Source organism: Peromyscus californicus, unplaced genomic scaffold (assembly GCF_007827085.1).
Source record: "Peromyscus californicus insignis strain IS unplaced genomic scaffold, ASM782708v3 Scaffold_12__1_contigs__length_115047231, whole genome shotgun sequence".
Taxonomy (NCBI): Eukaryota; Metazoa; Chordata; class Mammalia; order Rodentia; family Cricetidae; genus Peromyscus; species Peromyscus californicus.
In genome coordinates this window covers 68929044-68997152 of record NW_026294413.1, presented here as the reverse complement: position 1 = coordinate 68997152, position 68109 = coordinate 68929044, and the positions used below count along the sequence as shown (strand labels likewise).

The 68109-nt window shown below is 50.2% G+C and overlaps 4 protein-coding genes and 1 long non-coding RNA gene across 8 annotated transcripts in view; 2 read left to right on the top strand and 3 right to left on the bottom strand.

Moving 5' to 3' along the window:
- Zfhx2 (zinc finger homeobox 2) overlaps nt 1–18514 on the bottom strand; it is a 36127-nt gene extending 17613 nt beyond the window's left edge. The window contains exon 1 of the mRNA XM_052733206.1: nt 18059–18514. The gene's annotated coding sequence lies outside the window, so the exon portion shown is untranslated. The remainder of the gene's footprint in view (nt 1–18058) is intronic.
- Nucleotides 18515–21009: 2495 nt separating this feature from the next.
- Thtpa (thiamine triphosphatase) lies at nt 21010–24973 on the top strand. 3 transcript variants are annotated; one of them, XR_008217061.1, is made up of 3 exons: nt 21639–22185; nt 22432–22570; nt 23322–23432. XR_008217061.1 is itself a non-coding variant. In XM_052733212.1 (2 exons), the coding sequence occupies exons 1-2, from the start codon at nt 21639–21641 to the stop codon at nt 23447–23449; spliced, it is 675 nt and encodes a 224-aa protein (XP_052589172.1). In that variant the 5' UTR covers nt 21010–21638; the 3' UTR covers nt 23450–23562. The 3 variants fall into 3 exon arrangements, 2 of the variants coding, with proteins under 2 accessions (XP_052589172.1, XP_052589171.1); XM_052733212.1 differs by lacking the exon at nt 22432–22570 and having other exon boundaries at nt 21010–22185; nt 23322–23562; XM_052733211.1 differs by lacking the exon at nt 22432–22570 and having other exon boundaries at nt 21639–22273; nt 23322–24973.
- Nucleotides 24968–32736, bottom strand: Ap1g2 (adaptor related protein complex 1 subunit gamma 2). Of its 2 annotated transcripts, XM_052733207.1 has the most exons (21): nt 32421–32736; nt 31816–31940; nt 31537–31678; nt 31326–31422; nt 31075–31151; nt 30853–30948; nt 30251–30331; nt 29841–29939; nt 29636–29691; nt 29374–29487; nt 29072–29212; nt 28937–28991; nt 28734–28856; nt 28040–28129; nt 27824–27951; nt 27485–27589; nt 26882–27008; nt 26665–26800; nt 25698–25861; nt 25236–25334; nt 24968–25156 (listed from the first exon to the last, which is right to left on the bottom strand). In XM_052733207.1, exons 1-21 carry the CDS (start codon nt 32622–32624, stop codon nt 25055–25057), a joined length of 2361 nt encoding a protein of 786 aa, XP_052589167.1. In that variant the 5' UTR covers nt 32625–32736; the 3' UTR covers nt 24968–25054. The 2 variants fall into 2 exon arrangements, with proteins under 2 accessions (XP_052589167.1, XP_052589168.1); XM_052733208.1 differs by lacking the exons at nt 31075–31151; nt 32421–32736 and having other exon boundaries at nt 31537–31931.
- Nucleotides 32737–34026: 1290 nt separating this feature from the next.
- Nucleotides 34027–42951, bottom strand: Jph4 (junctophilin 4). The gene is made up of 6 exons (XM_052733209.1): nt 42268–42951; nt 41182–41731; nt 39659–40430; nt 36576–36694; nt 35750–36282; nt 34027–34858 (listed from the first exon to the last, which is right to left on the bottom strand). The coding sequence occupies exons 2-6, from the start codon at nt 41558–41560 to the stop codon at nt 34775–34777; spliced, it is 1887 nt and encodes a 628-aa protein (XP_052589169.1). The 5' UTR covers nt 41561–41731; nt 42268–42951; the 3' UTR covers nt 34027–34774.
- LOC128107401 (uncharacterized) lies at nt 41198–44226 on the top strand. Its single transcript, XR_008217068.1, has 2 exons — nt 41198–41311; nt 43917–44226. It is a non-coding gene; the product is annotated as an uncharacterized LOC128107401 (long non-coding RNA).
- The last annotated feature ends 23883 nt before the right edge of the window (nt 44227–68109 follow it).

Genomic DNA, 68109 nt, shown 5'->3' with positions numbered 1-68109 from the left:
AAACTAGCTCTTCTCCGTCTTGCGATCTCAAATCTGGTACCATTTATCCTTCTGCTGAGGTATGCCCATCCCATGCTCTGTGAATTTCCACAGCAAGCTCCAGGATGCATCAGACCCTGCACTTACCATCTCCCCCACCAGCGTCATCTTGACGCAAGCCACCGTTATCTTCCTGAGCTAACGCAGCAGACGGGCTGCTCCTTTCCACCCCTGCCTTCTTTCTGCAGTCCAGGGTCTCCGCCCAGCAGCCAGAATGACCACTTCACTTGTAACTACGAAAACCGCCAACTGTTTGCAAGGAAACCCTTTATCTGCCACCAAGCAACTCATGAGCAGTCTTATTTCGTTTGTATCCTCACCGGCTTTCCCACTTTTCACAACCTGTTTTAAAATAAATTTTAGGTCATAATTTTCTCTTCTTTTCTTTCCTTTTTTCTCTTTTTGACAGGCTCTCATGTAACTCAGGCTGACCTTGAACTTCTGACTCTCTTATTTCTACCTCTACTAGGATTAAAAGTGTGCACCACCACACCCAGTTCATGCAGTCCTGGGAACTGAACCCAGGGCTTTGTGACTCCTAGGAAAACACTCCACCAATTGAGCTATGTCCTTAGCCCTCCCTCATAGCTGTCTTATAAAAAAATTACTCGGGTATACTTGTGTGCTGTGGCACACATGTGGAGATCAGGGAGCAACCTTACTTCTCTCTCTTCACTACGTGGGTCCTGGGGATGGAACTCAGGCTGTCATTCTTGGAAGCAAGCATTCTTAGCTGCTAAGCCAGATTGTCAGCCCTCATAATTATCTTTAAAACATAGAAATCGCTGGGCGGCGGTGGCGCACGCCTTTAATCCCAGCACTCGGGAGGCAGAGCCAGGCGGATCTCTGTGAGTTCGAGGCCAGCCTGGGCTACCAAGTGAGTTCCAGGAAAGGCGCAAAGCTACACAGAGAAACCCTGTCTCGAAAAAACCGAAAAAAAAAAAAAAAACGTAGAAATCATACTCCATTCTACTTAAAAATCCATCAGTGGCTTCTCATTACACTCAATAAAATCCAGACGCCTTTCCCTAATCTGCAAGGTCCTACCTGCCAGGAAGGCCACGTTTAGTCTCCCTCCAGACTGCCGTGTTTTAATCCACTGGCCAGCTAGCCAGCCTTCCTGCCTCTCTTTGTCTCCACAACACTCTCCCCCTCTCTTTCGTGGTCTTTCCTGTTTCTCAAACAAACCAACTTTATTCCTACTCGGGGTCCTTGTCTAAGAGTTTAGTCTGTCTGGGGACTCCTCGACACTCATGTCTGCCCTCAGACTTTTCGAGGCCTAGTGAAACATTTTCCCTGACTTCCTCATTTCCCTTCTAGAGGATTGGTTTCATGGGAGACTCCATCTGTTTTCGACTTCTCTATGATTACACAGACGCAGTCTGGTTCTCGTATAACCTAGGCTAGCCTTAAATTCAAGTAGCTGAGAGTAACCTTGAATCCCCCTACCTCTACCGCCCAAATGCTGGGATTATAGGCATGTGCTATCGTGCTAATAAATATCTTTCAAACGAATGAGCCCTCGGAAAAACCCTCAGGTCTGGCTCCTCGTCAAAGGTCTTGCTTTCCCTGGCACACATCTTTCTCCAGTGCATTCCAGAGCTAGACTGGTCGGGACACGCTGAGTCAGAGGAATTTCCTTTTGAAGCTGTCTCCTCTCCAAATTGGAGATAAAAATATTAGTAGTAAGTCCTAGTAATAATGGTTCTAGCAGCCATTGAAGTATTTATAACATGGTCTTGGTAACAGCTAAAGGCGTATTGGTATCTCATTTCATCTCACAGTATTTGTATTTGGAGATGAGGAAGCCAAGAAACTCTCAGGTTTACATGTGTCACCAGGCTCCAAAATGGTGGGAACCGCTTAGTTGACAGAATGATTATCTAGCATGCATGAAGTCCTGGGCTCAGTTCCCAGCTCTGCATCAATGGGGATAGGCTCAGGCTTGTAATCCCAGTACTCTGGCAATAAAGGCAGGAGGATCAGAAGACCTGACTACATGGAGTTCAAGACCAGCATAGGATACATGAGACTCTGTCTTAAATAAATAAATAAATAAACAAACAAACAAAAATAAAAAACAAAAATAAAAATTGGTGTGTGTGTCTATAGATATAAAACAGGCAGAATTAGTAATCTCCAAAGAGCTAGGAATCAGGAATAGTGGATAAGGCCAGCAGGGCGCCCACCTTCCTCAAAATGATCAGTTCCCTAAGCATCCATCTAACTCCTCTCCCACAGTCTGTATGATGAAATGGCTAATATTCAGGCCACCCTGCTTCAGAGAAAGGATGAGGGGATGGCTTCCTTTTCCTTGGGCCATCTTTTTTTTTTTTTTTTTTTTGGTTTTTCGAGACAGGGTTTCTCTGTGTAGCTTTGCGCCTTTCCTGGGACTCACTTGGTAGCCCAGGCTGGCCTCGAACTCACAGAGATCCGCCTGGCTCTGCCTCCCAAGTGCTGGGATTAAAGGCGTGCGCCACCACCGCCCGGCTCCTTGGGCCATCTTTAACCCTCATCTCCAGATTCCCAGATTTGATATGGGTCCTTGGTCCAGGTGCCATATGGCCTTCAAGACTATTCCCCCTTCCCTCCCCCTCCTGTGAGTCCAGGTATGAGTCAGAACCTTCAAGGAATTCTTGCGGGGCAGGATTAGTATGGTAATGAAATGCAAAGAAGAACCTCGTAAAAGGGCTGAGGAGCAATCAAAAGGGAAGTGAAGAAACAGAATGGGGTTGGGGGTGGGGTGCAGATTTCTAGTTAAGTAGAAAGTGGAAGCCGCGGCATTGCTGGAGAAAGGTATTCCTCCTAAGGATCCTTGGTGGACAGAGGAAGGAAGTCTGTTGGTTTGTGAGGGTTCAGTCATTTCCACAGGTTGGACCCCACCACATTTTACTATCCCACCTGACAGGAGAGCTGAGGGTTGACATGGGGGGAAGGATAGTCCTGCTTACAAGTATTCGCTCCCTCGTGGGAGCTGCACTGTAGCTCAGACCCTGAAGTAACTCCCAGGTCTTCTCCCTCTAAGGCTTAATTCCCACACCGAGAAAAGGACCCCCGATCGCTAAGGACAAATCAAAGGGGCTCTCAGCTTTTGGCCAGCTTCTGGGTGAGACCCACAACGGCGCAGGGTAGGTCAGCTGGCGGCTGTTTAAAATTGCAAATCTCTTCCCTACCTTCCAGCCTACCCCTCCTCTTCAGGAAAAAATTTCAATTGCAAATTTATCTCTGCCTCGTGCACCCCCCACCTATTTCCCTCGTCCCTTTCTCCTCGGTGATTCGCCCATCACACACTATTTAATTAGACTTTTGTGGCCAGGGTGCCTCCAACTTTTAATCCTTCCATTTCCCTCTCTCCCATCTCCTCTCTGAATCTCCAGGTCTCTTTTCTTCTTCTTCTCCCCCCTCCACCCCCCTTCTTCCCTTGAACTGGATTTGACACCGAAGCCTCTAAAAGCCAGCGCCCACCTAACCTGCTACCCTCAGGCCAAGATTCGTGTTCACTCTGTCCCACGGCCACTGGTTCCCGTGGTCCCCAGCATTTCTTAAGAGCAGCTCTCGGGTGGGGCAAGCCTCACGGGAGGGTAAAGGAAGAAGTCAAGGGTCACGGACCCCGACACTACAGCTCGGGAGGCATGGGAGAGGAGGCGGCTGGTGTTCTGGAGGTGGGGGACAGCAGAGGGACAGCAGAGGGACGGGCTGGGCCGCTGCCGAGCAGAGAGAGGGGCTGCGGAGCAGGCCGTGGCAGCGGTGTGATTAGAGCAGAGATTGATGGGAAGGGGCGCCACAGACGGCAGAGAGAGTCAATAAAACGAGAGGATCACATTAGAGGCGACAGAGAGAGCTTTAAATTACAAGGGCTGCTGCCACCACGGGGGGTGGAAGGAGGCAGCCCTGGAGCCAAGGGAGGGTGGAGGGTTCCGAGGGTGTAGGCGCCCCGAAAGATGGATCACCATTCCCCCACCCCCTCTCTAATGCTCCAGCCCCCCCACCAGGGTGAGGTGGAGAGGAGGGGATGAGAGAAGGCTGTGGAGAAACAGGTCTCCCCTCCTCCCCCCAGGAACTGTCACCTCCCCTTCCACCTGGCTTCCCTGTCTGCCTGGTCTTTGGGAAGGGAAGCGAGGAAGCGCTTCCGAGGCACGGCAGCAATGGCTGTCCCGCAAACAAGGCAGTCATAACTACCGACCTAAAGAGGAAGGCAGAGGGGGAGAGAGATGGGGCGGGGAGGGGCGGCGGGGGCGACAAGGCCACAGGGAGCCGGGGGCTGCCAGCCTCCCTCCCAGTAGGACCCAGAGAGCGGAAGTGAGATCAGGAGGCAGACACAGAACGGCCGAGATTTGAAGTTGCAGAGAAGAAGCGGAAGATCTTTTAAGGCATGCTCTGAGACCCTGCAAGACGGGAGACACCTGGAGAATGACTAGTGCCGGGGGTGGGGGGCAGCACAGTACTGAAACGCGGCCAGAGGAAGGAGAGACAGGCCAGGGAGCCCAGGCTGGCCCACAGAACTGGGTGGGACGAGGAGGGAAAGAAACACCACTGCTCCCTAGTGGTCACAGAGGGAACATCACCAAGCCCCCGATGCCCTGGGAAAAGCAGAAGCAAAGCCGGCCCCTCTCTCTCCATTTCCTCAGGCTCAGCAAAGGACAAAAGGTTTTGTGGCAAAGTGGGTCGGAGAGCAGCATCACATTTGCTTAAAATCTGCATACAATGATGACTTTTCACATCAGCTTTCCAAACATTTTTGCCTTCAGCCAGCATTCCCTTAGAGTCAATTCATAAACTCTGTGTGTGTGTGTGTGTGTGTGTGTGTGTGCGCGCGCGCGTGCGTGCAGGGTCTCTTTTAGGCCCAGCTGGCTTGCTTTTGGTGTGTGGTGCTGGAGGCTGTACCCACCAGGCAACAGTTCTAGCACTGAGATACTCCCAGCCCCGGGCTTTACATCTCAAGGTGGAAGGGCATGGGCTAAGAGCCATGCAGATCAAGATCACGCTGGCTGGCTCCACCATTCACTAGCTGTCAGCCTTGGTAAGTTGCTCATCCAGACTATTTCCTCACGTGGAAAACGGGAGTAATGACATCAGGACCAGAAAAGGCAACATAAAAGTGTTTGGCCTGCGTGTCAGTGAGGTCCTTTCTTTACCTCCTGTGGTGGCTATCTCCTTCCTGGGGCAGAGTGCAGTGTCTGAGGGAAGGCTGACACCCCTCTGCTTTGTCCCGATGAGGGCCGATAGTTGGGCAGGATTCAAACCCAGGCTCCCCAGACTCACGCTTCACTTGTTTCTTTCTTCTCTCTCTCCTCCCTTTTTTTTGAGACAGGATTTTGCTCTGGCAGTAGACTACCCATGATCCTTCTGCCTCAGCTTCCCAAATGGGATTATAGGCCTGCCTTACCATACATGGTTGGCAGAGTTCAAGTCTTACTTGGCCTTTGTTTATTATTGTGGTGCTGGGGGTTAAACTTGGGGCCTTGTGTATGCTAGGCGAGGGCTCCACCTCGGAGCTCCATGTCCAGCCCTTACTTGGCTGCTGGGCCTGGAGACACTCATTATCTCAGAGCAAAGGGAAGCTCTTGTGAGCTCACCCTCAGGCTAGGTGAAGCAGCTAATACTGAGGTCCGAACTATTACGGCCCCTCCCTGCACTTACTTTTTAATGGGTTCATTTATTTCGGTGGTTGTAGGCACTGAATCTGGGGTCTCAGAGGCAAGCGTCCTCCCACTGAGCTACAGATGCAGACCTTTTCATTTAAAGGTTTGTTTTTATTATTTTTAATTATGTAGGTGTGTGCGCACCGGTGGGTGTGAGTGCAGGTACAGACGGAGACCAAAGACATCAGATCCCCTTTGGATCTGGAGTTACATGGAGTTGTGAGTCGCTAGACATGGGTGCTGGGAACTGGGTCCTCTGAAAGAGCAGTAAGTGCTCTCAACTGCTGGGCCACCCCCCTCCAACCTCCCCCCCCTTTTTTTTCTGAAACATGGTCTCATCATGTAGCCCTGGAACTCTCACTGAAGACCAGGATGTCCCTGAACTCACAGTGATCCTCCTGCCTCTGCAGCCCAAGTACTAGAATTAAAGGTGTATGCTATCATGCCCAGCCATCCCCTCCTTTGACTTATTATAATTTTTAGAAGAAAATTTCAATCTTCTAAAGATGTTTTTTATTTACTGTGTGTGTGTGTGTGTGTGTGTGTGTGTGTGTGTAGCCCGCAGGCACCCAATGTGGGTCAACAGGCTTGGTTGGCAACAGGTGCCTTTATGCTAAACCACTACTTGCTGGTCCTTTTTTATTTTCTGATATAGGATCTGACTAAGTTGCTCAGGGTGGCCTTGAACTCACTCTGTAGCCCAGGCAAGCCCAAAACTTGTGCTCCTCCCAAGTATGGAGATCACAGGCCTCCTGTGCCATGCAAGGCCCAGCTTCCCTTACATTTAAAACGATAACTTCTCTTTAAATCTTACCTGGAATTGAAAAGGAAAATTACAATGCATTATTCCAGCTTCCATTTTGATTCTACCTACCTTCCCTACTGATGGACCCAGCCTCATGAATATTTAAAAAGTGCTTACTTTGTGTAAGATTCATTTTTTCCAAAAGAGAGGGGGGAAATGAGTCCAGAGGAAAGTAAACTAAGCAAGCAGAAAAAATGCTACAGAGGACAAAGAGAGACAGTGAAGGCCTAGAGAGGAGGCAGAGCAGAGGAGCTGAAGCCGCGCCTTGATTTGCATATGTAAATACTGTGTATCTTCCAGGCTGGGTGGTGAGCTGCCCCTACTGCAAGGAAGACGATTAGGAGGCTATTTCATACCTTGCAAGATGCTTAAGCTGGGCTTGAGGGAACCCAGTGATACGTGAGGAGAAAACGGGGAGACTCAGAGGGAGATGGAGGTGGGCGGAAGGTGACGGGTGAAAGGGAAGTTGTGGGCTGAAGCCACACATGCTAACACGCACACGGGTTTTTGAGGTGTGTTCACTGCCAGTAGGGATGGGTATCTAGGAGAAGAGCATGCCAACCGGGTACCTCCCTTGATGGCTCAGAGGTTAGATATTCTAGGACAGTACTACAGGGCTGCTCTGGTCTGCACAGGTCTGTATGACCATTTTTAAAACTATTTATGTATATGTGTGTGTTTGTGTGTGAGGTTGCTGTGTGAGGGAAGGTGTCAGTTGTGTGTGTGTGCGTGTGGTGGGGGGTTGGAGATGGAGGGGGTTGACAGCTGCCCAATGCAGGTACTAAGGAACTGAACTCTGGAAGAACAGCACTTCTATTAACTTCTGAGCCATCTCTTGAATCCCTCTGTGTGAGCCCTGGGGACACTGAGAGGGGCCCATGTTCACATGCCTCAGGCTTGGACGGCTACATGTTCACAAGCCTCAGGCTTGGATGGCTGCATGTTCACATGCCTCAGGCTTGGACGGCTGCATGTTCACATGCCTCAGGCTTGGACGGCTACATGTTCACATGCCTCAGGCTTGGATGGCTACATGTTCACATGCCTCAGGCTTGGACGGCTACATGTTCACATGCCTCAGGCTTGGATGGCTACATGTTCACATGCCTCAGGCTTGGATGGCTACATGTTCACATGCCTCAGGCTTGGATGGCTACATGTTCACATGCCTCAGGCTTGGACGGCTACATGAAGCCAGCTCGATCCCTTTTGTAGGAGCACTCAGAAGTGAAAGGGCAGAGATAAGTGTCCTTACTCAGACTCACCATCCCACTTGATCCGGGCATAGGCTGTCTCTGGAAGATTCTTTGAGTTTGGAAGAACACCACTGTAAGATCTGTTTAAGTTTTTCTGACTCTTCAATTGATGTGAGCTTGTGTGATAAAATAATATCATTTAAATACTACTGTAACAGCCCTGCCTATAATCCCAGCTACTTGAGAAGACTGAGGCAGGAACACCATAAATTTGAGCCTGTCTGGGCTACAAACTGTGGGACCCTGTCTCAAAATAGAAAGTGCCAAGCACAGTGGTGTATTCATGTAATCCCAGCACTCAGGAGTTAGGAACAAAAGGACCAGGAGTTCAAGGCTAACCTTGGCTACAGAGTTATATAAGAGCCTGCTGAAAACACTAAAAATAAATACATAAATAAAAAAAAATATGTAAAAAAAAAAAAGGCATCTGTAGGGGGATATAGCTCAGTGCCAAGGATGTGTGAGGCCTTTGTTCAGTCCCAAGAACTACTAAATAAATAAATCCTACTACAACAACTACTACAGTTTGAACTATCTCTGTCCAAAATTTCCAGGTGTGGGGTGGGTATATACTGGAGTGGGGTGTTTGCCTTTTATGCACGGGGCCTTGGCTTACTGTTCAGCACTGAACGACATAAACAAACCAAACCCTCTTGGGCTTGGTTTCAGGAGGCTGAGACTGCAGGATTGCCATGAGTTGACAGCCTGAGTTACGCAGTGAGTTTAGGCTAGCCTAGGTCTAGCCTAGTGTTAAGACTTTGTCTCACAACAAACAAATAAAAAACCAAAAGAGGAAGTCCAAAATGTTTTAAAATTAAATTTTGAGCAGCAATATGATTCTAGGACTGCATACATCTATACTATGTATATGAGTCACAGACATAACACAGGTACACTCAAATACTGTGGAAAATGCTCCTCTTCCTTGGGGGCTGGGGAGATGTGATTAAGTGATTAAGTACACTTGCTGTCCTTTCCGAGGGTCCCAGCATCCACATAGCCAATTCAATCTTCTGTAACTAGCTCCAACACAAGCATCCACGCCCATGTGCACACAGCTATACAGATCACTATGAGTTCAATGACAGCCTGGTTTAGACCAGCCAGGGCTACATAAGTGAGACCCTATTTCAAAAAACAAAACAAAACAAAACAAAAAAAAACAAACTTCCAAAACTTAGAAAAACAAACCAGGCAAATTTTCCTCCGACTAATGTTAGACAGCTTGACGGGCCTTGTCAGGCTCGGGGGGGGGGGGGGGGGGGGGGGGGGGGGCGCTCTGAAGATGGATCACCTCCCATTACCTTAGGAAAGGGTGGAGTATCAGAACTTTGTTAAGGTCCACACAGAGGAAAACTGCTTCTTCTTGTTCAGAGGAATGGAATCTGGGTTCTTCCTCTGGCCCTGGGTGGAGATGAGACATTCTGACTTGCCTTAAATATTAGAGCATGGCATATACTCTTGCCCTCTCCCTTAATAGTTAACCCAACTTAGCCTGCCAGTCGCTTGGCCAGGATACCAACCGCTAGGAAAGCTGATTCACCCGAAGACAAGCTAAGGGAAGGGGAGGAGAATTATCCCTTCTCTGAGATACTGGACCTGTAACTCCCAGAAGCAGATGCTCACTGCGGAGCCTGACTGCATTCCTGAGTTCCAGCTCAGAAGCCTAACTCCTCCTTTCTATTCCTCTGGACAGCTGCCAATGTCCTAAGCACGCTTGCTCGAACTCTCTGGGCTTCCCACTCTTTTCTCTGAAGTCCTCCAACATCCACAGCTGCTTGCAGATCTCTAGCTGATCTATATACGCGAAGGTGCAATTTGATCTTCTTTCCATCTCCTTTCTCTTCAAGCCACCCAGATCTTCAGCTTGCCTGTTCTGCCGTTTTTCTCACAGTTTAATGAAATGGCCCTCAAGCTTCCTTTTAAGGCCATTTTGACATTTTTCTTTTTGGGTTTTTTGTTTTACTTTTTTGTTTGTTTGTTTTCTGAGACAGGGTTTCTCTGTATAACAGCCCTGGTTGTCCTGGAACTCACTTTGTAGGCCAGGCTGGCTTCAAACTCACAGAGATCCGCCTGCCTCTGCTTCCATAGTGCTGGGATTAAAGGTATGTGCCACCACTGCCCGGCTTAATTTTTTTTTTTTTTTTTTCCGAAGACAGAATCTCATTGTGTAGCTTTGGTTGACCTGGAACTCCATATGTAGATCAGGCTAGCCTTGAACTCATGGAGATCCAGTCTGCCTCTGCCTCCTGAGGGCTGGGATTAAAAGGCGTGAGCCAACACATCCAGCTTTGTTTTTAAATTCTTCTATCAGTGACACCAAGAACCTATACAAGGGAACCCCAATTCCCCAGTAATGCTATATGTCTAAAAGATATATATGAAACATGATTTTCCTGTTTAGACTTGCGTTCTCTAAGCTATCTCCTGTGTGCACTGTCTCTGTGTCTCTGTCTCTGTGTCTCTGTCTCTTGAACTGAGGAGAGACAGTCCACCTGCAGCTGTAGTCATTACAATAGCTGGCATCTTTAACACAGGGTCTGGTATATGCTGGACAAACACACCACCACTGAGATGCATTCCGAGTCACAACAGCCAACATCTTTAAACGTGTGCCATGTGACAGGCACCATGTGGAGCCCCCAGCGAGGATCACAACACTGACCCTCCACTACTGTCTGATAGCAATACAGACACTTCTTTCAGAAAGTAGCCCAGGCTGGCCTCGAACTCACAGAGATCCACCTGCCGAGTGCTGGGATTAAAGGCGTGTGCCACCACTGTCGCTGGCTTGACGAGGCTTTTCTGAATCGTTACGCTGCCCTTGAGCATGCGCTGGTGCCCTTCTTTGCGCCTGAAGGTACAAGGTGATCATTCTGTCTGTGCAGAGAAGTTGGGGGCTGGGTAGGACTATTTGAATGATGATATATGTGTCTATTTATGTCTTTTTAAGTTCAAAGTTGGAGAGATGGCTCAGCAGGTAAAGATGCTGTGGTACAAGCTAGACAGCCTGAGTGTGGTCCCAAGAACCTACACGAAGATGTAAGTCTGATTCCACAGAGTTGACCTCTGACCTCCATATATACACAACAAAGAACAAATTTTTAAATAGTTACATCTACATGTGTATCCATATTAGCACGTGAACTCCATCGAGCAGAATGACGTTACTTAAAAAAAAACAGACTTGGGGCTGGAGGTGTAGGACTGCCAAAAAATACCCATCACCAAAAGAAAACCCAAAACTCACAGCTTTGTAGTCAGTCAGACCGGGGTAGCAGATTCTAGTCAGTTCTAGTCTGTGATATGTAAAGGAACCCCGCTGTGTGGCTTAAAGCCTCAGTTCAGGTCTTTTCAATGTTATACAGAAGGCAAGTAGTATGTCATGGAGTTTTGCCCCCCTTTCAGACCAACACTTTGGATGTGATCAATCAATAAAATAACCACCACTTTCTATTCACATGCCTTATTTCCTGACGGGGGAATGTTTGAAATGCTTGCTCTCTGTGTGTGTGGCAGGTGGGGTAGGTGGCCTAGGCGTAGCCCTATAGGGGCACCTCTTTGGGGGCTGGTGAACGTGCTCACCTCGGGCAGGCATGCCCTAAAGTCCTGAGGCTGACACCTATGTTGGCCCTTGCTTTCCATTCCGCATCGCGTGCGTGGAATGCTGCTGTGTGCCTGCAAGTGCTTGGTGGCCGGGCGGGCGGGCGGGCGGGCGGCTGGCACGGAGTGTTTGGGGTGGTGGTAATTACTAGGATGGCCCAGCCCTAATGAGTGTGATCTCGTTACACTCTTGCTGCTTCTAATGGAGCTAACCTCATTTCACAGCCATTAGAGATGGAGATGAGGCCCCGCCCACAGGCCCCGCCAGCTGCAGCTCTCACAGCTTTGGCCATGGTCTCCCCTCCTGCTCGCCATTATAGTTCACCTCTCTTTTTTCCTCGTCTTCCTTCTGGCCCCCATTGTTCTTCTCCATGTCCATCTCTCTCTTCTCTCCCCCTTTTTCTTACGCTTCTCTTCTGGCTCCTTGCCGCCATGTCTGGGCTGCTTTACCTCCATGCACTGCCTTCCACACGGTGTCTGGCCTCTGTCCTTCACACTTCCTTCTGTCCTCTCTGTCCCCTGCCCTTCACCTCTGCTGTCCTTCTCCTCCCCCACACTGCCCTGTCTGGCCAGAGGACACACCTCCCGAGGAGACCAGCAAAGACAAACAAAAAGCAGTGACTTCATTATACTGGTTAATTATAATTAACCAGCATGGCCTGAACTCAGGACTGACCTGGAGCTGAGTCAAGGCCTTGATGTTTTCACACATGACAACTTCCTCTCCTCCCTCCTTTGGGCTGTCTTCCTTGGACTAGAGGGTAGGGAAGGGTTCAGACTGCCCGCCTTCTCTGAGGTTCTCTCTGTCCACACAACCCTCTCTCCTTTTTCATGGAGATGACCCCTCTCATCTCAAAGTCACTTCTCCCATCTCTTTCCCACTCTTCTTCTGGTCCAGTCTGTCCAGAACTTTTTCAAGGAAGAGTCTCGGGCTGGCCTCGAACCCCTATTGTAGCAGAAGATGACCTTGAACTCTGGGTCCTGCTTCCACTTGCAAGTGCTGAGGTGACAGGTGCGCATGCGCCAACATGCCCGACTGTCCAGCACCTATTTCTTTTGCGTATCTGCTCTTTTCTCTCCCACTCTCTGGCATACTTCAGTTCCTAAAGCACCAGGACGTATCTCTGGGTTTTTAGAAGCCACTTACATAGTCTCAAGGAGCTGGGGGCGGAAGGAGAGTGCCTGTGGCCTGAGCAGGCCAGTTTTCCAAACATGGGGTGAGGTAGCTATAAAGGAGGGAAGAGGCCTGGGGGAGAAGAGGGGAGACTGGACGAGAGGATTGGAGGTAAGGGGCAGAGGGCCCTTGGCCTGTATAGCCAACAAACAGGGAATGGCACTTTTGAGTATGGAAAGGAATTTACTCCATGTTTTTCCTCCAAGGAAACAATCCAATCCTCTGCCTTCCTTCATTAAGAAGCCAGATGACTGGCAACTTGACCCTTGACCTTTTGCTCAAACCTAGTCCCAAAGGGAGAGCGGGAGGGTAGTTAGCTGGGACTGGAGGCTGCACTGGGGAAATGTCTACACTTAAACTAAAAATTTATGGCCCACACCCATCCTGCCCCATCAGCTTGGCACTTCAGCATGCCATAGGTCCTACATGCACACATTCTGAGCACTGTGGTCTCCTAATGGTGTATGTCCCCATCCAGACATCACTTTGGTGGAGGGCTTTGTTGTGGATTCTAAGGCCTGAACTTTAGCTTTGAGATAATCCTGTATTCCTGCCCAAATACAGGAGGAAAGTTCTCCAGTTCTCAAGTTTGACAGCTGAAGGAAAAAAATGTTGAGGGGTGCGGAGCTGCCTTGGCAGGAAACAGAAAAGAAGCTGGACATAACGCTGCATGCTTGTAAGCCCAGGATCTGGGAGGAGAGGCAGTAAAGGGTCAGGAGTGAAGGCCAGTACCTGTTATGTAGTGAGTTTGAGGGCTACATGACACCCCCCCCCCAAAAAAAAGCAAATAACCAGGACTCAGGAGGCAGAGGTGGGAGATCACTGTGAGTGAAGGCCAGCCTGGTCTTCGTAGCAAGTTCTAGGCTAGCTACAACTAAACAGCAGAACCTTGTCTCAAGAAAAAAAAATAAAAAAGAAAGAAAAAGACTCTCCTATTCCACCAGTAAAGCTTAACACAGGAGCAGATCCACCATCTGGACATTCTCTCCACATCTTTCAACCCTGCCTCCCCAGTCAGGGGTGGGTGGGAAAGGGATTGGGAGGTAGTTAAGACAGTGAGTTCATTGAGACTTTCCCAGAGAGCAAAGGGGCCCTGGGAAAGCAGGGGGTGGGATGCCCGAAGCTTAGTGTGAGGAGTCTGAGAAGAAAGATGGAAAAATCAATGAAATGAGTTTCTAACAGTGAGGTAAAGGACCGCCGTGTCGACAGCTTGTCACCTGCTGAAAATATGAGCTGCCCAAGTCCGGGGCGGCTGCTGACAGCACAGATAGCCGCCACTATGTACTCCCTTCACCGACACCCCCACCGCCAGCCCCTTCTGCAGCGAGGGCTTGCTTATTCCAACCCAGACTCTCCCCACACCCTCTCTTCCTTGTCTTTTCTGCTAGCTTTCTTGACTCATTCAGGGTCTTTGCCTCCTTATTGCAAGAGCAGGACAGGTCCTGAGCCCTGGTTTGATACACCTTTCCCTCTAAGGCCTCCTTCTGCAGATTCACTCGGAGCCTCACAGCGAGCGAGCTCTGTATCAACAATGGGCAGGCAGATGTGAAGGTCATTTCTTACAGGGTTGTTTACACCAAGGTTTGGGCAGCAGTGCACACCTATCTCTTATGGTCTGGCCCGCTTGGCCAGTGTTCATGTCCTTGTAACCACTTTGAGACAGGTGTTTAAGGTGGGTCTGGTATTGATTTATGAACTTTTGTGGTCACTGTGCATGTGTGTGTGCGCACAGGTGCACACCTGTGTGTCTGAGCATGGCTGATTCAGTTTTAGCTTCATGGTAGGGAATGGGGTGGAGATGCTACTTCAGATTTGCCTGCTCTTCGAAAACACCCCTGGGCCTTTCCTGGAATCTGCCTCTTTATCCTCCTCTGTATCCTCCCCAGGCGCCTGGGATGGCTCATTCACATTTTCTTCACAGACTTCCCAGGTCCACCCTGAGAGTGAGTCTGGCCCTTCAGCCTCTAACACTGTCTCTCTTCTCTACCCCCAGGTCTGCTGGTCTTTCCCCTCGTTTCTGATTTCCCAGCCTGACTATGTATGTAGACTGAGGTCTGGGAGATAAGATGGGAGTCAGGACAGGTCTCAGACTCTCTGGACATCTGCTCAACAGGTATTTATGAATATCTGTGTGACAGATACTGCGAAGTGTCACAAAACAATTAGAAACCAGAGGGAGGTATGGTGGCTCAGACCTAAAATTCTAGAACCCAGGAGACTGTAGCAGGAGGAGCTCCTCAAGTTTTGGTCCAGCCTGGGCTACAGAGCGAGACCCTGTCTCAACCCTCAACTCATTCTCCCCCCCAAAAAAGGAAGAAAGTGGATAGACGTGAGCTGCTCAGAAGAGAGCGGACTGGCCCTGTATCTCCCACTCTGTCTCTCAAAATAAAGCGGCCCTTTCATCTCCAGTCAGGTATTACTGCGCCCTCGGGCATTTCAAAACTCTCCTCCATATTCTTTCCAGGCATCAGTTTACACTCTGCCACTGCTCTGGTCTTCTGAATTTCCAGCTTTGGCGTTTACTCCCAAACCCCAAACCACTTGGATGTGCTGCTGCTTTCAACAGCTTTCCTTCCGGTTCACAAAGCCTTCTCTCCTGTGGCTGACATTTTCAGTTCTCTTCCTTTTCTACACGCCTCTCTAGCCTGCCGTTTCAACCTCGATGCCCACTGTCTCTTGAGGTCACTTCCTCCTGCTTCTGTCATGATCGAGCAAGCCTCAGGCACTCACAAAGTAGTTTGTGACAATTGTCCTGAGCTAAGAATAGCTCCAGAGAAGCAAAGTCACTGCTAGAGACAGGAGCCCTCCAGATATGACTCCATCCAGACCCCGGGCCACACGTGATAGAGAGGGGCAAGGTGTTCCTGCACGGGTCTCAATATGGTAACACCAGCTGCCTCTGACATCATGGAGGAGGGACCCTGTCAGGTTGCCAAGGCAACCCAGCAATTTATGACATCAGAGGCTTGAAGTCTTTGGTTCTCAGGGGGCTGGGAAGATTCAAGTTCCTGTCATTTGAAGTAAATGGGAATCCTACTTTTTCATCTCTTTTCTGTGTTCTCCTGGCTTGCTTGGCAATAAAATACAGAGTGACTGATGAGGCTGGCGGGGTGAATGCTGGTGAGAGCCTCTTCGTCTCTCTTCGTCGCTGTCATTTCTCTCCTCATAAGCATCTCTCCTTTAGGGCCCAGTGGTGGTCTGCCGAGCCATTTTCCAAATTGCTCACCCCCTGCGGTGCTCTCTCTTTGCCTTGGCCGTGCTGTGCCCTCCTCACACTAGAGGCATTTGTCTCCTTTGATACCCCGCTCTCTCCTCTGTTCCCTTTCCAGGGCTCTGTGCAGCTCTGACCTGCTTCAGCACCCCTGCCTTCGACATCCATTTACCTTCTTTGTACCAGTCTTTTCCACCTCATCTTCTTCCTTAATTCTTCCCTTCCCCCACTCGACCACCATACTAATTTCATACTGCTATCATCTTTCTCTTTCCTCCTGGATGGCTATTAGCTCATATTTATTAATTAATTCTCTCAATTTTTCATTAATCGCTCCTCGGTTCCTCCCCTTCTCTACTCATCCCGTACAGATTCTCATCATTTCCTTTGGCCATGCATTTCTTTAACCCATGTGTTTACTGAACCTGTTCTCTCCTCCCTTCCATCGTCTGCCCATATCTACCTCATCTTTTTATCTTTTAAGCTCCTGGGGTCTGGAAAAATAATAATGGGTTTAAACCCACGATAAACTCTGCACGTCCTTTATTCACGATTATCATTCTTTAGACGGAAAGAACATGGCCCTTGCATAAGATAGGTTTTCTGAGAATAATAAAACCTGTCTCATAAAGAATGTTGCCAAATTCAAAGAGAATAATAGCAGGATCCCATGAGGAAAATGAACTCAAAAGTGAAGAAAAAGCCACCGGTATCTGGAATGAACTGAAGGATGGGGGCAGCCAGGTAGGGTGGAGCTAGAGAAACATCCCCTTACAAAATTAAAGTTGACAGTTAACTGACATAATGGAACTGATTGATGAAGGAGTTACATGCCCCTGGAAGCCCATTAAATTGATTTCTTGGCCTTTTTATGTGCCTTCACAAAACACAATCCCCATCTCTCACCCAGCCCTTGGCTTGTGGCATCTTCTGCTGCTAGGGTTAAAATGCTGGATAACAGGATAAAGGATAAAAAAACAAAAACAACAAACCAAAAAACCCAACTTTGGTTGACCAAGGAGAGAAGGGAACAAAGATGGAGACTGCAAGGGAACTCATCAGCTAAAGGATGCGAAAACAGGGTGAAATAAACTGGTGGGTAAAGAATGTATATACAATGGTAGAGTGGGGGAAGGGAGGAAAATTAAGTCAGCAAGGACGAGGTCTGTGGTGGAAAGCTCCTGGAAAAGCAGAGGACACGCTGAAGACCCGAGGCACATGGCAAACGAGGTGATCAACAATGCCAGAAGTTCCAAGGCTTCCCTGCTGAAGGTGAACAGAAGGCTGTGGTGCCCATGCTGAAAGGGCACCAGAGTCATGGGGGGGGGGTAGACACATCCGCTCCATCCCCCTACTTTCCAGGCCCCTGACTATAGACTACCACAATCATGGCTGATAAGCAAACTCCAAAGTAGCTGAAAAGGCCACCGTTGTGCAGACAGACCCTGAAGGAGAGCGGTGGATGGCCGAACCCGTCAGGCAGTCTAGGCGTGACACATAGGGACAGGGGTACACGTAAGGATCACTCCGATGAGAAGTGTCACAGTCAAGACAGTGACACACAGAACTGGATATAGATGGGGTGGGGAGCCAAGTGAAAAATGGCACAACCACAGATCAGTGGGGGCGCAGGCACAGTGAGAAGCGTGGTCCAGAGCTCAAAAAATGATGAGGGGCTTAGGAGAGCGGGTGGAGAGTCGGGGTAGTAGGAGAAGCAGGGCAGGCATGCTTCACCGTGAATGGGGCTCCCCTCACCTACTTCAGGCAAAAATGCACATTAAAGGTATCCACTCCCGCTTCCACCCTGCACCCCGGCGCGCTAGCCCATCCATCAGCCTTCCCGCCCGGGTTTCTCCCCCATCCCGCAGCCAGCTGAGCTCCTCTGCGCCGCAGGCCCCTCCCGGCTATAGCTCAGAGCCCTTGCACTCACCCAGCCTCCCATTCCCTCCAGGAACCCCGTTCCTGGTACAGCTCGGCGCGGTACGTCTAGGCTCTCGCCAGCCTCTGCCTGTCCGCCTGGCCCATATCTTTCTCTTCTCCGTTTCTCCACCCCTGCCTCTCTTCCCCATTCCGGCTCGCACGCCCTTTCTCCCCACACTCCTGTCCCCTTCTTCCCGGCTGTCTGTCCGTCCGCGTCCCCTCCCCCAGCCCCTTCCCGTCCCTCTCCGATTCCTCCAGTAGCAGTCTCCCAGCGCCTCCTCTCTCCTCGATCTCGAGATTCGGAAGAGCGTAGAAGGGAAGGAGAGTGAGAGGCAGAGGAGAAAAAAAAAAAAAAAAGAAAAAAGAAAAAAAACCCAACCCAGCAGCATCGGAAATCGATGCACTTACACCTCAGCTGGAAGCAGGGACGGGAGTCGAACCGCGGCCGCCAAGCAGCGCGAGGCGGGGAGGGGAGGGGGCGGCTCTTGGAAGGGACTTCTCCGATGTGTTGATTCCTTTTTTGCCCCTCCTCCTCCCTCCCTTCAGCGCTCGCTCCGGGGCGTCGGGGACGGAGATGGAAAAATAAATAAATTCACGGCGGTGAGGGAAGTGAAAGAAAATAATCAATGCTATTTGGCTGCGGCTGAAGTGTTTTCCCGGCTTCGTGAGTGGGTTTCCATTGATTCACCCTGGGCACTGGCTTGCTCCCTGTCTCCTCCTCCTTCTCCTCCTCGCCCTCCTCCTTCTAGCCCTCACTCCTCCGCCTCATTCACTGGCTGGAGCCGAGGCGTCCCACACAATGGAATAATCAATACCCAGGCGCCCGGGGCAGCCCCACTGAGCAGGTGCAGCGACCCGCCCGCCGCAGTGCATGCCGGGAGCTGTAGTCTACAGGCCTCCGCCCTCTCTAGACGGCTAGCGCCAAGTCTACCCGCGTCCCAGAACGCAAAGACCTGGGTAGGGGCTAGGATCTTCCGGCGGCGGGGCAGGCCAACCTTGCCATCCGGCTTCTTCCTTGACTCAGGCGCTGGGTCTATCCTATTTCTGCAAAAAGGGCAGGTCCCTTTAAACACTGGTCCCTCCTCTTTATCCCACTTACAGAAATCTTTAGTGTGTTTTGTTTTAAGTCACTATTAGAACAAGCTGTTTTCTGTAAGCTGCCCACAGCCTTCGGATCAATGCTTTATATTCTAATTTCTGAGATTCTAAAACAGAGTATACAGGAGTTCATCTTACAGTAGAGAAAACCAAGGTTTACCAGCTCAAGATTGCAGGGCCAATAAGTAATAGTACCATTATGCAAACCTCAGTGGCCTGACTCCAGAGTCCAAGCTAGCTACTATCGCATTATTTTTCTTAAATGACAACACTAGCAAAAACTCCTGAAATTAAGGGTGGGGAAGAAACCGGTATCTTGAGTTTCTACCATGTAACAGTTGTGTTTGTTAATGAAACTTCAATCCTCATATAATTGTGAGGCAGAGCATTGAAAAAGCAGAGACTTGGGGAGGTGGAGTCGCATGCAAGGGCGATGGTCTACAGTGCGAACCAGTCGACTTTGAGTTTTGCTGAAGAGTCCGATAAAGAACAGATGAGCTTCAGGCTAGTGAGAAGAGTTGGGGTCTGGCGATGTTTCCTCCCCACTCAGATCTTTGGCTTTACTTTTCATTCTTGTTGACCCAGAGAACACTGATATTTTCTGTGTTCTCTAAGATACAACCCAGTAGACCAGAAACCCCAGTTTGTGTAATGCCATCCCATGTTCAAAATGCCATGCCTGTAAATCAGGGGCCTTCCCAGAATGTCCCCCCCCCCCCGCCCCCTGTTGTTTACAGAAACATAAGGGAGCAGGTGTTGCACCTGTCACTTGTCATGGAAGCAGGTCTAGAGGTTGACAGTGTCCTCACTCAGAGGCACAGACAAAATTAAAGTCCACAAACGCACTACAGTATTAGGTAAGGTTAAGGGTCCGTCTTTGGTTCCAAAAGCAGACAGAGGGTGACTCCTATGTCTTTCTGTGTTTATTTTTACTTGTTTTGCTTGTTTTTGTGTTTGTCTTTTCCAAGATGGCCTGGAAATCAGTCTGTAGCTCAGGCTCACTTCAAGCTGTGATCCTTTTGCCTCGGCTGTCCCGGAGGCTGGGGTTACAGAAGTGTGCCCGACAACTTCTCTTACTCCTGACAAAGCCAGCTCAAGGACTGCTGGAGATGGACAGCTTAGTCTGGCGCTCACTCACAGCCTTTTTCAACCTGCCCCTCAACTGTACTTCAAGCCACGGTCTGCTTAGATACTGACAAGGGGCTGTAGCTAGCTTTTGGGCCTTTACCCAGGCAGTTCCTTCCACCTAGGTCTCCAGCAATCAAAGTCCCATCACATTCTTCTTCTTCTTCTTCTTCTTCTTCTTCTTCTTCTTCTTCTTCTTCTTCTTCTTCTTCTTCTTCTTCTTCTTCTTCTTCTTCCTCCTCCTCCTCCTCCTCCTCCTCCTCCTCCTCCTCTTCTTCCCCCTCCTCTCCCCTCCTCCTCCTCGAATTAATTTTTTAAAAAATTTCAGTATTTTGTTTGTAGTACCCGAGGAGTCCAGAAGAGGGCGTCAGATCCCCTGTAACTGAGTTAGGTTGTGATCTGCCATGTAAGTGCTGGGAAGGTAATCTCAGTCCTCTACTAAGAACAGCAAGTGCACTTCATTGCTGAACCATGGCTCCAGCTCCCCCATTACATCTCTCACTCACATTCAAAATATCACTTCCTCCCCTGATAGAAAGTTTCCCACTCACCTCTGTCCTAAACATTCGTACCAGTTTGTATTAGATTCCTTCTAAAATTCCAGGATAGAGGCAGGGTATGGTGGTGGCTCACACATGTAACCCAGCACTCACTCTAAAGGGGATCAGGAGTTCCAGGCTAGTTTGGGTTACATGAGATCCTTGTGTCAAAAATAAATTAATTAATTAATAAATAAAACCATAAAAACATTCCAAGTGGCTAAACTGAATTACTCCACTCATGCGCCAGACCATTACCAGTGGCCAGCTCTTAGTGGGCAGCCATAAACTGCAGTATCTGAGTGGCTGTGTCTCATCAGGCCCACCCACAGTTTACGTTGGGAGGGGTTGGGGACTGGAGCCTAAGCTCCCTGCATTCTACTCTTCACGTTCGCCACCCCCAATCCCCGCCTGTTCAGCTTTAGGTAGAGTCCCGCTGGCAACAACTAATTGCATGTTTCTGATCACCATAGCGACGGGTGGGCATGAAAGGTGAGGTGGCCCTTTGGAACTACATCTCCCATCATGCATCAGGCCCAGGGTGCCAGGCTCACGCTAAGGCTCGAGATCTTGGCCGATGCCCGGGCTCCAGGAAGGATCCAGGAGGAGCAGCGGGCGAGAGGATGGTCTCGCTCCTCTTGCCTACCGAGTTGGGTCGCACGTAACCTAACAGACCTCTCGGGCCTCGCTTGCCATCGGCATCGCCATACCGGTCTAATATGGCCGCTGGTGCTAGGACCGGACCCGCGCGTAAAGAGCCTGGGCCAAGGTCCGGAGCCGGAGACTGCTCCCGGCATTCCTCGCGGGTGTAGCGTGGGTTCCCTTCCCCCATTTCCGGGTCCCAGGAGAGGGAGACCCTGGGGTCTTGAAGAGAGTTCTGAGGTGCAGCTGGTCCGTGCTGTGCGAAGAATGACAGGACATTCCGGGCGGTGAACCACTGGCCTGGGTGGCAAGGTGTAGAGAAAAGATGTTGAAAGGTCATCAGCATCACGGCCTGCTTTCGAAGGAGCCTTTTGGGTTGAAGACAGTATCAATACTAGGATTTAACTGGAGACTGTCACCATTGCAGCACGCTGAAATCTCGAAGTAGAACCTTGTGTCACTGAGGCAGAGCTCTGAGACAGTGTATGTGCCTCTTAAGTTCATCCAGGACTGGGGGGGTCTCTGCTGACCACTTGTACCCTTGAGCACGCAGTGAATTCTTTGCAAACTGTGTTGCAGATAGCATGGCCCAGGGCTTGATTGAAGTGGAGCGAAAGTTTGTTCCAGGGCCTGACACAGAGGAAAGGCTGCAGGAGTTGGGGGGCATCCTGGAACACCGGGTCACCTTCCGAGACACCTACTATGATACTTCTGAGCTAAGCCTTATGCGGTCTGACCACTGGCTGCGACAACGAGAAGGTAGTGGATGGGAGCTCAAATGCCCTGGAGTAGCGGCTATCTCAGGACCCCACAATGAGTATGTGGAACTCACATCGGAATCTGCAATTGTGGCCCAGCTCTTTGAACTGCTGGGGACTGGGGAGCCGGAGGCTGCAGGTGTGCCTGCCGTCTTGGGTCCCCTGAAGCTGCAGGAAGTAGCTAGTTTTATAACTACACGAAGTTCCTGGAAGCTGGCCTTATCTGGTGCCCATGAACAGGAGCCACTGCTCAGAGTGGATCTGGATTCGACAGACTTCGGCTATGCTGTGGGTGAGGTAGAGGCCATGGTTCGTGAGAAGGCTGAAGTAGGAGCTGCCCTGGAGAAGATCTTGAGCTTCAGCAGCATGCTTGGTGAGGGAGACAGGCCCTTCTGTGTGTGCTCAGCAGCATGCTTGGTGAGGGAGACAGGCCCTTCTGTGTGTGCTCAGCAGCATGCTTGGTGAGGGAGACAAGCTCTTTAATGCTGTCCCTGCTTCTCATCCAACCTCACTGGAGGCGACTTTCTCAAAGCTCCAGTTTGTTTACACTGCTGTAAATCATTTACTATTCTATAGGAGCTAATTTGGATTTACTTCTTGTCTCCATTCTTTCTCCTAGCTATCACCTCATTTAATCCCCCAGTTGTGCTTATCGGGTCTCTGCTTTGATCCTTCCCACACACTTCCATTTTTCTCTTTCAACTTCCTACATCCTCATTGTTCCCTTGGCCTTTTCTTCAGTCTTCTATGTAGCCCAGGTAAGACCTTAAACTTGTGATCCACCCCAGTGCTGGGATTCCAGGTGTAGGGAACCACACCCTCTGGACAGTGCTTTTGGCTTGGAGGAACGACAGGAACATTACATTTGTATGGGGCAGGGGAGGACTTTGGCAGATTTTTTTCTTTTTCCATGCCTAGCTCTGATAGAGACAGCTCATCCCCACGCTTAAGGTTTAGGTCCTGACAGCCCTAGAGGGCTGACCCTCCCTAGAGACCACACAGGGAGTTTCCTGCCACGGGTCAGCACGCCAGTGTCCATTAACAATACGGGCAATAGTTAGAAGCGAGCCCTGTGACCGCCACTCCACAGTCCCTGCTTCCCTTTACTTCCCACAGCGTTTGGTTTTCTTCTGTACTCCACTGCACATGCGTCATTGCCAAGCTCCTTGGCTCGCCTAGCTGGGCTTGAATCTCGATTGGGAGAGAGGGGTGAGAAGTGAAAGGAGTTGGTTCCCTGTCTTCACGGCACAGGGTGCCTCCTCAGCACTCCTCATTGCCGGAGGAGAGGCTCATGCGTGGCTTTCCAGCCCCACCAACTGAGTAGATGTTTGGGGTCTCACCTCTGCAGTCCAACAAGGGAGTGGGTGGCTTAGAGAAGCTGCTTGGGTGGCATCTGCATTCTTGGTACTGCTTTGCCAGCTTTGGAGTCCTGGCTGGGTGGGCAGGGAGCAAAGTGAAAGCGTGTTTAATGGCTGCACTTGTTTCTTTCCTCATGGTCCTCATCCACAGGAGTGCCAGCACAGGAGAAGGCACCCGCCAAGCTCATGGTATACCTACAGCTCTTCAGGCCTCTGGACTATCAGCGCCTGCTGGAAGCGAACAGTTCCGGCGAAGCCACAGGGGACTCAACATCCTGACAGCAGTTTATGGGAGCAGGGTTCACTTTCTAGGAGGGAAGGGGACTCTCGGAAGCCGCCATCCACTCCTGGACCCACTGTGCTCCTTCCCTCACAACAGAGCTGCTTTTGTCCCCAGTCCTGCCGGGTCTTTCACCCCTTCTCAGCTACCCTTCCTCAAGCCCTCCCTCACCGCTTCCCTCATCCGTCAGATGCAATCTGTGGGCCGCCCCTCTCCCCTGGCCGCTAAGCAGCCTCCATTGATTTCCGCTCGTGTTTATAGGATTTCCACTTAGCCGTGATCAGTAGTTAAGCACAGGAAAATCCCTTGCCACCCCCCCCTCCCGTGGTCGATGCCATTGATTCTGCCAGCAGCTCTGAAGCCGCCTTACAGCTGAGTTAGAGATGCGGGGAAGCGGCAGGGATTTCCCTGCCTTGGGGTGTAGGGAATAGAAACAAGGTGGAGGAATGGTTGGGAACTTCTGTTCGAAATCTGGAAATTCTGCTGGGTCTGTCACTGTGACCAGAGAGTAGAGTGCCCTGTATGGCAGTTTAGAGATAAATTTTGCTCTCCAACCCAGAGAGGGGTAGAAAGAAAATCGTCATTGTTGAGACAGGTTCCTGGGGTTTCAGGACATCATACTTCTGTGGAGAAGGCTCTACCCTTGTTCCTACTCACTTTCTTTCTCACTAGGTCAAAATATGCCTTTCTGCCCACCTCAGGTTTCATAGGCTTTCATTATTTGTCGGGCAGGAGGCAGTCTCTTCAGATTGTGGTGACAAATTCAGGGCCAGAGTGCCACCTGCTGTCAGCCCTCAGGGCTGTGTTCCCAGCTGAGGGTGCAGAAAGATTTCAGGTGAGCCGTGGCAGTTATGAGGCAGGCTAGTTTAGGCCCCAGCTAGGCAACCTGGAACTCCACTTGGTTTGAGCTGTACACGCCTCTCATCCGACAGTGCACTTGGCATCCTGGGATCCTCGCCTGCATGTACTGTGTACACACATCCTTCTAACAACACACCTAGGACTCCCACCTGTCCTGAGTTACATTTATGTCCCACTTCAGACAATGGAATAAGCCTCTCCTCCCCCAGCAGACATAAAAACTCTCCCCTTTTGTGGACAGTTTGTATTCAAACATTTTAGAACATACCCGAGTATGGAAAATAGGGAGCTGATTGGACCTAGACGGGTTTTGGGTACAAGCAGGGTAAGGTAGACCATGTCCTTTAGGTGAACTTTTAAGGCAAATCTCCTATTTACCGTCCTGTGCCTATGTAGAATGAGCATATGACTAAAATCAGATGCATCATGGGAGGGGTCATGCACAGTGAAGAAAGGCTTACAGAATCCAAGCCTGTCAATCAAAATAGAGAACCATTCAAATTATGCCACTTGGCAATGACCTCTTCCTTCCCGTAAGACCCCATTAGAGCAGCACCAGGCAGTGACCCTGGGCCCTGAGTACTGTGGCCCCTGCTCTTCACGGTGTATTCTGATTTGTACTGTCACTTCGCTTTTGAATAAAGTTGCCTTGCTACTTGCAATTTATGTACATCTTTATTTCCATTCCTTGAATAAGACACCAAGAGCCCGGAAACACCCCGGCCACACACTACCACAGCAAGTTACTGCCATGTCTCCACAGGCAAGTTGTCCACCTCAAAGATCTCCTGTACTGGCTGGCCAGAGTGGTTGTAGGTGAGGCGCAGCTTTAGCCGCAGAGTTACCTAAAAGTAGGGAAGCGGAGACCAGGGTTAGGTCCCTGATTGCCCCCATCTCTCTTGTCCACAGGGTCTGACCACTCACCTTGTTAGGATTGAGGATTCTGAAGAGCTGGGTGATAGGAAGGCCACCCTGAGCTGGAATTGCGTCCCCACTGGGGGCCTGTAATTGCAGCTGGAAACTCTGTGCATGGGAGGTTTGGGCAGAGCATAGTAAGGCCTCCGGTTGGGCTCAGGCAGTCCTCTACACCCAGTGGCTCCCAAACATTTTTGGATAACTCCCCAATGACTGTCTCCATCACCCCCTTCCCATTTCACTCTGCCTCCCACCCAACTCCACTACTTTCGGGTCTTTTCTCCTAGAGTGTCTGTGCCACCTCTGAACCCCTATTTTTTTCTTTCTTTGTGACAACTAGCCCAACTTGGCTTCAAACTCCCTATGCAGTCCAGGTTGGCCTCCAACAGTGATTTCTCCCGCCTTAGCTTCCCAAGTTCTAGGATTACGGGCACGAGCTACCACGCCTGGCCGAACCCCATTTTTTCAAACCTTGGGCACAGCTGCCTGGCAAACGAAGTGGGTAACATCCTCCCTTGAGGAGTTGGTGGTGGTGGCAGTGACTAAGAGCAATGTCGGGGTTTCCACGGGCCGCATGAAAGAAAGGTCCAGCCGTACGCCCTCACGCTCGAACACTCTGAGACTGGGGATGGGAGCTGGATGGGAGAGAGGCAGCCCAGTGCACAGGTTAACACACCACATGCATCCAGTCGTCCAATAAAAACGGAACAAGTGGCCGGGCGGTGGTGGCGCACGCCTTTAATCCCAGCACTCGGGAGGCAGAGCCAGGCGGATCTCTGTGAGTTCGAGGCCAGCCTGGGCTACTGAGTGAGTTCCAGGAAAAGGCGCAAAGCTACACAGAGAAACCCTGTCTTGAAAGAAAAAACAAAACAAACAAACAAAAAAAAAAAAAACGGAACAAGCGAATCTTGGCCCTGCATTGGTGACCAGATCTAATGAGAAACTAGACAAGCTGAGGTGGGAGCCGACCACCTAGTGGAGGCGGGGAGGAGAGAAACAACAAAATGCGAGATGATCATCGCCATGATGTTAGGAACAAAAAGTCGAAAGTAACAGGGAAGGACTAAGTTAAAGAGGAGAGGGAGGGTAAAACAGCTGACATTTAGCTGAAGCCTGAACAGTGCGTATGAGCTAGTCATTTGAGGTGTTGGGTAGAGAGCATGAAATGTCAAGTGTTTGAGGTGGAAGAATGCGGGGAGTGGCAGGGGCCAGTGGATTGGGTAGTCGGAAGTGATTTGACACAGCCTGGAGCAGAAACAGGAGCGTAGACTGGGATAAGAAACACGAGGGAGATCGGTACAGAGAAGCAAGATGGAACGGGCATGGAACGAACGAAACCTTTGCCTACTGAGATGGGTGTCTCCGTCCTTGGCTCAGAACGAGAAATGACACATTTCCACCCACCTTCTGTAAAGTACCTGCCTTTGCAGAGGCTTACCAGGGGGTGGAGGTACACAGGGAAGGTCGAGGAGCTGTACTAAGGCCTCCCCTGGGGAAGGCTCCAGAGGTGGAAGATGCTGAGCATGCCCAGAAGTGTCATCCAGGAGATCAAGCAGATCCAAGAGCTTAGTGGCCTGGGGAAAAGGGCAGGAGGGTCATGACAGGCGTGAGCACCCACAGGAGTCCTCCTTACCCGGGTCTTCCAGCCTCCTCACCTGGGGCTCGGTGGGGACAGGCGCTGCTGCTTCCAAGAGCTGGGGCCCTGCTTTGTTTTCCTTCTGTCCCTCATCAACTTGAGGGTCACTGCGCTCCACGAGAGGCATCTTTTCCAGGATGGCAGCCCTGAGAGGATGGAATGCAAGGGTCCCTCTGTGTGAGCCCTGTGCTCTCAGAGAAGCATTTGGGAAGAAGACTAAGAATATAGAAGGCCCTGGGCATGCAGGGTTGCATGCACCATTCTGGTTTCCTTTTTTAAAAAAATTTATTTATTATGTATACAGTGTTCTGCCTGCATGTATGTCTGCACGCCAGAAGAGGGCACCAGATCTCATTACAGATGGTTGTGAGCCACCATGTGGTTGCTGAGAATTGAACTCAGGACCTCTGCTCTTAACCTCTGAGCCATCTCTTCAGCCCCCATTCTGGTTTCCTAAGACAGTGCTCTGTTGCTGGTCTTTAGACAACCGATGAGGAACCAGCTTAGTGTCAACTATGGGTGGGAGATGCTCACCACAGAGCAAGCTTCCACTCTCGTATCCAGAAGGGAGCCCTGGGAGAGGATAGAGTTTGGAGTTCTACATGTGGGTTTCTGGACATACCTCATGTGGTCATACTTCTGGAAGAGTACGTTATACTCCACAGCCCGCTGTTGAAGCTCTACATCCACACAGCTCCCGTAGATGGATACCACCTGGCGGATACGACTGGGCCACAGCGTGGCGTGTGAGAGGCAAGGGCAGGCGGCTTGCTCTTCCCCTCCAGGATGAGAGGGAAGGGAGCAGCCTCACAGAGTAAGGAGACATCTAATATACCGGGCTTAAAAGCAGATTCCTAAGGACTAGGGGTGTGTGGGGGGGTAGGGGCGTGTGCCTGGAGAGTTCAAAGACTAGTAGCCACAATGAAGGGACATCACTCAAGGGCTGGGACCCCCTTCTTACTTGTTATCTCCCCGGAGCCGGGTGCTGAGCTTCATGAGAGCTGTGATAGCATAGCCTCGGGTGGCTGGTAGGGACATGTGGGACTGTAGCACTTTCTCCAGGAGCGCTAGCACCTCCTCTTCCTCCACCTTCAGGTGTGGACAGCAGGTCAGGACCACAGGTCCTGTCTGTCCTCACGAATCCTCCCCAGTGAACCTCTTGCTGCTCAGGTCTCACCTGAAAAGGCTCGGTGTCCTCACAGTTACCCTCCAGCAGGAGGTCCCCATACTCGCCAATGCACCAGGCTGCCACCTGCGCCAGTGGTTGCTGTAGGAGAGAAGAGACACTGCTGAGTTAGTTGGGGGCCTCCTTTCTCCTAGACCCCACTGCATCCCTTTACTACAGTGAAAGGACGGAGGGGTGGGTAGGGGAGGGAGGGAAAGGTTAAGTTTGTTAGCAAGCTGTCCTGGCATTTTGGGTCCTACTGCCCTCTGGTGGGCAAGCATCAAAACTACATGGCCTGGTCACATGACAGAGCCCTGACAGGCTCGCTCTCTCAGGAGCAAACCGGGATGCTTGCTGCCCACTCTATTCAAACTGACAGAGGGGAGTTACAGATATCGGCTGGCACCTGTTAATCCCCCCGGCACTGGTGGCAATAAGAGAAATGAATACATGTGCCAAGTTTTAATATATCTCATTTGATCCTGAAGACAGCCTGGGATAGGCATTCTAGAAAGTTGAGAATGCGGAGCCTAAAGGAAGTTGTATCTGGAGTTGCAGTCAGTAGGCATCAGGGCTAGGACAGAAGCCTAAGTGAAAGGTGGGCTTTGTCCTCGGCCATCTTCCGGCCGCTATGCTTGGGGAAAAGCATTCAAATTCTAGTGTTGAAAAGGCTGGTCGGCTGGAGCTGGGGAGAGGGGAGCGAGACCTGGGAGATGTCCTCTGCTAAGGCACTGTAGAGGCGGCGCACAGAGTAGGCATGAAGCTCCTGGGCCTCTCCAATCAGCTGGGTCAGGTTGGCCACTGCGTCCTCCCTTACGTGGGTGCCTGCCTGGAGGGGGGTGGATGTGGCCAGGTCAGAGCAGTGAGCTCTGCCCACTCCTGCCCAGCTCCCTGACTCCCCCACCTCACCGTGGTCAGCACGTGCAGGATGGTGTCTATGTGCCACCGCTTGCTTGGAGCGAACCTAGGGGACGTGACTCATCAGTCCTGTCACCCTCCCTCCCCAGGCCGCACCCTCTGACTCCTAGGCACTCGGCACCTCACCTCTCCGCAGCCAATAGGATGCCTGAGGCACAGTCAGCCCGAAGATCAGGGGGGCAGGATTCCAGGAAGGCCTGCAGCTCCTGTATCATGGCTCGTACGTTGGAACTGTTCACCAGAGCCAGGCTCAGCTCCAGGGCCCGCCTGGCAGGAGACAGGTGTCCGTGCAGATGGCCCAGGTTACCCCGCTCTAGGTCCACTGTTCCCAGGCATCTTTTTCTTTAGTTCTTACTCCAGCTGCTTTGAAGCTGGTTTGCGTTTCAGCCACCAGGCAGGGTCCTCTGCCCTGTTCTCCCTCTGCTTACCTGCTAAGGGAGGCATCTGTTTCCTGTAGACATTCGACCACGGTGGACCGGTGACGCTGTACAGCACTGTGATCGGACTGCACCAGCCGGAGCAATGATGTCAGGGCCACATACCTGGTCGGAGTAAGAGAGGCCATGTCACATCTGCCCGGACATCCTGTGTTGCCTCCAGGATAGGGAAGGATTAGATGGATCAAGACGGAGGAATGCAGAGGGCTAGATGTACAGTGGTACAATCTAGCCAGACACTGGGGGTTGTTACCTAATATTCTTGTCATGGTTGAGCAAGAAACGGCCAAGAATGTTAACAGCGAGGACCTATTGGAAGAAGAAGGTGGGGTCGGTCAGAGAAGAAGCCACTTGTGAGTGGGATCTCCTCCATTGATGGGTGCTGGGGAAAAGCCAGTGACCAGGACCAGCTGGGGAGGTGGAACCATGGCTGGAGAGCACATGGTATATAATGGTACCCGGAGGCCCGCTACGGAGTGGATGTCCATGATGGTAAGCACTGTCTCCAACAGGACGGCGTTGCCCGCATTTCGGCTGGTGTCTGTGTTGGTGGCGACCTGTGTGGATGGCGGGAGAGAGACATCTGCACAGAGCTCCAGTCTCCCTGTGATTTCTGGAAGGTGACTGCTGTGTTCTCTGTTCCTCCTTCAGCCCCTAACAAAGTTCCATGAACCCCACTATATGTTAGGACCTGCCTACCCACTAGGGCAATAGCACAGTGACAGACTATATCCTTCCTGCATGGAATTTATTGGTTTACGGGGCACAGAACGGCAATTATATGACTTCTGCATGATAAGGGGTCATGTGAGGAATGTCCAGGGCTGATGAACCCTATGAAACCACATGCCTAAGGGGTGCCTCTCACCTGGGCCAGCAAGTCATTCATGGCCTCACTGCTTTCTTCATGGTTCCGTCCCAGGATCCGAAGCAGACGAAGTATCTGGACCTGAGATTGGATTAGAGGGGTTTATAGGATAATGTCATGAGCCTGAGGTGGAAAGACCTAACACTGTGGGCAATCCCTCCCTCTCACCTCCACAGATCCCTTGGCCCTGGGAAGAGATCAGACTTGGGTAGAGTCAGGGGAGTCTGGAGAGTCCTTTTTTTTGTTGTTGTTGTTTTGTTTTTGAGACATGGTTTCTCTGTGTAGCCCTAGATATCCTGGAACTTGCTTTGTAGACTAGGCTGGCCTTGAACTCTCATAGATCCACCTGCCTCTGCCTCCCAAGTGCTGGGACTAAAGGCTTGTGCCATCACACCCGGCTTTGGAACAGGTTTTTTTATACGGTTACCAAACTGGATTTTCTGACTTTCTAGCAGCCTCCTTCCATTTCCCATCCCCAGTCCCAAGATGACTAAAGCAGTCCTGAGTCTGTCACTTGGACTGTGCCAAAAGAGGACGTGACCACTGGCTATGGTCTTCCTGTGAAGTCCTCCGTTTTGGGCTACAAGTAACTCTCAGCCTACCTGCAAGAAGGGATCGCTGACTCCAGAGATGCTGTGCTCTGTTGAGTATCCCGCGGTCACCAGAGTCCGGAGGATCTGTACCAGCTGGGGTACTACCTGGGAAGAAGAAGGGCACAGGCAGCCTTGTCTGGGCATCCCTCCTCTCTTCTCAACCATCAGTCCCAATTCCTCACCCACCGCCCACCTTTGCCTACCCCACGGCCTGCCCCTTCACTAGCCCACCTTGCGAAAGTGCCTGAGGGCTGCAGGGCTTCTTTCACAGAGCTCGGTGATCAGCGTGATGGTGCCCAGCAGGATGCCTGGGGTCAGGGTGGGGCAGTGAATGGTGGGCCAGGCCATGGGGCAGTCTACTACACGTGTGTTTGTATGTGTGCACCACCCTTGTCCAACGAGCGGGATTTCCTGATTTGCTTTTCACTTCATCTATTCCTAGCCAGACCTGAAGCGGACGGTGGCGAGCCCTGTGCCCTTACCATGATGGCGCTCATGGAGCAGTTTGGCACAAGGTGGGAGGAAGATGCTGGAGAGCTCAGGATCCTTCCGAATCATATGCACAGCGGTCAAAACGGCCTGCAGAAGTCAAGGGCCTCAGAGAGGGCCACCAAATTAGACTCCACACCTCTTCCACGTGACTGCTTGGGAACAGCTTCCGGAGAGGCAAGGGTCTCAAGGTCTACATCTCACCTTCTTACGCACATAGGGGCTGGGCTGCAGGAGCAGCTTCTCCACCTCAGTGGCTAGGTCTCGGCACATCTCAGCAGAGCCCATGGTGCTCAGAGTACACAGGGCCAGACCCTGAACTGGCTGAATCCCTTGGCTCAGGTCACTGTAGGGTTCGGAAGGATGGTCGGTCAAGCCGAAGAAAACCAGTTCTTCCCAGTACTGATAGCAGGCAGCCCTCTGGGATTTGGCAGTTCCCACTCTCCCAACGCCCTGATTTCAAGTGCCCCAGAACCCTCTCACTTCTTGATGCTGTTGGTAATGAGCAGATGGGCATCGTGCCTCTCATCCAATAGAAGCATGGCCCCAAGGTAGCCCACCCTCTTGTCTGTGAATCTGGGGGAGGCGATCAGTTTCAGGCACTCCATCTACAGGGAAGGAGGCAGACCAGGAAGGGTAGTGTGAAACCACAGCACTAATTTTCCGGCTACATCCTCCTTAAAGCCAGATTAACTGGTGAGGAATCTTATTTCATCACCGTCTCTTTAACCAGAAGTTTAAGTGGAGATCCAGATGACGGCAGGCACGTTTCAGGGACCTGTGTAGGAAGGGAGGCTGGGAGAGGCTGGGGAGGTGCCAAGAACGGGGCTGGCTAAGGAATCACCAGTACGGTAATGGATAAAAGACTGAGAAACTAATGGATTTAGCTGGGCGGAGTGGGGCATGCCTAAAAACCCCAACACTGAAACTAAGGCAGGGATTTTTGCCAGTTCTAGGCCAGCCTGGGCTACATAGAGAACCTGTCTCAAACAAAACAAAAAACTGGAGAAACACAAATGGGGTACAAATACGCAAGGGGGCCTCACTGGTCATCTTCCTCAAATTTTGGAGCTATCCGAGGCCAGTACCTGTCCAAAGTGGGCGGGGTAGCCTAACATGTGGACGTAGAGCAGTTTCGCCAGCTGGCGATGCCTCTGCAAGGGGTCCCCATCGCGGAAGGAGGCCCGAATTTGAGCACACTCCTTCTGGATCACTTCCCGTTCCTGGGCCAGAGTCTTGGCCCCGCGTATCTCTTCGATTAAGTCCTGAAGTCTCAACGAAGGCACCACCATCCTGGGGGCAGAGCCCGGGAGTGGAAAGGCTTTAACACATGCCAGCCGGGTAGCCAGAATTGCCCTGAGCCAAGTTCTTTAAGGGCTCGAGTCCCACCACCACCCTAAAACTGTGCCCACATAATACCTCCCACCTGAATCCGAGAGCCACCATCCCGCCTCGCAAGGACATCCCCACTACGCATGCGTCCTCGCCCCACCCCGTGCCAGTTTCTAGTGAGCCTGCGCTAAAGCCCAGTCCATTTCTCGCTTTCCTTCCCGGACTGATTTCTTATCTCTAGTTTTCCTTCTGGATCCCTGCGCTATTTCCTTTTCGTGATTTCCTGCTCCCCTTCCCATTTCAGGAGGCATCAGTTTCCCGATCCCAACCTCACCTGGCTTCGCTGTCAACTCTGCTTCTCTCCCCCCTCCACCCACCCAGCACTTCCTGGTATGGGACAGAGCTGGGGTTGGTGCTTGGTCCGGGTCCTTCCCTCTTCCCCGCCTCTACCACGGGACCCCGCCCCTCTAGGGCCGCCCCGCTGAGACGTCTTGAGATTTCTGACCTCTGGCCTCAGTCTTTGGCACTTTGGGAAAGGAGCCTAGAATTGTTACAGCACTGTGGCTCCCCAAGGGGCCTCCTTTCTCACCCACCCCACCAGGTGACACTCAGAGAGCTTGAATTTGAAATCATCGCACCCCAAAGGAGATGACAGTCCCCCCCTTTTTGGAACTTTTTTATTAATATACCTTTTTTTTTTTTTGTTAAATTTCTTTGTATTTTTTTTTTCCTGCAAGACTTGGTGTTGGCGGCACTGTTGTATAACGTCAATCCCAAATTCCATGAAGTAGAAATCAGAAGTAAAGGTTGAGAAGGGAGGGAGGAGGAAGGCAGGCCAAGGAGTAAACAGAGGTTGACTAGAAAAATAAGAAGAGTGTGTGTGGTGGGCATTCCTGGGCTAGGCCATTCCTTGAGGAAGGGGATGGGCAGGCAGCTTGCCTCTGCCTCATGCAGGAAAGGAAAGTTCCCCTGGGCCCCAAAGTTCCCTCCTGTAGAGCTTTCTGTCCCCAGGGGAAAAGCTAGTAACAGGGATCAGCCATATCTCAAACAGGGCTCTTCACCCACTTCTCACCTGGGGTTGACGCCCACCTCTGCCCTGCCTGGGAAGTGTGGGAGACATTGGCCTCTTTGGATCTCTTTTGTCTTCCCATCTCACAGGATTCTGACGTGACGGTTTGGAAACACTAGACTCTTTGCAGCTTCTGCTGCCCTCCGGCTCTTTCTTGGCTCTATCCTCTAGAAGTGCTCCCCACAACTGCCAGAACTGAGGAGCAGAGTCCTCCCTTGCTCCGGTGCCTCTAACCCTCTGCAGAAGTGTCTTCTTCAGGCCCCTTAGGAGTTTAATCAAAGGCCACAAGTGAGTCCAGACCAATCAAATAAATTTTTAGGGGGGCAGAAAAGGATAGAGAGGTGAGTGGCAGAGTCGGAGAGGGCTTGGTGCACCCAATAGTTTTTGTTGCTTTTCACATTGCTCTTGGCATGACATGCCATCCTTGGGGGTTGGAAGGGGGACTGGCTGAGGGAGGGGAGGGAGCATCTAGGGAGTGTTCTGTTGTTCACTCCCCTTTTCCCCCTCGGGGAAGGATCAAGTTAGGCAAGAACTTAGTGGGTTCCGGGAGGCATGAGTGGAGGTGACTGTTCTTGCAGTTTTCCATTTGGGCCAGTAAGCCCCAAGCGGCTCAGCCAGTGCCTTGTCTGGCATTCAGTCACCTCCACTCAGATTCCAGGAGACTCCTCAGGACACCAAACCCCCACCCTTGGTGAAGTCTTGATTTAAAGAAGAGGTTGGGGCGGACATGGGGGCAATGGTCTGACTTAGATTTGTGTGTCTCAGAGAAGAGAGCCGACTCTGCAACTCTGAGGGAGAACAGCCCTTCATATGTAAACAATCTAGAGAAAGAAGGGTTGGGGCGGGAGAGAAAACAGGGGAGACCAGAAACAGGTCCAGAGGAAATGAGACCATCTCAAAGAAGAGAGGGAACCGGGAAGCAGGAGACCAAAATAAAGGAGGAAAGGAAAGAGGAAACCCAACTAGTAGGGAAAGAGAAAAAGGCAGGTCAGAGTGGGTGGAGAGGCAGGCAACCAGAGCCAGGAGGAGCCGGGATGTGCCTCAGGTGAGGAGCTGGGAGAACAGGAACGCCAGGCTGAGGTCCAGCAAGGCCACGGCTCCCACCACCAGGGGGTTGGCAGCTCCCTATAGAGACAGAGGGTGAAGTGGGTTCAGTCCTTGAAGCCAACTGCTAGGTCCCACCTCCATGTCCTGGCTTTAGTGACAAAGCCGAAGGGTCCCACAAACCTCCCTGCACAGGTAAGGGCAGAAGAGCCCACCCCCATTTCAGATCATGGGGCACCACCCTTCTTCCTCCACAGGGCCCTGCCCTCACACTCGGAAGACAGACGGCACCCCCTCCTCCCACCTCCCACCTCCCACCACCACCCTCCTCCATCCTCAGCATAGCATGTGGGCAAAGCAGAAGGTGCCTGGCCTTAGGAGCAGACATTGGCAGCGGCGGCCAGTACTGCAGTAAGGCTGAGGGAGGATGTGGTTGCTAGGAGATGGGAGAAGGCCTGGAATCCAATCAGAGCAGAGGGTTCTGGAGAAACTCTCCGCCTGCCTCTCCCGATTTTCTGCCTCCCCCCACCCCCATTCCCTTCTTCCCAGGAGAGGGAGGGAGAATGAGGGTGGGGGGAGGAACAATTTTTTCCTATTTCTGGGCACCAAAGAGAGAAAGTATGGAGGTGGGGCTGGGGGTGGAGCAGGAAACTGGGACTGGAAATGATATGGAAGGAGACCAGGAAAAAGTGTTCTGATTCTACCATTAATTCTTAGTTTGTAGCTAGGGGCAGGTTACTTAGGTGCCTGGGGTCTGTTCCCTAGCTGTCCTCTGGGAGGGCTGGACTTGAAGGTCTCCAAGGTTCCTTGGAGCTGGAAAGTTATCTTTTTCATAAAGTGGGATATGGTCCAAGACTGGCCAGGCAGAGAGGAAGCTGGGTGGAAATTGAAGTCCCTCAGGGGATTATACAGAAGTCTGGAAGGGGTGGGAGGCAGGGCATTGAAAATAAGAGGGCATAAAGGGGGGCTCACCGGCTGGGCAGGCCTCTCGGTGGCAGCAGGCTCCTCAGACTCTTCTGTCAGGCACCCAGCATCAGGACCCCTTGAAGACAGGCCCCTCAAAACTGGCGTGGTGACAGGCTCAGAGTCTGAGCCCCCTGGGGCCCTCAGCTGGGGCAGGGACTCTTCATCTTCCCCCACTTCCTCTCGAAGACTTCCTGAACTGTCACTGCAGCCTCCGAGAAGTGGGGAACCGTCTCTGGGTCCTGGACCCTGCGTCCCGGCCTCATCCTCAGCCTCATAGCCGGCTAGTTCCTCTGCCTGCTCCCCAGGACCGCCCCACTCCTCGGGCCAAGCTTTAGGGCTGGAGAAGGGACCCCAGTCCCCTCCAGGAGACAGTGGGTTCCGGCAGGCAGGGGCTCGCCAAGGCTGGTGGGAGGGGGCAGGGCTGCTGGGCAGTTCCGGAGAGCCCTCTGAGGGAGTCAGTCCATTCTCGTATACCCCAGGGCTGTCCTCATCCAAAGGTTCTGTGTCAGAACCTCCTGAATCATGTCTGGGTCTGCGGCCTGCGCAGGAACAGCTAGGAATCAGTGGGGGCTTAACTGGCCGGGAGCCAGAGAGGCGTGCAGCTTATTCCTTGATTAGTACTTTCCAGGGTTCTGGTTACCTCCAGGTTCATAGTTTCTCATCACCAGACCCCAAACCTTCCCTTACCATGCCTCAGACATTCTCGGTTCCACCTCTCAGACACCCTCCAGCCCCTTTTATCTTCCATCTCCCCCCCATCTCCATGTCCCCCCCCCCCCCCCCCGCCCCGAGCCTCTCCAGCTCCCCAGGGAACAGGATGCCCCCGCCTCACCTGGGGCCTCTAGCATGGGTTGCAGGTCCTGGGCTATCAGTTTGGCCATCCTTGCCGCTTCCACAGCCTTCTCGGCGACGCTGCTGGCTGCCACTGCTTTTAGGAGGGCGTCTGCTGCCCTGTTGGGTCCCAGGGACAGGGACTCGTCTGACTTTCCCCCCACATCAGTGTATATCCATGCTCTGATGCTCCAGCCCCTTACCCTGTCCCCACCACATCACATCTGCCTGAGGTGAGCTACCTCCCGAGTCCTCAGAGTCCTCAGGCCCCTGCACACGGCCGGCTGCTGCCCACCTTCAGCGGGCCAGGGCAGCTCCCTGGCTGGTGTCTTCACTTAATCCCGGGCTGTACACTGTCAACACACTCCTCTCACACCCTTCTACCTTTCCGTCCTGTAGCAACGCCTCCTTCTTCCTGCTGCAGGGTCAGCTCCCTCTCAAGTCTACTGCTGTCCTGCTCCTGCCTTATGAGCCTTTGCCGTCATGGCCGCTCTGGGGCGGCCCCGTTGTTAGTACCTCTGGATCCTACCAGCCTCTCCTGCCCCCTGGGGTCAGACACCTTTCTATGGGATGCAAGGCGCTGTCCAGTACCCTTACCCTGCTCTAATAGTGATGGACACCCCCACCCTGTTCACCCATCCCTTCCTCTTCTCTCGCCCATTTCCCGCTGCAGGCCCTCTTTATTTAACCCTGCTTCAACCAGTCTAGGTTTCCCGGCAGGAAAAGTTTTCATCTTGCTTTCCTCTGGCCTCTTCTGTCCTCACACTCTTCTGTTTCGGGCACCGCCTCTCCCCACCCCCCTCCACCCCCCTTCCCTGCCAACGTGCAGGCTCTTTCACCCCTGCAGCTACACCTATGTAAATTCAGCCTGCCTCCTGTGCTCCACTGGCTCCCTGGCCTGCGCCTCATGGTCAGCTCACTTGGCTGGCAGTCCTTGCTCCGTTACTGTTTGTCAGTGCTCTGTTTTCAGATGCCTCCTCTGTTCTCCCCTCCATTTCACCCTCTGCTGCTGGGTGGGTTAGAATCACCCAGCTGCTTCTGTAATTCGGACTGAAGTAAAGGACAAAGGAGCAGAAATGATCAGATGTACCTGATATGGGTCTGGCTGGTTAAGACTCGGGACTCTTTTTGGTCATTGGTTTTGTTTTGCTTTGTTTTTTCATCCAAGAAAGGCAGTCTGTATCTGGTGGTTGGTGACGCCCACTATAATTCTAGGTGAACCTCCTACTGTGTACCTTGGGCATATGGTCAGCTTCCTTCCTTCAAAGCGGGTGGGTTAAGGATTTCAGAGCTTACTCGGAGGGACATTCAGGGTTTTCAGAATGTTTATGACTAACCCTGTTCTGGAACTGAGCTGGATTCCGAGCAGCTCTGAGGTTCATTCACCCTTGGGTCGCACTGAGTTATGTAGATGGCCACGAAAATGACAATAACCTGTGGCTCTTGACATGGAAGGGTGTGGATTATCAAGCCTAGGCAGTAGACTTAGTCTGTGCTCAGGCATCAGGCCAGACTCAAGCTACCTGGCAGATGTACCTGCTGCTGAGGCTCTGTTGTTACCATGGCAGCCAGCAGCCAATCAGGGTTGCCAGGCCTGTTGCTGGGGCGACAGCCAGCTTCTTCCCACTGCCTGATCTTCTAGTTAGTGAGATCAGTGTTTTTTTTTTTTTTTTTTTTTTTTTTTCCCTGCACATGCCTCCACCCTATCTAGCTCAAAATGTTCCATGATGCTCTGACCTCCCTCGGTCCTGTCTTAAGGCCCCAGCTTCTAGTACCCATACACTCAGACATATCTACAGATGCATATTCTCTGCCCCAGTCATCTACTCAGGATGTTCATACATGTTCATACTTTATCATATTCACACATGTGCACACCAACCAACAACAACTTGCCTATTACATAAATTCATTGATACATATTTGGGCATATCCTGATCACTGGCCCTCTGAAGTGTCCTCATCCCCTTTAAAGGGAACAATACATACCAATTCAAATGGGTGTGAACTATATAAAGCAAGGGTCTTTTGAGTCTCATTCCAAATGAATTTTGGTTATTTTTAGATCTGTGCTATCTAATTCAGCAGTCAGAATCCATGGAACTATTAAGCACTCAAAATGTGGCTGGTCTCAAACAGGACTGATGTGCTGTTAAGTGAAAAATATTAGCACTATTTTAAAGAATCCAGAAGGAATGTACATTATATTAAATTGACCGAAAGGATAAAATTTTGGAAATATGGCTTAAATACAAATATGTTATTAAAATTAATTTAACGTGTCTCTTAATCTTTATTTATTTATTTATTGAGACAAGGTTTCTTTGTGTAGTCCTGGCTGTTCTGTGACTTGCTCTGTAGACCAGGCTGGCCTCAAACGCCTGCCTCTGCCTCCTGAATGCTGGGATTAAAGGTGTGCACCACCACACCTTGCTTACGTTATATTCTTATTGGTCATCACTGCTTTAGATAACAAGGCTCTGATGCATGGAAATGTAATCTGATTTACTGAAAGAAAAAAAAAATCTTCTCTAGAGCCAAGACTCCTCCCTTCAAACCTAAGCAAAACGAGCCGGAGAAAGAAAAGCTGGTAGAGAATGGATTTCAGCTGCAAACACGAGACCTCCTCCAGGGCCAAGGCTGAAATAAAACCAGTCTGGGAGCTAGTGAGGAAGAGACTACAGTGTGTGGTCCAGGATGGATGCTCCTAGCCTGAGGCCTGAAGGCTGGGTGAGCTGAGCAAGAGGAAGACCAGGAAAACCCAGAGGTTTCGGGGCCTGCCCAAAGCAGCGTTCTTTCTACAAGCTACACCATGGATTCCACAGACACACATCTCTACAAAACACACTGGGGCGCAGTCTTACTACCTCCCTCCAACGCTCAGCCACCCAAAGTTACTCCCACACCGGCCTCCAGCCTCAGGTCTAAACATTCCAACTCCTAGGGCTACAACTACCTGGACGTAGGCCTGCTCATGCTTCCCCGCAAGGCTGTAGGCCTTGGCTTTTAGTTCTCCTTTAAGCATACTACCCAGACGGTCCTCTCCTTTTAAAGCCCTGCTCTATCTATGCACCAGATGCCCACCTGGCAGCCGCGACTTCCTGGCGCTGGCGGGCAACACTCACAGCTCGACGGGCACCTTCGACAGCCCTGTCCACCTTCTCCTTGACTTTGCCCCGTCTCAGAGCCAGAGGCAGGAGGCTGCGGACACGTCCCCCGTGCACGAGCCGGTTGCGCTTGTACTTGCCCTCCTCACGGGAGCCATCGGGCCGGGTGGTGCGCCCATATCCGTGCCTTCGGTTGCCCAGCCACTCGCCTTCGTAGCGCAGCCCGTTGGATCTCTGGCTCACTCCGTAGCCACTGCGCCGGTCTGCACGCCACTCACCAGCATACACCTCAGTGGCCGAGCCCTCGATGAGGGCAGGTGGCGCTGGGATAGGGGGCCCACTGGCCTCGGAGCCCAGGGGTCCTGTACTGCCCACTTCGCTGCTCACCTCGCTGCGTAGAGATCCCCTCTTGCTGCCCAGGGAGCTGCGGCGCCCACCAGCCCGGAGCCCGCTGAGCAGCAGTGAACGGCGGAAGAATCCACCTGCTGCTGGGGTGCGCTTACGGGAGGCCGCCCCATCGGCGTCCCCTGGCCCCGCCAGCACGAAGCCGCCTCGGGAGCCGGAGGCTGGGCTACCTCCTTCATCTCCTGGTAGGGGTAGGGGCGGAGGCGGCGTCGGGGGGTCGCTGTGGCCCGAGTCCAGAGAGGTACGGCGGGGTGAGCGCAGAAGCGCCGCCTGGTGGTAGGGTACACTCTGGCGCACCCCGAAGCCGTGGCGCTTCCCGGCCTGCCACTGGCCTTGGTAGGTGCCTGTGGATGTACAGGAGTGAAAAGAGTCAGAACGCTTCACCGGGCTCCCAAACCCAGCAATCCGTGGTCCCCAAGCCCTTGGAAGCCCAAGGGACAGGTAAGAGTGGCGGTAGCAGTTAGTGTAGAGGTGTGGGAAGGGACAGGCCAGGCCTCGCTGGTAAGTGTGGAAGAGCAGATGCAGTCAGGTAGGTAGCATAACATATGTGGATTTTGGCAGGTGTCAGTGGACTGGGGAAAGGCAGAGAAACCGGCAGGCTGGAGTGCATGAAGGACAGGTGGCCCAGAGGCTGTGATGCACAGGCTGACAGGTGGTGGTATGTAAAAAAAAAAAAAAAAAAAAAGCACGTGACAGGCAAACAGGACGGCAGGGTACAAGCTGACTGGGAGAATACATGTTAGGTGGAGCGGGGTCAGGCAGGTAGAGAGGGCAGGTGGGAGGGGCAGGCAGACTGGGGTGAGGGAGAAGCATGCAGGAGACTGCCCAAAAGAGGAAGTTATGAGTATGGTGGCGGTGGGAGAGGCAGGAAGATGGGGGCTGGGGTCCTGGGCTGGGGGATGGTGTGAGGGACACACGGGAACACTGGAAACAGAAGGCTGGCGCACCGCACGCATATGGCTGGGGAAGGAGGATGGAGGATGGAGGATGGGAGCAGCAGGGCGTGGAGGGCGGAAGCCTGGGGAAGACACCCGCGCCGCAGGCCGGCGGGAGGCGCACGCGGACGGGCAGAGAGTAGTGGGCCGGGCCCCGCACCTCCGTCGGAATAGGTCTCGGTGCCGTAGCCGTCCTGGAAGCCGTCCTTCCAGAGCCCGGCGTAGCGCAGGCCGGACACGCTCTCCCACACGCCGCTGCGCCCCTTCAGCCCGCCCAGCCACTCGCCGCGGTAGGTCCAGCGGCTCTTGCGCTCCACGCCCAGCCCTTCGCGCTTGCCCTGCTGCCAGTGGCCCTGGTAGCTGTGTCCGCCGGGCCCCGTGAAGACACCCAGCGACTCGAAGCCGTGCGCCCAGCAGCCGCTGTACTCTCCCTGGGCGCCGGGCCCGGTGCACACGCCGTAGCCATGTGCCCGCCCCGCCTCCCAGCCCCCCACGTAGCAGCCCCCGTCGTCAAAGTCGAACTTGCCCCCGGGGGACATGCATGTAGTTGGCGCGGCCTCAGCCCCCCGGCGGCTCAGCGCATCCTGGGGCTGGAGAGCCGGCTGGGGGCCTGGGGGCCGGGCGAGGCCTGGGGGCGGGGGCAGTTAGACCGGGGCTGGGCGGAGGGGCCCCAGCGCGGGCAGGCAGGGCCGGACCCTCATCCTGAGTGGCTGTGGAGAAAGAGGGGTGCAAGTAGAAAGCGAGGCAAGTGGAGAGCGAGGTCCCCTTCTTGGCCTGCCGCTCCCCTGCCGGTGGCTCTAGGGCATCAGCACCGCCTTCCAGCCCTCCTCCCATCCCCCCTGAGCAGCATCTTTCAGCTGCTCCCAAGCGGTGAGGGCAAGGGGGCTTTCCCATCCCTCCCAACTTGTAGAGGGCGCCTCCCGGGACTAGGGGGTCCCACCCCTCATCCCGAGTCCTACTTCTCCAACCTAGAACCCCCGAGTGTGGAGTGTGGATGGCAGCTGGAGGTGGGGGACTTGGGAGGGGCCTGGGCAGGGTCTTCCGACACCTGCTTTCCTGGCTCTTTGGACCCCTCTGCCTTGATTCTTTGGCTTCGCTAGCAAACCCGGGTGCGGGGGAGGCGGGAGGTAAAAAATGTAGCTGGAAATCCGGACCCAGGTGGGCCGACGATAGAATGGGGATGGGGGGGGGGACGACGAGGGTAGGGGTGGGCAGACTGGCGAAAGGGAGGGGACAGGTTACTCACCATGTGGGCTGGGGCTCAGGCTGCCTCCCGGGCGCAGTTTCCATGGCAGGGTTCTTCCACTCACACCACCCCAGGACAAGCCAAGCCCCCTTCCCTTCCGGAAAGACTGCTACAGCCAGAGAAGGGAGGTGGGGGAGCTATGGGAGAGTCCCCTCTCTCTCCTCGGCCGAAGGTGCAGGCTAGTGTTGAGGGTGAGGCAGTGGCAGGGTGGGGGGTGAGAATGAGTGTAGGGGGAAAAAAATCTGCCTTGAACGGAGACAGCAAAGAGGAGCTGGGAGCTGGATGGGAAAGAGGAGGGGGCTATCAAGAGGGGGTGTTTTTGTTTTTTTCTTCTTATGGTTGGGAGAGGAAAAAAAAAATCAAAATTCCAATTCCATCCCAGCACAAATCAATGTTTGCTCCAAACCCAGCATCAAGGGGGAGGCTGGGCCAGGCAGATTTAAAGGGGCAGAGAGGAGCGGAGAGGAGGAGAGGGTGGGGAGGAGAGTCAGTGGCAATGATCAGGCTGGCGAGAGGATGCCCCGGCAGAAAAAAAATGGGGGCTCACTACCCCTGAGGTGAGGAAGAAGGCAGGTGGAGAGGAGAATAGGAGGCTCAGAGACCCCCACGGTGGAAAGAAACCCTGGCATGCAGGCAGGGAGTGGAGTGAGGCGGAGGGGAGGGGAGAGGAGCCAGGGGGAGGAGTCTGAGCTTAAGATGGGGAGGCAGGGGGAGGCCAGAGCCAGGTGGGGGAGGAGAGATGCTGGGGAGACCGGGAGGGCGAGAGGAATACTAAGAATGAGGTGCAGGGGTGAGAGCTAAGGCGGGGGTGGGGGGGTGCAGAGGAGGGAATACACCCGGCATGGGAGACCTATTCCAGGGTTGATGAGAGATGGCCAGGAAGAGAAGCAGGGGAGGACGAAAGGAGGGGAACAGAAACAGACAGGGAGCCGAAGAGAGCGAAATAAGGGTTGTGATGCGAGGGAGAAAGCTCTGCAGAGAAAGGGCAGGCATGGGAATAGAAATCCAGGCAGGAAGAGCCCAGATTGAGACAGGAGGCCCGGAAGTGGTGTTTGTGGGGACCCTGGGGAGAGAGATGAACCTGCCAGCTGCTTGGCCCGAAGCCAGGGAGCATTTGAGCTTGGATACCTCTGTCCATTCATCTCAGACTCCTCCTCAAGACTGAGCCCACCCTCTCACAGTTTTAGAGGTAGCTTGTAATGGGGCCCTGCCAGGAAGTCGAGCTATACTAATAAGCGCAACCCTCTGCCTTCACCAACTGTTTCTGTCTGTCCCTCTGAAGGGAGTGTCGGTATTTTAATAGGGGGATCGAGTTTGAGGAGGCCATCAAGATCTTTGGTGCTCTGGAGTCTTCTATTTTGCGACATAGAAGCAACGATACATAGGTTTGCTTGAGCAGGCCCTTGCTGTGGCCCCTTCAGCCTACAACCCTCTTTCCCTGTCCACTCACCAGAGTGACAGTCACATCGTTAGACCATACTGGCACTGGCAGTCTGCGGGCACAGGCTGTTTGCCCTCCCTCCTCAGCTTCCTCAGGCCGCCTCCGGTTCCATGCCTGCCCTCAAGCGTTTCAGGGAAGGAGGCACTGTCCAATCATACACACCAGTGTGACCAACCAAGTCTACTCAGTTGCTTTTATTTTCCCATAGGATCTGGTCCCTGCTGCCCACCCTCAGCCCCACATCTTATTGAAAGAGAACGAAAGCCCAGGAGCGGAAGTCACTCACCAGGGGCCACACAGCAGAGGTGGCAGAGCTAGAATTGGAACACTAGACTTCAGATTTTTATTTTGCTTCATGCTGGGCATTGCATCCTGGATCTTCAATAAAGCATGTGCTCTATCACTGGACTCATAGGAGCCCTTCAGTTCCTCCCAGGAGTCTGTGCTCGAGGGCATCCCCTAAAGTCAAGGGTTACATTGGGTAAAATAAAAAGTGTGAAGATCGGAGTAAATAGGGATTTCTCTTGCAGTGTTTTTCTTATATATTTTGTGGTGTGTGTGTGTGTGTGTGTGTGTGTGTGTGTGTGTGTGTGTGTGTGACAGAGAGAGAGAGAGAGAGAGAGAGAGAGAGAGAGAGAGGACAACTTCTCCAGAAGTCATTGTCTTCTGTCTTGTTGAGACAGTTCTTGTTTCTGCTGTGTGTAGTATGCTGCAGGCTGGCTGGCCAGAGCCTTCAAGGGATTTTCCTGCCTCTACCTCCCATTTCCCCTTTGGAGTGCTAGGTTTGCCCAGGAGGGCCACTGCATCTGGTTTTTGTTTTTTTTTTTCTTTCGACACAGGGTTTCTCTGTGTAGCTTTGGCACGTTTCCTGGAACTCACTCTGTAGCCCAGGCTGGCCTTAAACTCACAGAGATCCGCCTGGCTCTGCCTCCTGAGTGCTGGGATTAAAGACGTGTGCCACCACTGCCCGGATCTGTTTTTTTACCTTGGTTCCTCGGATTGAACTCAAGTTGTAGGCTTATGTGGCAAGCTGCTGAGCCATATCCCTAGCTCACATTGTGTTTTTTTTTTAAAAATTTAAGCCTCAAGAAAGGGACAACTCTTTTTTTATTTTTATTTATATATATATGTATGTATACACACACACACACACACACACACACACACACACACACATATATATATATATTGAGACGGGTCTCACTATGTAGCCAAGGCCCATGGCATTCATTATTCCCTGCTTCAGGCTCCTGAGTGCTGAGATTACATGCAGTGCCACATACCCAGCAGGGACCACATCTTTAAAGCACCTTGGAGAACAAAATAGGGCAGTATCAGGTACTGGAGATGTGTAGCTCAGTGGTAGAGCTTGCGCCTAGCATGTGCAAGGCCCTGAGTTCATTCTCAGCACCCAAACCAAACAACAACAAGAAGAAAACCCAGGGCAGCTGAAAGTCCACTTGACACATGCTAGTCGGCGGGGAGTTTATTCGTTCATTCATTTCTCATTGAGCATCTACATATTGACCTTCTATTAGGAGGCATCTGTCCAGGAGCTAGAGATCCGAGGGTATTTGCTGTAGCTCTTCTCAGTTAGTAGGGGAAACAACTGATAAACATGTCTGGTCTAGTGAGGGCCATGGCAAGTTCAGAGGGTGGGAACAGGGCATGCAGATGGAACTTAGTTTAGGCTGTCTCCCCCAGAAAAGAGGAATTTAGGATAGATCCAAAACAAGGGGGTTCTGAGGCAGGCACAGCTGCACTGTGTACACTAGATTTTTCAGTTGCTCTTTCTCCACAGTGTCTTATTCCAAAGGTTCCCCCTCTCCTTAAGAAAAGGGGGAAATAAGAGAAGAACACACACACACACACACACACACACACACACACACACACACACACGCCTCGTTAATTTTTAGTTTTTAAAATTTTATTATTTTATGTGTATGAGTGTACCATGTGCCCATGGAGGCCAGAAGAGGGCATTGGATTGGATCCCCTGGCATCAGAGTTACAGATAGTTGTGAGCTGCCGTGTGGGTGATGGGCATCAAACCTGGATCCTCTGGAAGAGCAGCCAGTGCTCTTAACTGCTGAGCCATCTCTCTGCCCTTGTTTATTTATCGCAGTGCTAGTGACCAAATCCATCCTCTCCCCTTCTCTCCCTCCTCCCCGCTTTTGTGAAGTAGAGTCTCACTCTGAAGCCCAGACTGGCCTCAGATATGGGACTCACCCTTTATCTGCTTAGCCTCTCAAATGCCGGATTAAAGACGCATTCCTTCAGGTCTTGTTTTCGTTTTAAATTTATGTTTATTTTTTGACTGGGTTTTACTCTGTAACCCAGGCTGTCCTTGAACTACTGATCCTCCTGCTGCGGCGTCTCTAGACCCTACCTGTTGTTCCCTTTCGGGCTGGAGAAAGGGTGTCAGGGGTGAGTAGGAGGTGGGAACAGTGCCTTGTGGACAGGGTAACTGCAAACGTATTCTGAGGTGCAAATTAAGGTACAGTGTTTGGTGAAGTCCTGAGAAAATCTTGGAAGGTATACCCTGAAATGCATGGGACACACAGTCCCAGCCCCTCATATTTCCCTGAGGGAGCTAGCCTTCTGGCCTGTCCCTAATGGTGATTACAGTCACCTCTTTCCCTAATTGTTATTGTTATTGTTTTTCCAGAGAGCGAACTGGTTGGTTTTGTCACGGTTTACAAGTGTAAAAGTGTCATGGAGAAAGGAACTGGTGTCAGCCGAAGCCAGGTTCTGTGCTTGGCACTCTGCCTGCATTAGCTCATCCAATCCTAACTCCAACGGTAACTGAGCAGTCTAGGCTGGGAGCCAGAGCTGGGCTTCCTAAACAGACAAAGCCAAGCACTTTACCTGGTGTTCCTGAGCTACAGCTGGCCTGTCTCTAAAATGGGAATATCACAGCTTAGCGAGGGCTGGAATGACCGTATAGGAACAGTATGTATGATAATATATGGAGATGAAACCATTTGGTATGGCGCCCTCCCAGGGCATGTTAAATGCCCAGCAAATGGTGGCTTGAAAACTAACTTGGCATCATTTCACTTTTATAGGTACTGAATCTGGATCTAGAAGTTATTTAATGTGTAACAGCCCTTGGAACTTAGTATATGTCAGATTTCCAAGTTAGTGTGTGTGTTTCTCGTTGCTAAGACAAAGGACCCGAACCAAAGCCGCGCAGAGCGGGAAGGGCTTCTTCCGCCTCACAGTGCAAGTCCATCACAGCGGGAGAAGGCACACCCGCGCAGGAGCTCGAGGAGGCTGATAATCCCTCTCTGGGACGAGCCGGGAAGTAGAGAAAAGGACTGACCGAAGCTGCCCAGGTCACTTCCTCATTTTTATTCACTCTAAGACACCAGCCTGTGGAGGTGGTGCCACCCGAATTCAGAGTTACACGCCTCTGGAAGAGCCCTCGTGGACACACCCGGAGGCGTGTTTCCATGGTGAGTCTAAATCCCGTCAAATTGACAAAATCATCTGGGATTTAGCAAGTGCATTTGGGGAAAGTAAGAGCTCCACTGCCGAATTATGAAAAATCAAGCGCAGTATCAAGACGATAAGAACTCCTGCAGTCTCCTTGTATAACAAGCACCTTAATGTGTTTTCTTTTGAGATTCTGTTTATTTTAATTTCATGTGTGTGAATGTCTGCTGAATGCATGCAGTATCCAAACAGGCCAGAAGAGGGCATTGTATTCTTTGCAACTGGAGTTAACAAACGGCTGTGTGCTGGGAACTAACCCAGGGCTTCTGGAAGAGCAGCCCGTGCTCTTCTTAACTGCTGAGCCGTCTCTCTAGGCCCCTTTCAGTGTATTTGAAAATACCTTCTCTGTAGCTTTTACTTAAGTGTGTTGTGTTATATCTATAAGCTTGGACCATATTTGTTCATTGTTCATTACAAACATTTTTTTTTTCTGTCATTAAAATATTCTTGAATCTTGAATGGTTGCCGGTCTTTGATTGTCTGGGTGTGCTAAAGCTTGCTGACCTATCCTAGCAGAGCATTTTTATACTATTTGCAGCTTCCTCCCTCCCTCCCTCCCTCCCTCCCTCCCTCCCTCCCTCCCTCCCTCCCTCTCTCCCTCCCTCCCTTCCTTTCTTCCTTTCTTTGTGGCTTTTTGAGAAAGGATCTCACTATGTAACTCTGACTGTCCTGGAACTCACTCTGTAGACCAGGCTGTCTTTGAACTCACAAAGATCCACCTGCCTCTGCCTCCCGAGAGCTGGGATCAAAGGTGTGCGCAGCCATATCTGGCTCCGTATTTATTTTTAATAGCAGAAAGGTGTAAATATGAGCTGGGTGTGGTGGCACACTTCAATCCCAGCATCCGGGAGGCAGAGGCAGGTGGATCTTTGTGAGTGCAAGACCAGCCTGGTCTACTACTAAGTTCCAGGATAGTCAGGACTACATAGAGACTGTTTGAAAAATAAACAACAACAAAACCCCAAAAAACCCCACCACCAACAAAATAAACGAAAAACCCAAAGTTAATGTTTGTATAGAAATCTCTCCATTTCTGACACTTTCTTTAAACATTTTGCCCTGGAAATTAAAACAATCAATTTTATTTATTATTATGTATATGTGAATGCATATGTTATGGCACCCATGGAGGTTAGAGGACAACTTTGTGGAGCCGATTTTGTCTTTCCACTGTAGGTTTGGGGCTCAAACTCCACTCCTGAGGCTTGTGTGACAGAAACTTTTACCTGCTGAGCCTTCTCACAGGCCCCATGGCAAATTTCAAACACGTGCCAGGGAAGACGAAATGAACGAAAGATCTTCCATGCATGCCCCCATCCCTCAATCCCCGGCATCAACAATTACTTTGGCAAGCAATGACTCTTGCCTAATTTTGTTTTGTCTTCTCTGATTTCAAATTTCAGACACAGGCTACTCTAGTCTGTTGATTGTTTTGTTAATTTGAGGCAGGTTTTCTTCCTTTGTACCTCATACTGGCCTCGACTGGTGTGGCTCTGGCCTCAGCTTCCTAAATAGTGAGGTGCATGCATAAACCACCAGACCCCACTTTGAAATAGAACCCCCTCCCCTCCCCACTGCAGATGGAACCCCAAACCATGTGCAAGTCAGGTAAGTGCTCTACCACTGACATACCGCTCCAGCTTGAAGACACATCCTTAACTGTACAATTACTGAATTCTGGGCTGGAAATACTTTTTTTTTTAAAAGAATTTGGCTTTGTTTTGCCAGGAATACTTCTAGGAAGGTTGTGTGAATTTGCGCTCTCAACAATGGTGCATGAGAGTGCTGGTCTGGTTTTATTTCACCCTGTCCTGTGTTGACTGTGTATTGTAACACCTACGTGCACATGTACATACACTTACATGCTTGGAATGTCAAAAGTGCTTTCTTTACACACACACACACACACACACACACACACACACACACACACTTTTTTTTTTTTTTTTTTTTTTGGATTGTAGGGTTTCTACTGAGAAGGTGTCTAATGAATAGAGTGAGGCAGCCTCTCCTGAAGAGGCCACAGGAAACATGTCATTAGGGATCCCAGCTAGGGGTATGCGGGTGGGTGAGGGTCATTTCTCCAGCTGTTCTAGAACCAGGTAGGTATGGTTCTTAGCTCAGGGAAGAGCTGGGAAGTCTCCTGCCTCACCTAAAGGGCAGCCGCCAGGGGTCAGGATGGGGCTAGAGATCCTGCTGCTGGGAAGGAAGGAGTGGCAGGCAGCCAGACACTGCATTTCCTCTGTCTGGCCACTGCTGGCTGTGGCACAGCTAAATCTCTACTACCAGATCATGATTCCAGAATGTTCTGCAAAGATGTCCTTCTCTGATTGTACTGGCTTTTCTCAGCTTGCTGAAAAGGGAGCTTCGGAGAAGCCCACATCCATACTCCGGATGTGTCCTTCAGAGTGATTCTTTCTAACCCTCGTGGTTAAAATCTGTATTAAATATCTTTAATAAACCAGACTCTCTTTGTTGGGGAAAAAAAGAGGACGAAAAGGGTGATGGGCTGGCAGAAACCACCCTGCCAGGAGAACTGCATTTTGCTTTCTCTGTGTACGTGTCTGTGAGACTGAGCTCACGGTAGAGCAGACATTTTTAACTTGACATCCCTGAGCTGAGGGAGCTAAGGACGGTTCTTACCAACCCCTTCCATTTTTGTGAATGGTGCACGCATATAGTGTTCCTCTCTAGGGAGAAAGCAATAGCTTTTATGAGATTCGTGCCTCAGGCAGCCCAGTATTTTCTGATACCCATCCTCCTCCCAAGCCTCTTGGCTTCCTTTGGTGATTGGGAAGTGGATAGGGGTCTGGAACACAGTGTTCTTGGTGGCTGGGCTAAGGGCTGGACTCTTCTCACCATCCAAGGGAGCTAAGAAAGAGCCTGGATTTTCCCTGGGATGGAGTGAGGAAGGGCCATTCAGTTGGGGGCTAGGATGGATCTGTATACTTACGCATGTACTCATGTATCAAGGCAAATGTACCCATATATTAAATGGCTGCTGTGGGTAGCAGAGGATCAGGGAAAGAAGGCTGATCCCAGGCCATGGTCTTGGAGTCTGTACCTTTGAGCCCTGAGTGACGGGCAAAGGGCCAGAGGTAGCAGTCAGCGAGGCTCCTCACTGCCAGGACACAGCTTTAAAGCTCGCTCTACTGTGACTCCATTTAACTCAGCTCAAGCATGGGTGGGAGGTGGCATCAGTTGCCACAATACAAGTTTGCTCTGTGGAAGAAAGAGGATCCGAGGAACTAGAGAGCCTGAAGGTCAAGTCCAGGGTTCAGCATATCAAAAGTGAAGAGATAATCCCAAACACTCCAAATTCCAATAGGGAGTGTTTCATTTTATCTCATAATAGTGGTTTGTATTTGTAAATAGAGGTGAGAAAAGATACAGTGAATTGTGATCACTATCCAAATCTGTTTGGCAGCTGCATGAAGAGGAGGCGGCGGCCAGAAGAGAACTGGTGTTAAAACCGCAATTATACAAGGCCAGTGAGGTAGATGGCTGAGCCGGGAAAGGCGCCCACCATGGGGCCCGCCATGGGGCCCGCCATGTTAGCCTGGCAGCCCGAGTTCCCGGAACCGATATAAAGGATGAAAGAGTGACTTGATGTTACAGAGCTGTCCCCTGACCTCCACACGTGGACCACTGCATACACACCCCACCCCCCTATCATGTACACATAATAGTAATAACATACAACTAAAAACAACAACCCTAAAAACTACAGTTATACAGCTATAAATGCCAGGAAATCAGCCTCAGACGTCAGATTCCAGTTTCCCATGTTTCCTTGGGACTTGCAGTTCATTATCTTCTTTCCCGGGGGTGGGGGGAGGGAGAAACTTCACCTTTTGTAGCAGCAACTGCAGCTCCTCACAGACTTTCCCTTGTTAAATAGAAAATAAGCAGGTGTTAAGACTGATTGCCATCGTGTTGACTTGTCGATGAAAATAGAAAAACTGGGGGGAAAGTGACATTTTCGAAGAAAAATGGGAGCAACTGTTTTGTGATATGCCAAGAATAAATGCAGTACTAGTGTGGTGTCACATGCCTGTTTTCCCGGCACCGAGGAGGTGGAGGCGAGAGGAACAGGAAGTCAAGAGCGGCCTCCACTACACAAGAGTTTGAGGTCAGGGAGCTACAGGAGACCCTGTCCCAAACAAACCAACCCCAAACCGGGAGAACCTCTTTCTAGGTAAGGAAGCTTCTCCTTCTGCCCCAGGGGTCAATAGGTGTCCCCCCTCCTCTTCCCTCCCTTTGTCCCTATGGGATGCCTCATTCGGAACACAGTGATGGTAGACTCCCTTCCCACGGCTCACACACCAAGTCTTCCTGTGTAAGGCTGCCCTTGGCCTGGATTTGCCTTTGAACAAGACTAAGGATGCTCACGTAACCAGGCCAGCTCCGTCCTCCCAGTTGAAAAATGAAATCTTGGCATAAGCACGTGAACCTTCCATCCGACTTGGCAGCATCCCCACCAGAGGCTTTGATGCAGGGTGAGAGTGGGAAATAAGAAGGCTGAGGTCCCTTTTACTCTTCAGGGAGGACTGAGGAGCCAGAATCCCCCACTGGTCCATTTCACGGGAGATATGAGAAGGCTTCACACTTGGCAGCTCTTGCTTCACGCAGCAGGCAGCTCCACAGGTGGAAGAGAAGGGGTCTCCAACAGGCCATAAATGCCTGCTGCCGGGAGGAAGCATACTTCGTGTCTTCAGGTCAGTACTGTGGGTGCCAGAGACTCTTTATCCCTGTCAAGTTCCTATTAGAGGCTGCCGCTGCAGGACCAGGGACTGAGGGCTGAGTCATGTCCACAGAGGAGTTTCGTGTCTTGAAAGCCTGTGGTGAAGCCACTACACACACACACACACACACACACACACACACACACACACACACACACACACACACAGCCGTATTGTGGACTTGCCTGTGGAGATTCCCCCAAACCTTGCCTTGGGTGGCAGCCAGCTTCTCTACTGGCTCTAATCACACCCTTAGCTTCCTCTTCACTAATAGACCTGTGTTGTTCATTACCACCAACCTTAGTACTTGGCTGCAGCAGCTGGACAGGCAAGATGCTCTCTCACCCAGTCAGGAATGTCTTCCGAATGACACACACCATTATATTCTCTCCTCAGCTCTGGATTCTGGGTGCTTCCCTGGTCCTAAGCAGTGGCTAGGAAGAAACTACAGTGGTACTTTGTGAGCATGGCTTCAAGACGATGGGGCTGCCGGCCTGACTGTGCTCTTGCCTCTCTGTTGCATCTGTAGAAACAACCTTCGTGCTCTACAGCCGTGGTTCTCAACCTTGTTCCTCATGTGGTGGTGACCCCAACCATAAAATTATTTTCATAGCTACTTCATAGCTATAACTTTGCTACTGCTATGAATTTCAATGTTAATATCTGTGTTTTCAGATGGTCTTAGGTGACCCCTGTGAAAGGTCCATTCAACCCCCAAAGGGGTCAAGACCCACAGGTTGAGAACCACTGCTCTAGACCACGTAGTGACTGAGAAAATGGTGTAGGGTCCCTCATGTCATTGGCCAGACTTCTGTTTTCCTGACCTCCTGCTCACACTGCCAGCTCTCTCCCTGCTTGACCAATATCCTGCATATGCTGATATTCTGATCATGTTCAGAGTGACCTTGGGTGTTTATCCCTTTGGGGTATGTATGTATTGGACATCTCCATCCTATCCCTGAAGATGGGCTTCTCTTCAACCGCCATGGGATCGCCTTGCTGGCAAGCCACAGGCAAATAGGAATACATGGCACTAACATTTTGTGCTAATCCCAGTACCTCCCCAGACAAAATCTCCTCAGGCCGAGGCCGAGGAGATAGTGTGGCGCTGTTCTCTAGTGGTCAACAAACACAGTAAGAGCCAAGGCTATGGCTCTTGTTCCACATGCAGTGGCGCTGGTGCCGAGTGAGGCTCCCACTGAGAAAGGGTACTGTTTCATCTTTAATAAATTCAGCATTAGATTAAACACATTGGAAGGCCAAGTGACTCATTTCTATTTCTGGCCTTCAGACATCGATGACAGCGGTGACCTCAGACTGTGGACAGGAAGGAGTGCTGGAGAGTTGGCAACAGTGGAACTATTCCCTCCTCAGGAGACTCCTGAATGACTTCATTAATTATCATTATTGGTACTTTTACAATTAAAATTTTTTCCTTTATTTCTGTTTTATGGGTATGGGTGTTTTGCCCACATGTATGTTTGTACACCAGGTACCTATGGAGCCCAGAAGAAGGTATTGGATCCCCTGGCACTGGAGTTACGAACAGTTGTGAGCTGCCATGTGGGTGCTGGGAACCAGACTTTGGTCCTCTAGAAGAGCAGCCAGTGCTCTTAGCTGCTGAGCCAGCTTCCCAGCCTTATTATTAGCATTTTTGAGATAGGGTTTCAGGAGCCCAAGTTGTCCTCAAATTAGATGTGTAGCTGAGGATGACTTTGAACTTCTGAGCTTCTTGCCTCCACCCCACAAGTGCTGGGATTATAGATGTTGCCATCACACACGGTACCAGGGATTGAATCCATGGTTTGTATGTTCTAGCCAAGCACTCTACCAACAGAGCCACATCCCCCCACCCCCACAACAACTTTAGAAGAAGTTTGGACAGGGTTCACATTGAGTGATGACAACACATGAGCCCCCTGGTCCTTGCCTTCGGTTCCGGGCTTTTGTCAGTGTGAACTTACACTTGAACAGTCCCATTTTGTTACCTTTTCACCAGTTTCTGGGTCACTCTCCAAGCAGAAGTAGCACTCACCCCTCTAGATGTCTGTGGTCCAGCTGCTGCTGGGGAGTTGCCTGGACTACATCCAATGTTGTCTGTGGTCATGCGCTTCCATCCCATCCTTCCCCACTGAAAGGTGGGACCCAAGCAAATGCTATCATGATGGATACAGACCTAAAGGCTGTCACAGGACCCTGCAGATCCCCTTCCCAGGCCCTTCTGTTACTGCCAGAGCCTAGGTGCTAGAAGGTGAGTTTTTTGAATTTGTTCTGAAATTCAAAGCTCAGTCTGTTTCAGCCAAATTACCTCACAAAGAAAAGGGACGCAGGCATGGAGAGGATCATTCCTGGGACTGGGCTCCCACACAAGGAGTGGGCCAGAGTGGGGGAAACGTTGGTGGGAGCTGGTCAAAGAGGCCCAGATGAGCCTCCAACCGATGAAGACTAAGGCAGAGTCTATCTGGGCCAGATTCAACCTCCCTTGGGACAACACTCACGCTAATTAAATACTAATCTCATGTGGTAGTAAGGAAGCAGGCACCAAAGCAGGGGACCTGGGGTACCCGAAGCAGGTGGAAGCAAGAACAACCTCATCGGTTGTTAGGCAAGCAACCCATGTTCATGTTATAGCTGTCTTTATACCCAACTTTGGTGTTAAGCCTGAGTTTAATAACAGGTTTCCTCATTAGGATCTCTTGTAAGCCATAGGACGCTCTTCCCAGGACCTGTGAGCAGGCTTAGGTCAGACAGGCTCAGCCAGACTGTAGTAAGTTTGAAGCTGTATAACCTCGCCAAGACTCAGTTTTCTTATCCTTTAAAATGGGTACAATCTTACTTCACTGAGAGAGGTAACTGAATCACATGATGTGTGCGTGTGTGTGTGTGTGTGTGTGTGTGTGTGTGTGTGTGTGAGAGAGAGAGAGAGAGAGAGAGAGAGAGAGAGAGAGAGAGAGAGAGAGAGGGAGAGAGGGAGAGAAACAAAACAAAATTTCTACTGCATAGGAAAACTTAATAGCCAGATAATCCTGGAATTCAGTACCTTAGGCATCCGACACACAGAGATTGGGACACTGCATTTGTGCCATGCTTGGCGCATATCAGCTCCTGGCCATGTCTTCGATGCTTCCTGTGTGTTGGGCAGCCCAGGTGGCATGCAGGGCACCTGGAGAAGTCACGGTGGCAGGAGCGAGAGGCAGCTGGTCACACGGCATCCACAGTCAGGAAGCAGAGGGAGACGAATGCTGATGCTCGGCTCACGTTCTCTTTCTGATACGGTCCAGGATTCAGTACATGAAACGGTGGTGAATTGTCTTACCTCAGCTAACCTAATAAAGACAATCCCTTGCAGGTGTGCCCAGAGGCTAACCTTGTCTGAGTAACCCCCTTCGTGGGTAGGTGTGAAGGCTGGTCTTCTAGGTGATTCCAGATCCTGTCAAGTTGACAACCAATGCCAGCCATTACATGACAGCCACAAAGCCCGCTGTGAGGTCTGCCATCAGAGAAGGGCAGTGACAGGGCCTGCGCATGCTGCTGCTCATCTCACAAACGGATTCTTACAGGAGGAGTGAAGATTTTCTCTTCTGGACCCTCCACTGAAGAGGACTCCAGCATTCCCGGTCCCCTGAGCTGTTGAATCTCTTCGTCCATGTCGAGCTGTGCCCGGCACTACCAGTTCACTCAGCCAACTTAAAAAATATTTCCTTTATTTGTTTTTGGAAGATTTTATTTTGTTGGCACGTGTGTCTGTGCACCACGTGCATGCAGTGCCTGTGGAGGCCAGAAGAGGGCGCTGGATCCCTTGAAACTGGAGTTAGAGGTGATTGTGAGCCCAGTGTGGATGTTAGGAATCAAACTCTGGTCCTCTGCAAGGGCAGCCAGTGCTCTTAACTGTCGAGACATCTCTCCAGCCCCCTCATTTGTTTTATTTTAAATACTGTGTATATGTGTCTATACACCACATGTGTAGGTGCCTCAGGAAGCCAGAGGATCCAGGTTTGATGCCCAGCACCCACATGAGATCTGCCTGCCTCTGCCTCCTGAGTGCTGGGACCAAAGATGTGCGCCACCACCGCCATCTCTTTTTTGTGATATAAAAAAACTTGATTGTGCAGTTTTTGAATGTGAACTTCGAATATGACAGTTGTGTGCAATAATGTCAACAGGTTAGAATGCATGGATGTGGCAGAATGGTCCAACAGTGGTCATCTACATGCTGGGGAAGCTGAGAACCTCAGTCTGTGAGGACAGATGCCTCAGCAGTTTCCATAGGACACTGAAAGACAGGGATTCCTGAATATCCACAGTGAAGGCTGGAGGAGTTGAGATGTCAGTGAGGATGGCATCAACATCTGGATAACTAACACATTCCCCGAAGGAAGGAAGGCAGGCAGACAGCATTTGGACCTCTTTAGATCTGAGATGCTAGAAGATGTTGTCTGCTTTGAGGGATGCTTTCCCATAGTTAATGCTTCTTGAAAGTATCCTCTCAGACCCTCTCAGACACATTTCCTCCAGACCCAGGCATGCTCACAATCAAGATTAACCACTATGCTGGGTAGTGGTGGTGCACGCCTTTAATCCCAGCACTTGGAAGGCAGAGGCAGGTGGATCTCTGTGAGTTGGAGTTCTAGGACAGCCAGGACTGTCACACAGAGAAACCCTGTCTAAAAAAACCAAACCCAAACCCCAAATAACAGACAAACAAACAAACAAACGAACAACCAGATTAACTGTTATAGCTATCATTCTCCCCAGAACCCAGGCTAGAAACCAGCCCTGGATTAGCGCTTGATCCGTTTTGTTTCTTTCTTCCTATATCAAAGCAACTTGCCTACATTGTAGCTACAGTCTGATCATGGGTGTTAGCACATACGTGTTTCATTGCAAAGGAGGCCGCCAGATTCATCCTCTGAACCACCGTGCTCAGTGTTCCTCTGGCTCCTGTCGTCATGGATTAGTTGGGCATTTAAAGATAGCCGGTAGAGCCGGGCGGTGGTGGCGCACGCCTTTAATCCCAGCACTCGGGAGGCAGAGCCAGGCGGATCTCTGTGAGTTCGAGGCCAGCCTGGGCTACCAAGTGAGTTCCAGGAGAGGCGCAAAGCTACACAGAGAAACCCTGTCTCGAAAAACCAAAAAAATAAATAAATAAATAAATAAAAAAAAATAAGATAGCCGGTAGTCCCAGTGACCACAGTTTCGGCTTTGCAGCCATTACCCATTTCCTTTCGGCACTCCTGCAGTTCTCACCTACCTTCTTGTTCTCGAATGTTCTGTGTTTGTTGTTTATGCTCCTTCTGCCAGGAGTGTCTCTGGTACTGGCCAGGGTAAGATCTGGGTATACTCTTCCTGTTTCCTTATTGATTTCTCCTGGGAACATCTGTCTGATTAATCACGGCACCAGCTAGTTTTGTGTTAACTTGACACAAGCTAGAGTTACCTGAAAGGAGGGAACCTCAACTTAGAAAATGCGCCTCTCTAAGACTGGGCTGCAGGCAGGCACGTAGGGCTTTTTCTCAATTAGTGATCGATGGAAGAAGGCCCAGCCCATTGTGGGGCCACCCCTGGACTGTGGTCCTGGGTGTTATAAGAAAATAGGTTGAGCTAGCAATGGGGACCAAGCCAGTCAGCAGCACCCCTTCAGAACCTCTGCAGCAGCTCCTGCCTCCTGGTTCCTGACCTGTTTGAGTTCCTGTCCTGACTTCCTTCAGTGATGGATGACAATGTGGAGGCGTAAACCAAATAAACCATTTCTTCCCCAAGTTGCTTTGGTCATGGTGTTTCATCACAGCAATAGTAACCTAACTAAGACAATCTCTTGTACATGAAGTTTTGCCTCAGCTTCTGATAACCCAACCTATGGCAGTTTGACAGAAGATGGACCCCAAAGTGGCACTATGAGGAGGTGTGGCCTTGTTGGAGGAAGTGTGTCACGGTGGGGTGGGCTTTGAGGTCTCTTTTGCTCCCCATCCTGATGATAATGGACTGAACCTCTGGAACTGTAAGCAAGCCACCTCAATTAAATGTTTTCTTTATAAGAGTTGCCATGGTCACGGTGTCTCTTCACAGCAATAAAAACCCAAATGAGACACAACCCAAGACACTAATGTGACAGAGACTTGAATAAAGCAGTGGAGGGTCTCATATGACATCTTCATTATTCTAAAGGATCCAGAATGTCATGTTATAGTCCACAGTCTTCAATACGTGCCTTCCTCTAGAGGTCAAAGAGGAAGCGCCACCACATTCCAGTCAGCCAAGAGAGATACAGAAAGGAAAGGGCCGCCTGGCATGGTGGGCACGCCTTTAATTTCAGCACTGGGAAGGCAGAGACAGGTACATCTCTGGGAGTGTGAGGTTAGCCTGGTCTACACAGTGAGTTCCAGGCTAGCCAGGGTTATAGAGTGAGAGCCTGACTCAAAACAAAATAGATAAAGTAAAAAAAGATAAATAAAGGAAAGAGCATGCCTTTCCCATTTGAGACTTCCAGGAAGCTGCACACCCTACTTCTCCATATTTTATCCAGAACTTGGTGATATGCAAGGGAGGTTGGGAAATACAGGGTTTTATTTTGGTTGATCAAGTACACAGCTAAAAATATAACTGAAGAAGAAGATGGAGCAGGTATCAGGAGTCAGCTAACAGTACTGGCTGCATCCTCCTCCTTAGCTCTACCAAGGTCTTTAAAACTCAGCACAGGCCGGGCGGTGGTGGCGCACGCCTTTAATCCCAGCACTCGGGAGGCAGAGCCAGGCGGATCTCTGTGAGTTCGAGGCCAGCCTGGGCTACCAAGTGAGTTCCAGGAAAGGCGCAAAGCTACACAGAGAAACCCTGTCTCGAAAAACCAAAAAACCAAAAAAAAAAAAAAAAAAAAAAAAACCTCAGCACAAATGATACTTTCTGCTCAGACCCTTCCTAGACCTTACAGTTAAGTTACCAGGTCCCGAGAGAGTGAACTCCAGCTCCATGATGGCCTGGGCTGTCCCAGGGCAACGAAGATTTTCTGTTCCGCTTTTAGAGTCTTCCTATGTATTATATCTACAGCCACGAGTTTCCTTAGAGCAGAGGGTGAGCCCCAAGGAATTTCTGATTTGAAACTTGACCTCTGCCAACCCCCATTTATCTGAGAGCGTTGGGTCAGAGTCTGATACCTGGCTCAAAGGTATGTTTTCTCTTTAAACCAGCTATGAAGTGTGCTCTGTCATCCAGACAAGAATTGATGTTTACAAAGTGCTTAAAATAAGTTCTAGCACACAGAGAGAGCTAGAGTAATGTTACAGACGTGTTTAAACCATTAGGTAGAATTGTATTGAACTTTATGTAAGGAAAGTGCTTTGCCTCCTCAGTAATTATTGTGAAACAAGGAGGAAACAGGAAGAGAAGGGAATGAAAGGGAAGAAATGGGGGAGGGAAGAGATGGGAAGGGAGGAGAGAAGGGAGACTTGTCTCCTCTGGGATGTTGGGTAGATCCTTTTACATAGGAAATCTCAACTTATTCCCAATTTATTTTATGAGACTAGTCTTTCTCTGATATTAAACCCAAACAAAAAAAAATAATCCAGGATAAAATAAGACTACAGTCCAAGATTTTTCATGAATACAAACAGAAAATCCTTCAGGTATTGGCAATTAGGATTCAGCAACACATAAGAACCATTAGATGGCATGACCAATGGAGGACACAATGCTTAATCAGTATTTAAATACTCATCCATGTATTTTACCATTCTCCTATGCTTTCTTTTAAAACTTTTATTTTAATCAAAAAATTAAAACCTTATTATAAAAACATAGCAAATAACAAGAAAACCACACACTGAAGTTGGCCAGACCCTGAAGACTAAACAACTCACCGAACTTCTATGCAGTTAGAAGGCAGGTGGTGGGAAATGGGCTGCATGGGAGTCTGCTCACTGGGGCATTTCCCCAGGGGCAGGAAACGGCATTGTGGATGTGAGACATGGGCTCTCTGGTGGCCAGGCATCAGCCCTGACATGCTTTCTCTTAAATGCCTTAGCGTCTCATGTTCTCAGTCTGTGCTGCTTTGGGTTGATTTCTGTGTGTTGTGTGATGTTTGGGGAGACTGACTCAGTCACCCATCCTAGGGCTGGGAGCCCAGGAGGGCGCAAGGAGGAAGTGGGAGGAGGGGAGGGGCATGGGGATTGGAGGAGAGTTTTGTGTACTAAATTGTGAAATGAACACCTGCTGATTCTCGGAAAAATAATTTATGACTAGGCACACAGCTATTGAGTCACTAGGTAGGATCAACAGGGACCCCTATCCTCAGGAAGCCCGGGGATCGTCCAGGCTCCTTGGTCTTTGGCTGTGGCCTCAGAAGCTGTGTTATCAATCTTCGCTTTAATTAATTTGCCATGCTCATGGTGACGCCTAGGGAGGGTGGAGAGGCACTGGCAGCTCCTTAGGTGAGGCTGAGAAACCTAGAGGGCGAAGTTGGGAGTGTTTCTCCATGGTGGATGGTGGGAAGTGGTGCTGTATGGGAGCCTGATCCCAGTCATGTTCCCAGGAGCAGAAACTGGCATTATTGCTATGAGACAGGGACTCTCTGAGGCCTAGCCATCAGTCCTGCACTGCTAAGAACAGTCCACACAATCATGCACATCTGGGGAGTTGAAGGTGTACAGATGTTGGGGGAGTGGGCTCAGGAAGTCCCAGGTAGCTGGTAGAAGTTGGTCAGAAGATCATGTTCACTTTTTTTTTTTTTTTTTTTTTTAGGTTTTTCGAGACAGGGTTTCTCTGTGTAGCTTTGCGCCTTTCCTGGAATTCACTTGGTAGCCCAGGCTGTCCTCGAACTCACAGAGATCCGCCTGGCTCTGCCTCCCGAGTGCTGGGATTAAAGGCGTGCGCCACCACCGCCCGGCTCATGTTCACTTTTTTTGTTGTTGTTATTTTTGTCTTTTTGAGACAGGTTTTCTCTGTGTAACAGCTCTGACTGTCCTGGAATTCACTCTGTAGACCAGACTGGCCTTGAACTCACAGAGATCTGTCTGCCTCTGCCTCCTGAGTGCTGGGGTTAAAAGCGTGCGCCACCACCGCCTGGCCACTTTCTTTGATCTTCTGTGGGGGACAGAACGTGTTGCTCTATCCCAGCATCACCCCCGTGGCCTAAAGGGTGTGAGAATCAGGATGGGCCACACAGGAGTGTTTAGGACGAGGTCTCTCCAGGATCCGGCACATGACAAGAAGTGTCCGGGAGAGCTGTGTCAGGGAAGAGAAGGAGGAAATGGCGTTACTACGGATGTTTGGCATGCTCCAAGCACACCACAGTGTCACAGCACATCACTGGGTGGGACTGCCACCTCTGTATGACAGGAGAGCACACACATGTCCTGAGAGTCCCAGTGTTCTCACTCTGTGACAACAGTGCCATGTCTGTGGGTCCTGTCACAGTAGGTCTGGCCGCCTTTCTCACAAGGCTTTGACCGCCAACCCAGGTGCTTCCTGATGTACCCCCATCCAAAGTCAGCTGTTCCTCTGCTCCCTCCCTCTCACCCACAAATCGCAGCTATACGATACCTATTTATTACCCTCGACTTAGGGAGTTTTCCCTTAACATAAAGAGATTGTTTTAGAGGCTGGGTTACGGCTCAGAGGCAGAGTGTTTGCCTCGCGTAGCTGAGGTCCTGGGTTTGATCTCTAGCACTGAGAAAATGTTTTTCTCACATTTTAGGCAAAGATACATGTACAAAGATACAAAGATACATGTCACAACACTTTCCCTGCGTATGTATGTATGTATGTATGTATGATGTATGTATGTATGTATGTATGTACGTGGTACACGCATGTGGATAGTAGGTGTCTTCTGCAGCAGCTCTCCATCTCATATATTGAGGTAAGAGCTCTCCTTTGAAATTAGAGCTTGCCAGTTTAGTTAGCTCAGCTCTCCCCAGGGATCCCACACAGGTGGGCCACCGCACCAGCCTGGCATTTTCATAGGTGCTGGGCATCTGAACTCCGAACTCATGCTTATGTGGCAAACACTTTACCCACTGAGCCATCTCTTCAGTCCTATCATCTGTCTATCTATCTATCTATCTATCTATCTATCTATCTATCTATCTATCTATCCATCCATGTATCCATCTATCTATCATCTGTCAATCAATCAATCAATCAATCAATCAATCATCCATCTCTATCTATCTATCAATCAATCAATCATCTATCTCTATCTATCTCAATATTAAAGAGGAGGGATCTGGGGACTATAGAGATGCTGAGTGGAGAAGAGTACTTCTCTTCTCTTCTAGAGAACCCGGATTTGGTTCCTAGCACGCATGTCAGGCAGCTAACCACCTATAATTTCATCTTCAGGAGACCAGCTGCTTCTGTTCTCTGCAGGTATCTTCACACGTAGTACACACACAGAGACACATGCATACACGTCAATAAAATAAGACTTTGTTAGGAGCATGGTATTAGGTCCTTGAACCCACAGATCCCCAGAAAAACCAGGAATTTTAAGCACACAAGATTGTCTTTCCGCTGGAAAGATGAAAAACCTGTTCTTCCATCCAGAAAGCTGAGAACTGGAAATGATTAACTGTCTGATGGTCTGTGTTATCTGTAGGGCCAGGCCATATCAAGCTCCTACAACCAGGACTGGAGGTGACTAGTAATCTAAATGACCCTGCTGGTCAGAGGCTCCCTAAACTCCTACAACAAGGACAAGAGGTGCCTAATAGCCCACATGACCTCTACACTGTCTGTATGCTGAGACCAGGCCAGACCTTTAGACCCTTAAGCTGGTACAGGTAGCCTTTCTCTAGAACCCATCTTCTTGGAGGCAATGACCTGTACCCTGAGTTGAGTTTCAATATAATTTGCTTCCTTATGCAATGGGGATTGTATTACACCAGGAAACTTTTTTCTCCATATTGTACTGTGCTTAAATATATTGGGAATAAACTACCTATTGTTAGACTCCCTGAAGCGCGATCCAGGTTGACAAAGTCAATCTCCACCAGGTTTTCATTCTTAACTCTTTGCACGGTTTGTTTCCCTGCCTGGACACTTACAGGGACCCTCCTCAAGTCTTTTTTTTTTTTTTTTTTTAAGGAACCATCTAAGTGTTCACTAATAGAAAAATAGTCACCAGGCGGTGGTGGTGTACACCTTAAAATCCCAGCACTCGGGAGGCAGAGGCAGGTGGGTCTCTGTGAGTTAGAGGCCAGCCTGGTCTACAGAGTGAGTTCCAGGAAAGGCGCAAAGCTACACAGAGAGACCCTGTCTCTAAACACGAGAGAGAGAGAGAGAGAGAGAGAGAGAGAGAGAGAGAGAGAGAGAGAGAGAGAGAGAGAGAGACATAGTAAAATAAACCAGGACGAGGTTCTCAGCCATTTTGGTCTCAGGACCTGTATATATTCTTTTTTAAATTTATTTTTATGACTTTTAATTGTGTGTAGGGATATGTGTGTCTGAATGTGTGTAGGTGCACATGAGTATGGATGCCTATGGAGATCAGAGCCATGGAATCTCCTGGAACTGGAGTTCTAAATGGTTATGAGCCACCTCATGTGGGTGCTGGAAACCAAACTTAGGCATTCTGGAAGAACAGCAAGTGCTCTTAACCTCTGAGTCATCTCTCCAGTGCCCATATATTCTTTTTTTTTTTTTGAGCCGAGGACCGAACCCAGGGCCTTGTGCTTGCTAGGCAAGCGCTCTACCACTGAGCTAAATCCCCAACCCAACACGTTCATATATTCTTAAAAAAAATTATTGACCACTCCTGGGTGCTTTTGTTCATTTGGGTTATATCTACTAACATTTACTGTAATAGAACTTAAAAGCTGAGAACATTTAAAAGGTTGTTCAATAAAAACAATACACTTATTGTATGCTCACATAAATAAGATTTTAAATGAAAAAGTAGTTATGTATTCTAAATAAAAAAAATGAGAAGAGTGCATTCATTGCTGTTGGATCCAGCCCGGCAGCTTGTGAATGCCATGTTAGTACTCTGCCCACGAACTAAAGCTGCAGTCTTCTATTTCCTTTTCACTCTAAAGCAGGGTCTCAGGATCTGTCTACGTTCCTTAGGCTGGCCGTGAACTCACTCTGTAGCCTAGGCTGTCTTTGAATTTGTGATGCTCCTGCCTCAGCCTCCAGACCAGTTGGGATTACAAGCTTGTGCCATCTGGCCTGGATCATTGTTACAGATATATAATATAAGACAACTAGACTATCATACCTACTTCTGACTTTATTCTGTTATGAAGTGCTGATTTTTAAATTTTATTTTTATATTATGTATATGAATGTTTTGCTTGCATATAAGTATGTGCATCTTGTGTGTGCCTGGTGCTCTCTGAGGTCAGAAGAGGGAACTGGATCATCTGGAACTGAAGTTATGGATGGTTGGAGCTGTCATATCAGTGCTGGGAATTGAACTCAGGTCTTCTGCAAAAGCGTCAGTGCTCTTAACCACTGAGCCATCATTCCAGCCCCATAATATATTATTTTAATGGGAGAACAATATATGAAGAGTGTAAGGCCTCAAACAAAGAGAAAAGAGAGGAGTGTTAACTTTTTCAGATAGTTATACATTTAAAAATGTTTAATAGTATATATTAATTATACATAGCAATGGGTTTCCTGATGACATTTCATACATGTATATAATGTAGTTTGGTCACAGTCTCCTTTCATTGCTGTCTCGTCCCCCTTCTTATGATTCCCTTCCTCTTTACCATTAGCCCCCTTCTGAGGTATTTTTTTCTTTTTTCTTTCTCTTGTTATGATGACCTAATACATTTTATTTGGGTTGCTTGTGAGAGTATGGGTGAAAGGTTCTTTACAGGAGCACTTTATCAGCGGCTACACGCTGAAGAAAATGCCTCTCTCAGCCCAGCAATCTTGGACCTGTGAGCCCTCCCGTTAGCGACAGCTAACTGCCCATAAATCCTCAGAGAGAGGAAGGTCCTCAGGAATCCCTTCCTATTCCATGACAGGGTGTTGACAGGCTCCCAGCTGCTATGAGCTGTATAACATACCATCTCATCCTCTGGCCTTTACAGTCTCTCCATCCTCTCTCCAGTGATGTTTCCTGAGCCTTGGAGGAGGTGATACAGATGTCCCATTTGTGGCTGAGAATTCAACAGTCACTTATTCTCAGCGGTTTGACCAGTTATGAGTCTCTGCAGTTACTGCTGTCCACTGCAAAAAGAGAGGCTTCACTATCAAAATTATTTAGAAGGCCATTTGATGGGCACATCATATCCATTTAGCAAAACGACAGATGTAGCTTCCCTAGCAGGGCCTATGACCTCTTCAACCACGGGCTTTTGATGAGGTTTCCAGTATTAGATCTGAATTTTCTCCTGTAAGATGGGCTTCAGTTTAAAGCAGAAAGTCGGTGGTGGTTACCCCCATATCAGACCTGCCCCGCTACACCAGTGCGTACACCTTGCCGGGCAGGTAGGTCAGTACTGTTGCAAATGAAGTCCATAGCTAAGTAAAACTGTCCACCCCCATGAGGGCTAGCCACTGGGGAAAGAGTTTCCGATTTACTTCTACCTTGATTTCCCCATATCCTGTGTCTAGAGGTGGTGGCGTCATCAGTCACAGGATCATACCACCATCTAGGGCTGCTGGGCAAACAATGGCAGTGACAAAGGAGTATTGTTTGATACCGTGTCCAAATGTGACCTTTGGTAGTTTTTAAAAGGTTAGTTGCAATGTGGAATCTGAAACAATATTAATGAGTATGTTTGGAGTCTACGATCTTAAAATGCTATTGGTCTGCCATATGGTTTGAGTAAATTCATATTTCATACATGCACGATTCTATGGTATCACACATCGGTTATCTGGGAAATTTTGTTTCACTGAGGTATACAGGTCTACGTGTTGATACAGTTCATTGTTCAATGTTCAAAAAATAACATTTTTTCCACATTGCTCTCATTAGTAAACTCAGTGTCAGGAAAATGTCAAATTTTTTCACAACTTATTTTTTTTTTTTGCTGGAAAGTTCAGATATTATCATTGACAGGTACTGTTGCAGCTATTTTTACTTGAAGTGACATTCTCCGCATTTCTGAGGAAGTGTCTGCCAAATACCCAAATCTGAATAATCACAGTGTGTCATTCTTTTCAATGAAGCTAGTCTTATGTGAGCAAACATGGTAGTTTAGCCCATATCACAGATAACTGCAAATAATTTCTTGAAGAAAGCCATTGCAGAAAAAAAAAGTACGCAGCAGACTGTTTCATGTGCCATTCCTGTTTCTTCACAAAGAATGTTAAAAAGATGTACCCTCAAGAATCAGAGGTGAAGGAATAGCCTAAGAGACTTTCTCTTAGCTGCAGGCATACGGCAACAAGGGACAGAGTAACCATGGGGAGTTTTTGTCTCTACCTTGTATCCTAAGTGCCGGCAGCTTTACCCACTAGCCCTTTGGTGTCACTGGTGGAAATATTGAAACTATTGTCCAAGAATCCAAACCCAAAACACTGGTCCAAATGAGAGAGAGAGAGAGAGAGAGAGAGAGAGAGAGAGAGAGAGAGAGAGAGAGAGAGAGAACCTAAAACACTTGTCTATCCAACTTCACTACCACTTGGATTTCTTGCCAAGTCACCTAAACAAGACCTGGATAATGACGAGGTGTCATCATAACGTGAAAGGGGCAAATCTCACCAGGCTCCACCCCTAGTGAAGAGCTACAAGCAATCATTGATGGCTGAGAGGAGGAGAATCAGTCTGATCCAGGGATGAGCACCCTGATAGGTTATCCAGTCCCAAAAAGGCAACCCTAAACACATGTACATGAGCAGCACTAAGTGGATTCTCTCTCTCATATGATATATGGAAAGGGGTGGAAAAGATATAAACACAGTACTCATGTATGAAAATCTCAAAGGATTTAAATATGAAGTGTTCAGATGAGAGAAGATGTTTTTATGAGTACTGCATGCTGTTTTTGAGAGGCTACGAAGAAGCACACAGTCCTTATGCATGGAAGCTGAAAAGCAGAGATCAATGCAGACTTCATGCTTGCAGCTGCGTCCTTAATTTGACAAGTGACTGTATCGTTGCAAAGTGGCATCACATGGCTCCAGATTTCATTCACTGCATTCGGTGCAGTCAAGCTTTGTTATCCGTGAGTCGTTGTGGGTTTCTCCAGCTGAAGTGGTGTGATAACTTACCCAGGAACAGGTTCCGTAACTTTTCCACTTTTCCCTTGAAAAGCTGACAATGTTTAGCTTTCAAAAAGTGTATCATATCTACATTTAAGGTAACGGATTCGATTTTCTCTAAAATTGCCATGTCTCAAAATGATGCTGTGGCTTGCCCAGACCTACTCAATACTCTTTGCTCTGTAGGTATAATAGCATATACTGCTAATACCCACATAAATGGGGCAAGCAGAGTTCATATTTTTGCTTTTTATTTATTTAGTTTTGCAATTTCTTTGTAGGGTATCCCTCCATTCTTCTAGTCGGAGAACTCTCTGGAATGTCGGTTTCATCTTCTCTCAGTATGCTCAGACGTGGGTGAGGTAGCTGTGTACTGAGAAGCAAAAGTCGAACATCTTTCTTAAGCCACTCCAGATCCTGAAATGGTTTTACATGTTAGAATAAAGTATTATACTTTAAAATAGTCTTAGATAAAGTTATAAAGTTTCTAAGGGTTTATTCTGCAGAATAAGAGGCTATGACATGCTTGGGAGGTCTGTATCACATCCCCCAAGGCTCAGAGACCATCCCAGAACAGGGGGTAGGAAGACCTTCTAAGAGCCAGAGGGAGTGGATATTCCTGGAGAAACAGTATTTACTGATATGATGCTGCGTTTGCACACACCAACCGTAGCCACTGAGACTGCATACACAAGACCCGTTTGCTCAAGCCCAAATCCCAGCATGTGTAGGGGAGGGGCTCATGAAGTCCCACCCTTAGCTGAGGAGTTATTGGCAACTGATGGCTTCTGGGGAGGGAGAGTCAGTTTTCTTCAGGGATGTGGCCCCTCAGAGGCTGCCCATGCTCCAGTAGAGATGCTCATATATCCAGGAACGTATAGGCAGCCCTAAGTGGATTCAGTGAGTTAAAAAAAAAAAAGAGCACATAAAGTTGGGAAGGAAAAGTGGTAGGGGCAGCAGGGAAGGGGTTTGAGGGGAGGAAATGGGGGTAGATTTGAT

What these genes read in the sequence shown, in the direction of transcription:
- Ap1g2 (XM_052733207.1), bottom strand. Translation starts at nt 32,624, where the DNA reads ATGGTGGTGCCTTCGTTGAGACTTCAGGACTTAATCGAAGAGATACGC. An exon ending in ATTACCAACAGCATCAAGAA is followed by an intron (nt 31,679 to 31,815) that starts GTGAGAGGGTTC and finishes CGAACCCTACAG; the next exon opens with TGACCTGAGCCAAGGGATTC. An exon ending in CTGTCCCCACCGAGCCCCAG is followed by an intron (nt 26,801 to 26,881) that starts GTGAGGAGGCTG and finishes CCTTTTCCCCAG; the next exon opens with GCCACTAAGCTCTTGGATCT.
- Thtpa (XM_052733211.1), top strand. Translation starts at nt 21,639, where the DNA reads ATGGCCCAGGGCTTGATTGAAGTGGAGCGAAAGTTTGTTCCAGGGCCT. An exon ending in TGTGCTCAGCAGCATGCTTG is followed by an intron (nt 22,274 to 23,321) that starts GTGAGGGAGACA and finishes CCTCATCCACAG; the next exon opens with GAGTGCCAGCACAGGAGAAG.
- Jph4 (XM_052733209.1), bottom strand. Translation starts at nt 41,560, where the DNA reads ATGTCCCCCGGGGGCAAGTTCGACTTTGACGACGGGGGCTGCTACGTG. An exon ending in CAGGAAGTCGCGGCTGCCAG is followed by an intron (nt 36,695 to 39,658) that starts GTGGGCATCTGG and finishes GGGACCCAACAG; the next exon opens with GGCAGCAGACGCCCTCCTAA. An exon ending in ACCCATGCTAGAGGCCCCAG is followed by an intron (nt 36,283 to 36,575) that starts GTGAGGCGGGGG and finishes GTTCCTGCGCAG; the next exon opens with GCCGCAGACCCAGACATGAT.